This window comes from Ipomoea triloba, chromosome 10, assembly GCF_003576645.1.
Source record: "Ipomoea triloba cultivar NCNSP0323 chromosome 10, ASM357664v1".
Classification (NCBI taxonomy): Eukaryota; Viridiplantae; Streptophyta; class Magnoliopsida; order Solanales; family Convolvulaceae; genus Ipomoea; species Ipomoea triloba.
This window is the reverse complement of record NC_044925.1, coordinates 7,335,683-7,407,435: the sequence shown is the minus strand read 5'-3', so window position 1 is coordinate 7,407,435 and position 71,753 is coordinate 7,335,683. Positions and strand designations below refer to the sequence as shown.

Here is a 71,753-nt window from a genome sequence, read left to right as displayed (position 1 = left end):
ACATAATAAAGTTACATTGTGGAATTCAGTATACATACTGATACAAAAACCCAGCAGATTAACGTTAGTACTGCCCAAACACCCCCCAGAGTGAGAGAGAAAGAGAGAGAGATATTTCAATTGCTATACAGTTGCTATCTGTACATTGTGCCTTCAGTTCACCTATGGCCATTAGCTTCAGCTTCTTTGAGTAAGAAATTCATTGCCAACAAAGCTGCACCAACTGCAGGCTCAACCTGAGCAAATCATCAAGTACCAAACGAAGAAGTTGGATATATTTAATTCATATTCTATTTCTCAATATCTTATTACATTCACCAGTGTAGTGTAAATTAAATAGTTCCTGTCCTTGTGATGGGTTTACTAATTGGAGAAATTTTTAATTTTGTTTGAAGAAATGGAAAATTGGAGACAGGAAAACAGAAAATGTGTTTCCTTGCATATTTGTATATTTCTCCAATTTGAAAATAGAGTATAGAAAACTAGAGGAATGAACTAATTCAAGTGTCCAAAATAATTAGATGTCTCCTTGAATCTTCATTTCCCAGCAAGATGTAGAAAAAGCAAACCTCTCTCTCTCTCTCTCTCTCTCTCTCTCTCTCTCTCACACACACACACACACAAAAGAATGCCTCATTAAAATATGACTAAGAAAAAAACATAAATAATACTAACCTTTGGTCGAATAACAGAAGCCCTAGGGTAGGTCTTTAAAATAGAATTGGTAACTTCATTCCCTATGTTCCATTTCTTGTTTGCTTCCAGAACACCACCAACCATGACAAGTGGGAAAGAATCATTGCCATCTGCATTTCATAGAGTATGAATTTCCACTTGCCCATTATAGACTAGTGCATCTAATCAATAACTAATTAGGTACAAATAGGCGACACAGCATTCCATTCATAATAAGGAATTTGTAAATGTGCATATCTGCATCATATATTGCCATGGCTCAAGTTGCGACTGGGTCAGAGGCACTCACACAGTAATTAATTTAAATGCCTTAAGTGAATAAAAGCCAAACCTTTCCCAGCCAGGCATAGTTTTTGAACAACAGCTCTGACACTGATAGCCAATTCATGCACTGCAGCATTTAAAATTTCATTTGCAATGGCATCGCCATCCTCAGCACAGGATACTACTACTGGAACAATAGCCGCAATTCGAGCCCAAGATAAATCTGCATAGGTCCACCTAGATGCCAATAAGAAAGTGGTGAAAGTATTGCAAACTGCAATGCCATGTTGCTTACAGAATTCTCTATGTCAACTAATGTCAATCTTTTAGCAATACAATATTTAATAAAGCCTTAAATGATAATGAAGTTCTTGGCAAGCCTAGTCTAGGCCTACATCATTGCCTTTGAGCAATCAAAGAATTAAGCATTAATGCAACAAACTAATTTCTACAATGGATTCCAGCATCTATAACATATGGTTCAATATTCTCCTTGTTTTTTCTACTCAAGTACTCAACTCCACAAAAAGTGGGTTAAGGTCCAAATATCTATGCAAATTAGTAAAGGGAACAAAATTACTTCCACCCTGATTCATATGTAAGAAGATATCACTAAAAGCCAGTGTCACCAATCAATGTTAATTCTAAGTAGCTGTATTAATGAATTGCTAGGTTTTGCAGAACAAGCAGGAATAGGGTCCCCTACATAGCATAAGAATGTGGAATAAGGTGGAAAAGTTCCCATTTAGAATTAACATTTACATATTAATAAATTTAAGTGACAGTTTTTCTTAAGATTGAAAACGGATTTTTAAAATCAATACAGGAAAACTGAAGACATGTGGCACTAAAAGTTTGATTAGCATGCTGTTACTAAGAAGAAACTTTTATTATGGTAAACATGCAAAACTAAAGCTAGCATTCCGTATTTTTAATTTAGCTAAATTAGGAACAGGGAAAGTAATTTGAAGATTGCAAGGGATTTTTTATTTTTATTTGATAAGTGCAGATTGCAAGGAAATGTTGCTTAAAATCTTAACGCTTCTAAGCATGCGATCTTGTAGCAGACAAACTAAAGAGTTACCTAGATGAACTGACAATGGAAAACCCTTCCCACCACACCTTAACATGTGCACTATCAGATACTATCACACTCTGGGCTTCTTTTAGAAAATTCAATAAGTTATAAATGTAATTTGAGATGCGAGGTGTAGAGTGTTCTTTTAATGAAATGTTTTTAGATTCAGTCATGCAAGAAATATTAACTTAAACCTTCTTACCCATGTTTCAGAATAGTGTAGCACTCATTTCATTTGCAGGAGAAGCTTGCATATCTCCTTGAAAGTTAAGCATAAAATTAGAATTGACTAACCTAACTAACTTGGTCTTTAGTGATCTCACTTGAGTTACTATAGGGTGATGAGTGTCCAATAGGAGAAAGTAAGTACAAACTCATTAGTAGCATTAGATATATACCCTATGAGTTCTTCAGGCGAAGAAAGACCAAGCCACTGTAAAATATGACTTGTAAGCATTGTCTGTGGACCTCGACCATCATGAGCCCTCATCACTGCTGTTAAAGCTTTAGCAGCAATACCATAGCCACTGCAAGACCAGAGATTGACAAGTATAGTTATTTCAAGATATTAGCAAATGGAAGCATAATATCCACTGCAACTAAGCAAATTTTTCTTTATATAATCTTGAATCGCGGCATCACGCACACGTCAAACATTTCATCAAACCACATTTCTAAATTTTCATTGCTATCTTTTTAGAGTCAACCAAATACGACAATATTCCTTGACTAACCAAAATCACCAGCATACATTACATCTAAAGGCAGACACCAACCCAATGGGACCATATGAACACAGGCCACAAGAGAGTTGTAAGTTGTAACACAACTAAAATTCACATTCCAGGAAATGTAATAATAATAAAAGAAGGAAATTTAGATAGTAAGAAACTTTCTAATCTAAAATAGGGAGAACATGCGAGAATATGAGATATTTATTCAAATAAATCTACTAAAGCTCACCCTTCAAAACATACAAATATGGGTGATGTACTTTAATATTCAGTTAAAATATTACTAACTAATTCATGTAGTACACACACAATGCAGAACATTTGTGTTTATGACGTATTCCATAATTGATATTGGCCCTATTTGGTAACATAGTTAGCTTATCAGCCAATTTTGGCTTGTTTGATCACTATTAGCTCTTTGACTTGGTCAAACAACCCGAGTGTTTGATTAATTAGCTTTTTGTAAGTTGTAACAGCTTATTGCTCCAAACCGCTAAAAATTCAAAAAGCTGCTCAAAGTTAACAGCTTTTTGAGAAAGTCATTTTGCATGTAATCAGTCATCAGTTAACAGCTAATTTACCAAACATCTTTCAACAATCAGCTAATGCTATCGACTAGTCAAACCCACAAACCCAATTAGCTAACAATTATTTACCAAACACCCCCAGTATGTATTTGTGACTGTATACTATATAGTGGTTGAGGGAGAAGTGAGGTAAAAATACACCAAAACTATGGATAATAGATGTTTATTCAATAATTTACTAAAAATGGAAAACACTAGTGAAAACTGAAAAGTATTAAATCTGAATATCAACTTCTGAAATGAATATATTTATATGATGCAAATAATACATGAGTCAATAACACTTTCTTTAGGTGTTTGTTTGTAACAAGAAAATGGAATAAATCTCAACAGAAATCTATAAAAGGATAGAAGAAAGTGCAAAAGAATATATGATTTATTTGAAAGACTGAATAAATGCATCAACTGCAGAAGATTTATGCAAAACACAATGAGTACGCACCAACTTTACCTCCCCCAATCACCCAATATAGGCCCTGCCCCAGCAGCATGAGATTCTCGGCCATCTTCAGTAAATCCATAACAAATGCTTCCTGTACCTGCAATCAGAACACAGCCAGAAAGCTTCCCCATGGTCCCGCTAGCAAGGGCAGCTATAGCATCATTGCGAACATATAACTTTACATCACTCGGGAAAATGTTCCTATGAACAGAATCATAGACATTTAGAAAGAATAATAGACATTTAGGAAATGGAACTTTGAAAGGCAAAAACATCAGCAATCTCATATAGCAACTGTTGCCTGAAACCTCTGATAGTTATTTGCTAGCAGTTTTTTATGCTACTGCCATTTTGACAGATTTATGTCTAACTCTTAGTGGGATTAAATCTGATCAACTTGGTTACACTGCATCTCAACTGCTTCCATAAAAAAAGTGTAAGACACCTCAATATGATACACCTTCAGCTCAACACAACTCCAGCACATTTTTAGATAATGGAAGCTGTAAAGCTTTTGGAGTTGAATAGACCATTAAGCTGATTCCATACCAGAGTATTTCAATCAGACATTAGGATCATGTAACAGGACCAAATCAGTTGACAAAGGCTTAGAAAATTCAAATCAAATTCTTCCAAATCTACCAATAAACTTTCATTTCAAAGAAATTTATTCACATTAAATCTTTGATGAACGAACTGATCATACTACAAATCTTTTCCTTTCTATCAGCATGCCTATGCAAAACTTGAAAATGGAATCAATAAAAAATGTATGGGATTAAAGCATTGGCAACAAACCTCAACCAGTTCAAAATGTTCTCCTGATCTTTTGGGTGGTTAACACCAGATAATCCTAAACAAACTGCCCGTACATGTGATTGCTTCATACCAGCATTTGAAAGCGCTTCCTGCATGACCTTTTCAAGTGCTTCCCTTGCCGCATGTTCTGTAAATATAACCATTAATCAAAAAGGGAAAGCAAATCCATCTTATCCAGAAATTTAAACATTACGCACTCTTACATGCTTAAGTATAGAGTAAAAGGTATGGTTTATCCATAGAATACAAGTCAAACTGTGTAGCACCAGAAATGATAGTTGATACAAATTCCGCAATCAATGTTTACCAAACTGCAGAAAGGGGCAAAGTTGCACTTGGAAATGTTTGACTTAAATCATATTGACGAAGAAAAGCATATGCACAATCCAATTATAAAAATTCATCATAAGCACCAATCGCCAATGCATGTCACTAGGCACCTTAATTTAGCTGCTTGCGATTTCCAGGCAAACATCAATTGAATTTTATCGAATTTAACTAACAGAAAGCTATAAAAACAGAAGGTACAGAACAGGAAAACGCTTTAGCTCTCAATTGACTTAAATCATGTGAGATCAGAAGTGTAAACTGGGAAAATTAAGCAGGTAGGTTCAGATATCCGGAAGCGAAAGGAGTCGTCTATCGATGTACCTCCGACGCTATTGTGGTTGGAGCAACCGGCAAGGGCACGGCCGAGGATGGGAAGAGGATCGGGAAGGTCAGGGAGGCGTAGAAGTGGCAGACAAACGCAGACCGTGGAGGTGGCACCGCCGTCGACACCTAAGATCACGTCGCCGGAATTGGACTCCGAACCCATTTCTGAAACGACAAACTTCTGATACGGCGACTCTAATCTCTTTGCAGAGAGACTAAAATTAAGTAGGATATTTCCCAAGGTGGGACCACTTAATTAATCAAGTAAAATGGTTGTTAGCCTCTTTGGTGGCTATCATAGTCTGATTATCTGAAATGTCAGATTTAAATATGCACAATCCTACCGTGTATTTGCATATGATGTCACTATCTTGTGGTTAGTAAAATTTTATTTAGGCTAAAGTATCATCCGCGCATCATGAACCAATAGCAATTTTTCATGTTGCACCTTGTCTTTTCATAAGTGCTTATTCAATGCATAAATTATAATTTTTTTTTTCGCCTAGACTTTTTACAGGTTTCCTTTTTGCCCTGATGACATGGCGCTAGTTAAAATTTGATGTGGAGTATATTTGTAATATTTACTCCTAATTTGAAGTATTAATATTGTATTCACTTCTCCATTTCGCAAATTGTTCCCCGATTCACTGCTCTGAGTCAACGTCGACGTGTTCCGACCGACGATGCAATCAGACACAATCATTTCCTCTGATGAAAAACTGGTCTCCGACGAAGCACTCAACGTAGAAGATGTCATCTTCATCGAATTCATCACGAGTGAGGGTAAACATGGAGTATAAGCCTAGTATTTATTGTAATTGTGCGTTGAAAACTCCTATTTGCACAAGTAGAGAGTCAGGAAAGCAATTCTTCGGGTATCAAAGATGGAAGGTACGAATTTTTTGAACTTTTGAATGAATTTGAGTTTTCAATTGTTTTAAAATTAAAGGTAGGGTTTGTTAATTTTTTGGGTTTTTTTTCGTAATTGAGTTGTGTATGATGGAAATTGTTGTGGCTTCTTCATTTGGAAGGATCACAATTCAAGGATGTGCAAAAGTGAGAATGAAAACCTAAAGAAGCTGGTGGTGTCTTTGAGGAGTGAAATTGAAGGTGTGAGAGAACTAATTGTAAACAACTATAGTACAACGAAAAAAAAAAAAAAAAAAAAAAACGAAGTGTTAAGGATAAATTGTGTTGTTCTGTTAATTGTAATTGTGGTGCTTTTAGCAAAAATTTTAATTAGAAATTGTAATCGTTGGTGCATTGTAATGAAAATTTGACAGTTTGCAGTTTCAATTTCCAGTTTGTCTCTGCCAGTCATGTTCCAGTTTGTTAAATTGCAATTTCAGTAGGCATTTAGTGTTCCAGTTTGTTGTTTGTTTTTAGTTTGCCTTTCCAGTTTCAAGTTCACTGCCCCTAGTGCAGTTCACTGCTAGAAATGAATGTATATATTGCCAATTGTAGTTTTTGTTGTTTTAATTTCACTGCCAGAAATGAACATACACATTGCCTTGTTCTTTGAAAATACACATTTCTCACATTGCCAATTGTAGTTTGTTGTTTCAATTTCGCTGCCAAAAATGAACATACACATTGCCTTGTTCTTTGAGAATACACATTGCCAAAATGTGTAGTTTGCCAAGTTCACTGCCTTTCCCTAAAATCAGTTGCAAACATTCACAATAAACATAGCTAAAACTCTAAAGCAAAATGGTTAAAATCAGTTTGCATTCGCATTAGACAATGTCAAAACTCAAAACTAACTACATAAACTCAGTAGTCAATATTCAATAGCCAAACTACATAGAATAATACATGCACAGTTTACATGTCTAGCTAAACAAAACATATTCAGTGCCAAATCCATTAATCATCCACTCCTAACAACATATAATACAGTTTTCAATGTTGTGTGCAAGAATCTTCAAAAATCTTCTAAGTCTTCAATGTTGTGTGCAATCTACAAACATAAACAAAACATTTTTATCATAATCCAATACTCCTAGAACCAATATACATAAACTGTTAGTTTAATCTAATTACCTGACATTCCAAGAGTGCTTTCTTGAGTTAATATCGTCCCTCTTTCTGTTTGAACAGTACCAGTCTAAGCTCTACCTCTTCCTCTAACAGTAGTAGAAATACCATATTGTACTTGTTGACTTGACAAACTAGGACAAAATCTTTTGTTGCACAGTTGACAAGTTATTATTCTTCCTTTCCTTAACAACTTTCTAACCTCTATACTCAATTTGTTTTTGTCTTTGTTCTTTTCATCATCTTCAAGCTTTCTTTATTTCTTAGGTATACCAGTCATCTTCCTTGGAACTGGAGCATGTATCTCATTCCCTTCAATTCTTAGCCAAAACATTTCTCCATTCATTGGCTCTATTACATGCTCATAAGTCTTCAAGTACATCTCCTTACTGTACCATTCATAGATGTACTCATCTAGTTGATGCCCCTTGTGAAATATAGCACGAATGAAATGAGAACATGGCAAACTAGTCAATTGTCAAAGTTTACAATAACAAGTCCTCAACTCTAAATTGATCTTGAATTGAAATCTTCCATTTTTTACCTCATATCCATCAACTTCATTGCAGACAACTTCCCAACTGCACTGCCAAGTATGTTTTCATTCAATTTCTTCATCACAAATGACCTATAATTCCCACTCCATCTTTCAGCATTTGCTTTCTTCTTTGCAATCATCTTCATCACAAACTCTTATATCTTCTAGCATTGGAATAATATTCTTTGACCTTACATTCAACAATGTCTTGTTGAATGTCTCACTCAAATTGTTATCCTCCAAGTCACATTTAACTTCATTTTTGAATAATGCTTTACACCTGAACTACATAGAGTATTTGTTTAGAACTTGAACTGTTGTAGTATCTACCTTCTCCAAAGCTTTCAACTTCTCTGCAAGTAGTGCTTGATTAGGGGTCTTTGCAATCTGCCAGAAATGACCCTTTAGAACCTTCCCTCCGTTCTTCTTACTCTAGTTGGCATGGACATGCCTAGCACAATTTCTACCCGGGAATACTTCTTGTATTTCATTACATAACCCTTGCAAATTCAAATTCAAGTTAATCATAACAAGTATATTGTAAAGTAACATATTTCAATAAATAAAGAATTCAAGTGGATTTACCTTCTGCTGATCACTCATTAAGGTCCATTGAGTGTTGTCCACAACTCCCAAATATTCCTTTAAAAGCTTTAGAAATCATATCCATGATGAGCTATTCTCAATCTCAACTACAGCCCAAGCAATTGGGTACACATTCGATTGTTCCCATCTCTACCCACAGTTGTGAGTATTTCACCCTTCAACCTCTCTTTCAAAAAGCAGTCATTGAGTCCAATAAACCTCCTACAACCCTATAAAAAAAACTTTCTTCATTGCAATAAAACAAACATATATCCTCTCAAACACCAATGGTGAATTTTTCAAAGTCCTGGCTATTTTTATCTTCATTGTAGAGCTTGGATTTGAATTCAAGCACGCTTGAGCATAATCCCTAAGCCTTTTGAACTGACTCTCATACCCAATATCCAACTTCTTCAAAATCCCTATAATTTTTCAGTGGAGGCAACTATAAGTAGTGGGGTTGTTGATTTTTTTGTGTGCAGAAACTAAGATAACAAGACAAAAATGTGTAGAAACAAAAAATTGGACTAAAATGTGTAAAGTATTATGCTCATTACCTTCTTCTCATTAGGATTTTCAAGAAGGTAATGAGCATACCTTCATTACCAAAAAGAAAAAAAAAACACAAAAGTTGTTGTGTCAGAGAGAAAAAGGCAGTTGCAACATTTAATTAGTCATCCCTATTCCTTATTCCCTAGGCAGGCTCACAATTAGTAATAACAAAAAAAAAAATGTTGCAATTCACGAGTTTAGTAACTACATGTAATAAACTAATAATAATAAATCTCTCAAAAAATAATAATTATTATTATTATTAGTGTTTATTGTTTATATGATATTGATTAGAAAATTAAATATTTATTTTTATTAAATAATAATTAGTGTTGTTATTATTATTATTATTATTATTATTATTATTATTATTATTATTATTCACAAAATTTGGTATTATTATGATAATTATTAGTACGACATTTATTTACTTATTTGTTTTTATTTATTTATTTATTTATTTATTTATTTATTTATTTATTTATTTATTTATTTATTTATTTATTATTATTATTATTATTATTATTATTATTACAATTTAGTGATATTACTTTTAGTTGTAATATTATTATTATTGGTATTTATTTTGTTAATAATAATAATAATAATAATAATAATAATTAGTAGTAGTAGTTGTACGGAATTTGGTTGTGGCATTATTATTGTTGTTGTCGTTGTCGTCTTAGAGATATGGATTCCAGGCCATTTTGTTAGAGTCGACGACCACTTTAGCCAATCTGACTATTTAAAATTTTAAAATTTTTGTTTATATGATTATTTTTTCCCGAAAATTTTATGTTATTAATTAATATTTAATAAAATAAAAATTTTAAAACACAAATTTGAAGTAATAAAAAATTCCTATTAAAAATTGAGAGTGAAAAGAAGACAATAGTATTGCCTTCTTTCGAAGTAGTAAAAAGCAGGCAATGCAATTACCTTCTTTGTGGGGAATTCTGGTAAAAAAAAAAAAAAAGGTAGTCCAATTACCTTATTTTCAAACAGGGTTTTGAAAAGATGGTAATGACATTGGTATTTTGCATGTTTTTGTCTAGGGTTTTTAAATGACACATTTTTGTCCAATTGATGTCAAATCTACACAATATTGCTATGTCTCGTAAGTAGTGTCATGTTTTATTTTAATTGATATTCAACCCATGATAATGTGATATCAATGCAAAGTTCTAAGAAGCCATCTCACTTGGCTATTGAATTTTCTTGAAAAATCACTACAAAAACAGGATTCCTAAGATGTGTTTAGTATTTTTTTTGAATCCATGATATGGTTATGTTTTTAATATTGTGATTTCTACATTGACATTATCCTCCAAGAGTTTGTGAATGATCACTTGTTGCTGTTGATGGATTCAACCCAACAGTATACTTGGTTAAGATGAGAGGAATTGATGGATTCATCACTTGTTGTTGCTGTAGATGGAGTTTGTCAAATGTTGGTGTTTAATATTGTTTTGATCACTTGTTGTTGTTGAAGGTTAAGATTACCTTAGAGGAATTGATGGTGTAAGTGTACAAATGATACACATTTGGACTCTTTTATATTATCTTAATTAATTGTCAAAATATAGGACTTTTTATAGCTTGTTATGTTGGATCAGTTTTCTAGACCAAAGTCAGAACTCGCTATAGGCAACCTGGATCAAAGGCAGAATGCCGTCCAGTAGGCATATTCCTCTAACCAAATCTTAGGGGTGTATCGGTTAACCGAACCATTTTAACCAAACCAAATTAACCGAAATTTTAAAACCTTTAACCGTTAACCGAACCGAAGTTTGTGTTACCGAATTAACCGAACCGATTTTTTTTTTCGATTAATCGGTTACCGATTAACCGAACTTTTTAAATCTAAAATATAAAATTCTAAAAATAACACCTAAAATAATAAATCAAACTAAAATAAAATACAAATCATCCATAACTTCAAATATTCAAACATCCATAACTTCAAATCTTCAATCCAATTAGTATTTAATATTTATATTTAATTGTTTATCTATATATATATAAATTCGGTTAACCGACCTTTCGAACTGAATTAACCGTTAACCAAAGTTTCAAGATTCCTTTAACCATTATCCGAACCGAATTTTTCGGTTCGGTTAATGGTTAACCGAAATTTTTCGGTTCGGTCGGTTAACCGAAAAAATTCGGTAAATTGCACACCACTACCAAATCTGGTCTCCATGATCCACTATTTTTGTTGGGATTTTAAATGTAATAGCACGTTTTGAGGTGATCTAAGATGAAAAAATTCAGATTGGTTCGGTTGGAAATTCTACTATAAATACATCACTCAAGCTTGGTATTTGTGTTGAATTAATTTGATAAGTCTGATCCAGCAGTTTGGCTAAGCTCTCTAAAATTCCCTATTATCATTTCGAGTGATCTATCAGCTTTATATGAGTGTTTGATGATGTCGTGTTGTTGGTAATTGAGTTTGACATGCACGTGGTCAATTACGAAGATAATGAAGGCTATTGTTGGAGTATTTTTGCAAACCGTAGCGTGTATGGTTTTTTGTGTTGCTCCTTGTAAACCCTTGTGATCATCTAGTGAATTGAGCTAACATGAGTTAGTAATCCGCAGACGTAGGAGTATAGCTCCGAACTGCGTAAACAATTCTTCGGTGTATGGTTCCGTTTGTTTTACTTGTTGTTTATTTATTTATTTTATCTGTATCTGATCTAGTAATCTATCTATATAATTAATGTTGGTAAAATCGAGTAGGAACCTTAGGCTTATCTTATGCATTCAAGATCCACGATCCTATTTCAATTGTTATTATAGGCCGGGGACTTAAATTATTAGTCTAACCGATCTGGATACAAAATCGTGTTTCTTGAACTCAAGAGTTCACCTTGTTTTTGTGTTTATTTTATTTATTTTAGCTTGTACGGTCTCATTGGGTGCTAAGTGTTTCAAAATGAATAGACCTCCTCCGACTTTAATGGGTGATAATTATGCATACTGGAAAGCTAGTACCATGATGCACCTCGGAGCCAAGGTGAACTCATTTGGCGATCCGTTCTAACAGGATGGGAACATCCTACCAAAGCCGGTGCAACTGAAAATGACCCTCAAATTATCAAATATGAAATTGAGTGGAATTCTGCAGAAATGACGACAGCAAGTTACAATAGTAAAGCCCTTAATATTATATTCTCCTTAATTCATGAAAGCCAATTTAACTTGATAACAGGTTGTGATTCCGCTAAAGAGGGGTGGGAGATTTTAGAAACTACTTATGAGGGTACTGCGTCAGTCAAGCAATCTAAGCTCCAACTTGTGCAAAACGATTTTTGAAGATCTGCGTATGAATGACAATGAGAACATCGTTAGTTTTAATGAACGTGTTCAGGATATTGCCAACCGCGCTACAACACTTGGTGAACCGTTCTCTCAGCAGAAGTTGATAAAAAAGGTATTAAGGCCTCTCCCACCTCGGTTCAGAATGAAAGTAACTGCTATTCAAGAACACACTAGTTGGGAAAATCAAAGCTTGGCTCAATTAATGGGTAATCTTAAAACGTATAAAATGAAAATTCTTACTGACCATTCCAAGAAACAAAAAAGTGTTGCTTTTACACCTGAACAAGAAACTGGTTCTGATCCATATGAAGCTGATGATGATGATCCAGTGGTAGTATTAACCAAACTTTTTAATATGATTTTGAAACAGGTTAAACAAAAGAACAGTTTTTTAGGCAATAAACCGCAAAATCACAAAGGTTCAAACTCGAATGTGTCAAAAAATAACTCAAAATCAAATGGATCAAATTACAAACCGTCTGCATCCCGACCATTCCAGACTAGAGAAAAGTCAGGCAGCAAAGGCATTCGCTGCTATGAATGTGAAGGATATGTCCACATACAGGCTGAATGTGCCACCTATCTAAGAAAAAAGAAGTTAATGGCTTCATTAACTTGGAGCGATGATGAGCCTGAACCAGAACGAAGTTGAATCTGATACAGAAGAGATTTCTGGCAATTTCGTTGCATTCACGGCCATAACTAGAGCTGATTTAGAAGCTGAAGATATTGCTGATTCAGAAGGCGGTGAATATAACTCAGCTGAGGATTTTGAATTACCTGTTTTTTCTTATGAAGTAAAATATAAAAAACGGTATGCCGAGTGAGAAATTTTGCTTAAAGTTAATCGCTCTCTGTGTAGTCAGGTATGAATATTAGAAAATGTCAGCAAAGTGTACAAGAATCAAGAAGCTGATAAAGATCTACTACTTAAAATTGCTTCTGATCGAGAAGAGAAGTTGAATCGGGAGATTTAGACACTGAAACAAGAACTGAACTCACTCAAGAAGCAGATACAAATGGTAGATAATACCTCAACACTTGGCAAAATTCGACCTTGGCTTCACCAGTGGCAACCATAAAGACAAAACCATTTTTGTCAAAGCAACTGGAACAGATCCAGAGGATATTCCTGAGTCAAGTTCAGCAAGACAAAATCATGGTAAAGTATGGCAAAACAAACGTGCTTACAGATTTATGACCTCGTTTGTCATTATTGCAGGATCCGTGGCCACACCAGACCTGAGTGTTTATATTTTTATAAGGATCAAGGGGCCGAGAAATACACTCACAAGCGCATCGCTCCATTTGTAAAACAAGTTTGGGTCAGGAAAGCATATTTTATATCTCAGTTAATACCACACGCAGTTCAAGGACAAAATGGTTCTTGGGAACTAGTGGAAGATAGAGAGATTGGATTAGAGAATCTACATTGAAGGATCATCGTCAAAATAAAACCAGGTAATTTATAATTCAACAAGCTATATTTTTTCCTAATAAGAGTTTTCTCTCTTTTCAGATCAAGAACTTTGTTCAGAGATGGAATCTCTAAGTTTTATTCGAACTCGGTGCTTCATTAAAAGCTGAAAGAAAAATCTCTTCAGGATTATTGGTACCTTCTATTTCTTATTCTTTAGTTGGTATTTTCTCAATACATGTGTCTAGGATATTTATTTTTCGTTATTTTTCCTGATTTTTTTCGCTTTTCTCGTGTGTCATTTATGCTTTCTTTAAATGTGACTAAGTTGAATGTTTTTTTTTTTTAATATTATCGGCGTATCTCTTTTTTTTTTTAATGTTATATTCTCTAGACCTGTGCTTGCTTTATCCTTTTTCTAAACATATTTTTGCTTGAATTGCTTGTATCTGTTCCATAGTTAATTTATGTGTTCCTCTAAATTGATGTCTGAATCTGATATTGCTATTCTTGTTATGTCATTTGTGTCTTTGTGTTATTTGTTTGGTCCGGTCATGACTGTATTTGACTTTGTGTGTGTGCTTTCTGTGCTAACTGTTATGAATCTGTGCCTAAATATGTTTTACCTGAATGGGTTTATTGTTTTATGTGCTAATTTTCCTGCATTATTTGACCCAAAATGACATTTTTTGAATTTGTGTCTATAAGTGTGTTAGGAATAAAATTGTAACAGTTTTGATTAGCCAAATTGTAATTTTAGAAATCCCCGATTTTATTTTTAGAGTGTAGAGTTTAGACCCGGAAGACAAGTCATGACAATAGTTTGGTTCGAATTATTGTTTTATAGAGTTCATTTTGTCATGACTCTTGTAAGTCATTTGCTTCCACTATACACATGAGTGTATATGATCCAATGGACAAGGCTGAATTATCTTTGCTAGAAGACACGAGTTTGAATCCTATTGAGAACATTTTGAACTTTGGAAAGCAAGGAATGGAGCTAGTAGTATCACGCTCTAAGTCAATATTTTGGTCTTTAGAGGAAGCTGTGGAGCTAGTCAAACTCCATAGAGCTAGTCAGAGAAATTGTTAAAGGCTTAGAATTATACCTACTGGTCTGGTGTTTGAATCTTACTTGTTACATTTTGAAAGCTCCTATAGAGGAACCTTGGAGCTAGTCACACGGCCAAGACCTTTGGAGCTAATTTTTGGTCAATGGAGGAAGTCAAAGTCAACATGGAGCAACTTTGCATGGATTACATACGCGTGAACACTACACCATTTCTACACGCGTGAAAGCCATTTTAAAGCACTATGAAGCATGCTATGGAGCAACTAAGAGAGGAACTAACACTTAGTCATTTTTGCATGTCTCAAATATTTTAGGTTCAGTACGTAATACCCTGAAGCAGAAGAAACTTGAAGGTGGTGATTTTCTGAAGATTATTGTTCATACTCAAGCAAGAGCCACCCGGTAAATATTTTTGAAAGATCAACTTGCCCAAGATCAAATCAAGAATACAACAAAGTGAAGAATATCAAGCTTTGAAGGATACAAAGTCCGCAATATCAAGCTGAGAAAGCAACAAAGTCAAAAATTGGAGGCTACAAGTTTCAAGGATCAATCAAGCCGTAAAATAAGACTTTGTGAGCAATTTGCAGAGGTGATTTTTCTAAAATTACCAACGGCATTAAATGAGCATATCAAAATGGAGATTTTATCAGATCAAATTGGCAAGTTATCAGATCAACGGTATGGTCATTAAATGAGAAGGTATGGCCATCAAGATCAGATTGGAATGACCAATCAGATCAAGTGAACGTTCAAAATTTGAATGTTCATAACGGGCAAATAATTCTTTGAATTATAAAAAGCCCAAGAAGACTTGAAGACAAGAGCAGAGGTTACAGCACTACGAACCAAAAACGTGAAAATCAACAAGTGGTATTCCTAAGCGGTGAATGCGATTAAAGTACAAAGTGTTGAGATAATTGAGCTATACACGAGAGGAACTCAAGTCTCAGAAAAGAAATCTTTATTTCTTTGAACAACAGTTGTATCTCTACTGAGAGTAGAAAGGAGTGTAGCTGGGTGCGTAACACTCGGTTGAACTAAGTGTAGCTTTGTGCGTAACACTTGGTTGGAACGTAGCTTTGTGCGTAGCGTTCGAGAACGTAGCTTTGTGCGTAGCGTTCGGGGAGCGTAGCTTTGTGCGTAGCGCTCGGGAGCTTAGCTTTGTGCGGAGAGCTCGTGGTTGAGTGTAGCTTTGTGCGTAGCACTCGGGAGTTTCACTATTGTATCTGGGTGATTGAAGATAGTGGAAATCTTCCTTGGAGAAGGAAGAAGTGGAGTAGGAAAATTACACCATCTCCGAACCACTATAAATCTCTGCCTCTCATTTACTTTACTGCACTTTATATTATTTGCATGCTTTAACGTAACTCACTAACCCTTTACGTACTTTGTTGATCATATCATCTGGGTTTATGTGTTCCCACGTTCGCATGTGGCTCAAACTTTGCATACATATTCCTTGAGCTATTCTAAGGTTTTCCAGCGTATTGCATGTCAAGTATCTCTTCAGTTTTACGCAGTTTTGTTTTATAGCACTTTACCGTACGATATTCCGCTGCACATTTCAAGTTGAATTTATTCACTTGAAATCTCTGTTGTTGAAGTGTTATAAAGTTTTTAATTGTTAGAAAAGTCTATTCACTCCCCCCTCTAGACTTTTCACCACCCTATTGGGACCAACATAGTGCTTCTGCGTTATTTTTTGGGTTGTTTTCAAGTTACATGAGTCTAGTTCTGAGGGTCTCGTTTCTAATTTACTTTTGCAGGTTCCTGTTACAGCTTCAAGAAACTTGCTCTAAGAGTTGTCTTATTATGATGCTATTGTGATGAAGTTGCCACGATGTACAAATTAAGGAGGAGCACGGTTATCTACTTATCATATTATCTAGTGATCATATCATTTAGATTATCATATTATTTGGTTAATCATCCGGATTATCATATTTTTTGGATATTCATATCATTTGGATTATTATCTTATCTGTACTATTTTACTGATTGATAGATTCTTTTGTTGATGAATGAGATTGATGAATTTACTATATCCAAGTGGTGAATATGGAGATTCTTAGTGATGCATGGATAAGATATGGATGATGAATAGTATGGGGAATTGGTTGTGAATATTAATCATGTTGATTGATCATGAGGGTATATTCAGTAATATAGATCTTCTGGTCACCCGTCAGCTTTCAGTCCTGAATCTTGATGATCACCTTTGGCAATTCCTTTGTCAAAAAGGGGGATCAAATATTAAGGGGGAGTTTCTGGTATGGTATTTTTATGGAATTTTATAGAGGTATTTTCTTGGATTTGTCTTGGTTCATTTCTCAGAGTGGATTATCTTTGAAGTATGAAATGTGTGAGTTATGAATGTCGGATATTGATTGGTGTGGTGTTATTGGTATGTTCTGGAAATTGAATTGGCATGGTGATATTGTGTACTGATGGAAGTCTTTGCTCTAAAAGACTATTGGGAGCTTGTTGAGTCTGTATGCTTTTATTTCTCATAGGCTATTTCTGGTAAACAAATATACTTATGGTTGTTTTAATAAATTTGATCAAATATTTAATTTTCCTTAAGAGTATATTTGTTTGTGTGTTTTAACAAATAATTGTCAAAGGGGGAGATTGTAAGTATACAAATTATACACATTTGGACCCTTTTATATTGGCTTAATTATTAGTCAGAACATAAGATTTTTTTTATAGGTTGCATTTTATTATGCTGGATCAGTTTTCTGGACCAAAGTCAGAACTCGCTATAGGCAGCCTGGATCAGAGACAGAATGCAGTCCAGTGGGCATATTCCTCTAACCAAATATGGTCTCCATGATCTACTATTTTTACTGGGATTTTAAATGAATGTAACAACACGTTTTGAGGTGATCTAAGATGCAAAAATTCAGATTGGTTCGGTTGGAAATTTCTACTATATATAAATACATCACTCAAGCTTGGTATTTGTGTTGAATTAATTTGATAAGTCTGATCCAGCAGTTTGGCTAAGCTCTCTAAAATTTCCTATTATCATTTCGAGTGATCTATCAGCTTTATATGAGTGTTTGATGATGTTTGTTGTTGGTAATTGAGTTTGGCATGCATGTGGTCAACTACGAAGATGATGAAGGCTATTGTTGGAGTATTTTTGTAAACCATAGTGTGTATGGTTTTTTGTGTTGCTCCTTGTAACCCCTTGTGATTATCTAGTGGATTGGGTTGACGTGAGTTGCCTCGCATACGTGGGAGTATAGCTCCGTACTTCATAAACAATTCTTCGGTGTCTAGTTCCTTTTCTTTTACTTATTGTTTTATTTATTTTTTATCTGAATATGATCCAGTAATCTATCCAGATAATTAATGTTGGTAAAATCAAGTAGGAACCTTAGGCTTATCTTATGCATTCATGATCCACGATCCTATCTTAGATGATTCAAATATTAATTGATGAATCACTTGTTTTTGTTGTTGTTATGTCAAAAATACTTATTTAATTAAATATGTAGTCTACTATGCTCAAATATTATTGAATACTATTGAATGTTAGTTACAACTGATTTTCTTTCCATTTAAATGTGTACATATAGTTTATTTATGATAATATAATAATGCAATTATAAAATATTTAATGACACTTCATTATGAAAACAAAAAATTATTTAACGGCACTTAAATAACTACCTCTAATATTTTTAAAAATAAATAAAGACAAATATTTAGTGACACTTGATAACTGCCTCTAGAATTTTTAAAAATAAATAAAGAAAAATATTTAGCAACATTTAATAAGCGTCACTATTTAGGCAAACTATCTCATATTTAGGCACGATTGAAGAACTTCCTCTAAACAATTTAGTGGCGGTTACCAACCACAGCGAAATAACAAAATAATAAATAACCTTTTTGGTGTAGTGGTCCTTCAATATTTTACAATTTTTCTTACCTTTGTTTGGTCTTTAGGTAGTTGAGAGGGTTGAATTGCAGAAAATTTTGACGGTAAGGAATGAGAATATCAATCATCTACGTGATCTAACAAGAATGGTGGCTCACTGCCCGCATAAACAGCTCAACTGGTCAAAATGTAAAGTTTGAAAATGAACTTCTAAAGTGAAGGGACTTCTTATGTTCAGTAAGCAAAAATTTAGGAAGGTGACCAAAAAGAAAGAAATGCAAGTGATTAATTGGACATAATAAAGATGGGTCACTGTGGGTCACCATTCTTAAAAGTTCTAATCTCCCGAATCTCTTCTAAAATCTTGAGAAAAACGAATGTTATCCATCAAGGAATTTCACCGCTAAAGTGATGATGTATTATATCACAATCATCTTCCTCCAAGATTTTCTCCAAAGGCCATTTTCAAGGTGCACCTTGCATAAAATAATGTGCATGCTCGTTCCTAGCCTTGGGAATTGGGATCGGATTAAAGATGCATGCTAAGAAATTTATTAATCACCAAATTTAAGAATCAGTTACATAGAGGAGGAGAACAAGTTCCTCACAAATACACAATGATGAACATATAAAATAATTGCCCTACCACAAGTCCACAACTCAACAAGCTAAGACTTGCTCATACGACATTTTATTAAATTAAATACACAACATATATGATTAAGGTTTAATTAACTAATTATACTGGTATAGGATCCACGACTAATGCAATAATGTGAGGTTTCAGAACTTTTTCAGGATGAGTATATCCGTCTTGGTTGTGCTGGTATGTGACAAAAACAATTCGAGCAAGATTCACGATACGTAAGAGAATCTCTGCAGGAACAGGTGTTGGTTTAATGAGCCCTTCATTCAAATCCTTCAGGCCAAGTTCAGCCATTTCTTGAAACTTTTCCATTGCCTTTTCTTGTGATACGCAATACTCCTTCATGTAGCACTCAATGCCTGTTGTAACTTGCCCTCTATCTTTCTCAACCTATCAAAATAGAATCAATAATAATAATAAGTAGTTCATGTTAAGGTACATCTAAAGGAATTAAATTTGTTTGATCTATGTTTAAAATATAGACATCTGTAAGCTTACATCAAAGGTGGCTATGTCGTCGATGACCCTGCATAATGTAACACTTGCTTCAAGAATTCTAGGATTTTGCATTAACCAATCAAATACTTTGTCGTCAGCAGACTTCAAGCCATAGCAAGATATTGTGGCCAGCAAATAGTAAGTGCAACTAACAAATGCATTTCTAAGGTATTCAGCAAACACAGGCTTTTCTCCTTCAATGAACCACTTGGCTTCAATAAAGTAGCATCTCACAAGTTCCTTCATCTATATATTTAATAGATTAATCAGTTTTATATAAGATTTGATCAAACCAAATAAGACATCATATAACAAATTTACTATTCTTACGTACTCTTTCCATTGCATGTTGGACGACATATGATCTTCCTTCTTTTGAGAGATCCTTCTCATCTTCATCGAAAAGTTCTAACAGAGCTTTATAGCTAATTTTCATATAGTTTGGCAGCCGATCAATTTCACTAATGTCCCACCTAATTAAAGGCCATAAAAAAGGATAAACTTAATTAGAAAAATGACACCGACATACATATATAAATGAACATATATACATTAGTATATTTTTGTGTATATTATACCTTTGTATGACATCTGTGTATACATCTAATTCTTCTAAGGTACCATAAGCATCATAGGTGTCATCTAAAATCGAAACAATCGAAATGTTTTTGGCAAGCATGACACGAGCCTTAGAATAGTGAGGCTCAAAATATACTCCTAGTGCCCAAAAATAGCATTCAACTGCTCTATCCCTTGCATAAGGAAGTGTTGTGGCAAAGTCCAACTCTTTCCACCACCTACATACACGTACACATGCATGCTTGTTCAACAATATAATATAATTCAACAAAGTGATAATAACAAATTAAATTAGCTATATATAATTGTATGACGAATTGAACAAACCTTGATACTTCACTGAGCTCTTGCTTGTGCAACATCTGCAGCAAATTGAAATCCAATTTTGCAAAGCGCAGCAACACATCGTTCCTGGACGAGTCCTCTTCTTCTTCGTACACCGATATGAAAAAGCGCGTTTCGATTCTGGGCATGCCGGTGTGCAATGGCTGATCCAGGGCATGCGTCACCAGCTTTTTTAAAGTGCTGTTGGGTTCTAGAAGTGGTGCTGCAGATCGGAGACGAGTCGCCGCAAAAGCGACCACACCTTCTAAAATGTCGTCACCGTGTGTGCTCACGTACGAAGCTTCGTACAAGCTCAGCAGACCCTTCACATCAAAGGTGTCTCTGAATTTTCCATTGCTGTCAACAAAGTTGCTGAAAATATCTACATGCACGTTGTACAAAGTCAGTAGTACTCAAAATTAGTTAATTTAGTGATAATCCCGGCTAATATATATATAAATTAAGAAATTACCAGTAGAAATTTTGTAACCATGTTGCCTGAGCAATCGAAATTGAAGAGCAACGGTTTCCAAATCATGCGAGTGCATGGGGTGGTGGGTATAAATATGTTGGAGTTGATCATCAATCTCTTTCTCAAAGTGATATGCTATTCCAAGGCGTTCTAGCAGATCGATGAATTTTAATTTCTCCGCCACATTACTGCTTCCTGAAGCAATCTGCAGCGTAGCCCTTATTTGCTCCTTCAAAATTTCAATCTCTCTTGCGTATTCTTCAGCAACCTGCAAGTATATATTTATTAAATTAGAAGCTAGTGTAAGGTTTTCCCATATAATATGTATATATTATATATTATGAGCCTTAATTATATGGTGCAAGTGTTTGTTGGGAGAACATACTTTTAGGGTTAGTCTATATTCCAGATAGGCCATACATTATATAAAGCATGTATTAATGGGATACAAGACATGTATCATATAGCACATAAAGTTAGGTACTCTCAGAATAATACCAATACACCATATAGATTGAATTATGAGTTAAGTATGAGACAAAACTACTAACACTCTACAAATTTACCGTTTAAAAAAGTAAATTTCCACTTTCACTACTAGGAGGTTAGGTTTCTGATAGATTCTATGCATACCAGATAGGCCACCTACTAAATAAATAAATAATGTCTAATATATATACTCCCTCCATTCCGAATTAGATGTCTCATTTGCTTTTTGCTCGCTTTTTAAGAAATTAAAGTAAGTGTGATGTGTTTCCTAATTATGCCCCCAATTTTTTCACTTTTGAAAATAAAACTATTAAAAAAAGCAAAAGTTAAAATTAGGAAAAGTAGAATGATGGTGATGTTCAATTTTGAAAATAGGACAACATTTTGGAACAAATTAAAAAAGAAAGTAAGACCGGTAAAATGGGACAGAGGTAGTAATATATATATATATATATATATATATATATATATATACCTGATTGTCTATTGAGAATGAATGGAATTGATCACCCCATAAACTAGGAGAGAAGTTGACGACAGGGCGTAGGATATTGTTTTCCATTATATTGCAAGCGGGAGTAGAGATCAGATCAACTATGAGGCCAGGTAGCTAGGTTATGTTGCGATGAAGAAATGAAGGGCAAGGCAACAGTATTTATACCCATACGAGGTTCTCATACGATACTATCCTATCCTATCTACAGCCGCCGCCGCCGCCGCCATTAAGGAAATAAGTTAAAATTTAATTTGTTTTCCTAGGATGGGTACGTATAAATTCTGATCTGCATGCATGCCAAAATAAGGCATATTCAATTCAACAAAATAAGGCCAATCTGATAACTTAATCTGAACTAGCTGACGTTGGGGCTGATGAAGAAAAATCTATGTTCCCACAAGCAGAGCAGCAGCTGACGGAAGAATTAAATTTGGACTTTGTTTCATTCCTTATCCTTAAACATAAATCTATGTCATCTGTATCTTAAAATACACTTCAAATAAACTTCTTATATTAATAAGGACTTAGAAAATAGAAACAGCTAACCAATTGATATACTTTTATATTTTGACGTAAAACTATTATATTTTCATCAAAAGTATTACATTTTTCCTTATAAGCAGTATTGCAAAAATCCTATCTAGGCAATGACTAATTATATTGCTACCTAGCGTATCATCATAATTGGTGGTCTAGGCGGCTGATCGGCTAGGTGGCTGACTAGGCCGTTTAAGTGCCGCCTAGGCATCGACTAGGACGACTAGGCACCAACTAGGTCGCCTAGTCGGTCGATTAGCTATTGTTACATTCCTAAATTGTTCAAACTTTAGATATTTTTTAAGTTAATATTTAATATTTTAGTATTAAATATTAAAATACGGAGTATTAAATAGGTTATAATTATCAAGTCTTAAAATTTTTAAAATATATATAAAAATAAAAATAAAATAAAAAATGCACGGGTGCCTATATTAATCTCCGATCCACCTAGGCGTCCCGAACGCCTAGTGGTTTTTTCAACCACGCTTATAAGTAATGTTAGTCCGTGTTTATTACTTGTAAGCGAAAATGTAATATTTTTAAAGAAAAATGTAATACTTTTAAATCTATATATATATTCAAAAGTATTAATTTTTTAATATAAGTAGTAATAAACATGTTATTCATATTAGTATTACATGCATTTTTTACTGTATGTATTATATTTAATCTTGACTCGGATCCGTCTAACTAACAAGAATTAATGTTTAAGTTTGCATAGAAAAATTGATAATTATTAAAATGTATGGTATACCATATGATTATTTAAAAGAGGAAAGTTCCCACTGTTTCATATATATCTTCGCCGTTCATGCATTGCCAAGTGCCAACCATAGACGACTCTTGTTTTAACATCACTACATTTGTAGTACGTAGAATATAGCTGGGTTTTGGTCCACGTTCTACTAGCTATACCTTGTACGTAAGTAATCTCAACTATCTGACGGATGAAGAAAAATCTATGTTCCCACGAGCAGCAGCTGACTGAAGAATTTAATTTGGACTTTATTTCATTCCTTATCCTTAAACATAAATATATGTCGTCTGTATTTTAAAATACACTTCAACTAAACTTCTTATATTAAGGACTTGACAAATACAAACAGTTAACCAGTTTATATATATATATATATATATATATATATATATATATATATATATATATATATAGGGAGAGAGTCATAATCATGTGTTGTAGCTCCTTAACGTGTGATCAGTGCGACCGCACTACTATGTATACAAATATACACCACTCAATGTTAAAAAATGCACCATACAAATATGCATCATTAGGTATGCATCACCAAAAAACACAACACTAGGTATGAAAATATACACCACACAGTGTTAGCAAATGCACCATTAGGGGCAGGAGAGTTATGGTGCATTATTTTAGGCGTGTGGTGTGTGTTTTGGTGTTTTTGTGTATTTTCATTGTGGTGCGTTTTCTAACATTGAGTGGTGCATTTTCTAACATTGACTCATGCGAACAGCACCGATCCCACGGGAAGGCGCGACCACATTTGAATAGATTCCTATATATATATATATATATATGTATGTACGTATGTATGTATGTACGTACGTACGTATGTGTGTGTGCTTACGCAGTCAGGATAGAACAAATGCCTAAGAGAGGAATGAAAATTGATTGCAGTCATTCATCTGTCTAGATCTAACAAATTATATGTAACTTTTTTTAAAAAAATGCGGTGACATTTTTATAAATAATTCAAACTTTAGTACAAGTAATATGTGTTATAAGTGTAAATAATTGGTGCAAGTGCTAGATCTAGACAGATGGATGACTACAATGGGTTCTCATTTTTATTCTGGGCATGTAGTTCTCAATTGATCTGTCTCCTATATATATAGGATCACATTTGTGTGAGAAGTTAATATGAAACTGTAATACTTAGACTAAAAAATAGTGTCACATTTGTGTACGGAGACCATCTCACGGATCCTTATCTGTGAGACAAGTCGAATCGAGTCAAGTCAATAATAAGAGATTGTAAATTGTAATACGTACTTACACAAAAAATTGTTATACCAATTAGAAATAAAATAAGTATTTGTTACTTATAAAATAAGTGAAAAGTATTAAACTTTCATCAAAAGTATTACATTTTAGTAATGTTGGCCCATGTTTGCTACTTATAAAGAAAAATAAAAATGCAATACTTTTAATTCAAAATGTAAAAGTATTATATATATATATATATATATATATATATATTTATTTATTTATTTATTTATTTATTTATTTATTGTCATTTTCTATTTAATTAAGACAGGCCAAAAGTTTTTTGTTATTTTTTGTTATATTTTTTCAAAAGCTCATTAGTCATTATAGCTACCGCCGCAAAATTAAACATACGATATGATTATTCAAAAGACGAAAGCTACTTGTATCATATCTTCGCCACCCTTTTTTTTTTTTTGAAAACATATCTTCACCACCGTTCATGCATTGCCAACCACGCACAGACCACTCTTGTTTTAACTTCATTACATTTGCAGCTGGGTTTTGGTCTACGTACGTTCTTCTAGCTATTAGCTTGCACGTTTTTCAATTCTCTGGATTCAGGTCAAATTTGATGGCTAGCTGCTGCTATAAATACCATACCATCATCTATCTACAATACATACCATAACAAGTAAGCAATATTATTATTATTAATGGAGCTCCTCATCAACTTGTTCTGTTTCTTACTACTACTCTTCCTTGCGTTGGTAGCTAGAGAGCAGAACAAGTGGAGAGGTAAAAAATTGCCGCCCGGACCGTGGAGGTTGCCTTTCCTGGGAAGCATGCACCACCTATACGGTGGTGCAGCATCGTCTCCGCTCCGTCGATTAAGGGACTTAGCCCAGAAATATGGTCCCCTCATGCACGTCCAATTAGGCCAAGTTTGTGCGGTGGTGGTGTCGTCTCCGGACATGGCCAAATCTGTGCTAAAGACCCACGACCTCGCGTTTGCTTCCCGCCCCAAAATGTTGCTCGCCGACATTGTGTCCTATAACAGCTCTGACATCGTCTTCTGTCCTTACGGAGATTATTGGAGACAAATGCGCAAAATATGTGTGGTTGAAGTTCTTAGCACTAGAAATGTTCAGGGTTTCAGCACCATTAGGCGCCAGGAGGTAGGTATACCGTGTATATATATATATATGGAAAAAAGTTCAAATAAAATCCTAAACTTTACCTAAAAAGTCAATTAGGCACTTAAACTTTTAAAAAATGCAACTACACCATTTAATATGTTAAATTGGGATAATTATGAAATTCAAAAACCAGTAAATGACTCGTCATTGCAAGTCATTTCAGTTTTGGCGTAAAAATACGGCTACCGGCAACAATCGAACTGTCACTTGTCTCCATTCCATGGAGAAGGCGATTGGTCACCTTCCCCAACGGAAGGCGATCAGTTAGGAAATGTGACCGGTCGCTTTTCACCAGGAATGGCCACACCATCGCCGATCGCTAGATTTTCATGTCTGAACTAAAATGACTTATAATAGCAGGTTAATTACCTTTTCTTAGGCTTCATTGGCCCAATTTATAATGTTAAAAATTTAGAGACTTAATTGACTTTGTAGGTACAGTTTAGGAGCTTATTTGATATTTTTTCTAATAATAATAATAATAATGATAATAATAATATCGATCTTAGCTTCTTTAATATATTTGTGCAGGTATCCCGGCTCTTAGACTTTATTCGGTTGTCCGGCGGGCGGCCGGTGAATCTCACGGAAAAGGTGTTCCAGTTCACGAGCTCGATGACGTGCCGGTCGGCGTTCGGGTGTGTGTTCAAGGAGCAGGACGAGTTCATCGCCCTCATAAAGGAGGTGTTGATCTTGTTGGGAGGGTTCGACGTGGCCGACATTTTTCCCTCTCTCAAATTCCTCCACGGCCTCAGCGGAATGAAGCGCAAAATCTTGAGAGTGCACAACAGGATTGACGCTATCGTGGAAAACGTCATCGGCGATCATAGGCGGCAGAAGAAGACTTTGACGGCCGGAAAGAAGGTGGACACCGGTGGTAGCGAGGATTTGATCGACGTTCTGCTCAGGATGATGGATACCCATGACGGCTTTCAGTTCCCCATCACCATCCAAAACGTTAAGGCTATTGTGTTTGTAAGTGCATTATATTATATTACATTATTACATGCAGAATTAATATCCAATTTAGTCCACTATAGTGGTTTTTTAGATTTAGTTCTAAACTACTTTTTGTGCTTAATTAGGTACACAATTTTGACTATTTTACCCAATTGAGTCATCAATTGTTAGAATCACGGACTAAATCATAAAAATCACTATAGTTAATGATTAAATTGGATAAAACCACTATAGTCAAAAATTAAATTGGATAAAATTATCATAGTCCAAGACTAAAATTACTATAGTCAATGATATTACCAAGCTATATTAATAGATCATTTAATTGATCGACCACAAAAAATCGATTAAGACTAAATCGAGTAAAACTACTACAGCTGATGACTAAATCGGGTATTAATAACTCTAAAGCTAATAATGTTTGGACGCCCATATCATGCAGGATTTATTTACTGCTGGAACAGAGACTTCATCCACTACAGTGGTGTGGGCAATGGTAGAAATGTTGAGAAATCCTAGCATACTAGCCAAGGCTCAAGCTGAAGTTAGACAGGCTTTTAAAGGCGATTTCAACGAAGAAGACGTGGAGGATCTTAAATACCTGAAACTTGTGATCAAAGAAACTCTCCGTCTCCATCCCCCTTCGCCACTCTTAATCCCTCGAGAATGCCGGGAGGAAACCGAGATCAACGGCTACAAAATCCCACCCAAAACCTGGGTTTTGGTCAACGTGTGGTCCATAAGTAGGGATCCTGCCTACTGGGACCATGCTGAGAGCTTTTTACCTGAGAGATTTGAGAATAGTTCCATCGATTTCTCGGGGAATAACTTCGAGTTCCTCCCGTTTGGGGGCGGGAGGAGGATATGTCCCGGGATGTCGTTTGGTTTGGCAAACGTTATTCTTCCGTTAGCCAAATTGCTATTCCATTTTGATTGGGAACTCCCTCAAGAACCTCAGTATTCTAAAGGTTTGGACTTAACTGAATCCTCAGGAATCACTGCTGGAAAGAAGGATGACCTTTACTTGGTGGCAACGCCATACAACCCAATGATATGATAATAAATGTCAGCTCACTTTCAATTTGATTTTAATTATATTACTCAATAGGATATATTTACCAAAGGAATTTCTGCAAATCCGCTTTGAACAAATTTGTTTCTTATTGATCAAAAAAAAAATTCAGATTAAAATATTGTTGTACAAAAAGTGACATTATTATTCTATGTACTACCACCGTTGGAGCTAGGAGTGTTCATTCTTGCACCTCTCTTGTTGGTTCAGAAGGGTTGGGAAATAAGTTTAGAAGGATGTGAATAGACTTGCTGGATTTTAAAAAATTTTAACGATTCGTTCAAGTAATTCAAAAAGTAGTTACTTAAATGATTCATAGAGAATGTACAACAGAAATTATTTTTAACCTTTTAGTGATTTGCACGTGAGTTTGTTCTTTTAAATAATGATTAAGGTTTGGACGACGTCATAGATCAGTATGAAAAAAAATATGTAGTAAGGATATATATATATATATAGAGAGAAAGTTTTTATAGTGATTCGGCTAAATTAAATCAAATATACTCCACTCTTCTTCTTAAATTTCCTATGCATGTTTGCACTAATTCGTACAAAAAATCACTCAAGCATTATACACCAAACCTACCTTGAGTATCTAGGTTTTTCAACTCAACACTGAGTTTACTCCGCCTCTTTCTACTTCTACCTAGTAGAGTTACAAATTGGTTGAAGATAAAGTTCTTCAATCTCCAACTAGAAGTCTTGGCGTTGTAAGATAATCGTGTTCTTCATATATGAGCATCCCAAGCTTCTAAAATCTAGATATGACTTTTAGCTCTTGATCTCTCTCACTTGTCACGAAAATATGGAGCTAGAATACGTGCAACACTTTGATGAATTTTCTCTTAATGGATCAACCCTTTCTTTAGTCTTGAAAGAGAGTATTTATAGGTATTTTTTAAAAGAATTCGTTAGAGGGAAACCATTTCAAAAAATCTATTTCCCATTTCAATTTGATTTTAATTACTCAATAGGATTCACCAAAGGAATTTCAATCCGCTTTGAACGAATTTGTTTATAAAGGTGAATTATTTGATAAAAAAATTCAGATTAAAATATTATTGTACAAAAAGTGGCATTGTTATTCTATGTACTACCACCCTTGGAGCCAGGAATGTTCATTCTGTGCACCTCGGCCGCTAAGTATTGCTTAACAATGTTTTCATACTTAGTTTATAATAATATGTTTGTATGTACGTGTTAAATCTAATTTTTCACTACACAAATCTCTTTCAAAGTTTTCTTAACTATTTAGTTAAGATTTCAACCTAACCTTCATAAATATTGTTTTGAAATATAAGAGCCATTTTATTTCAATAAAAAATGTTCAGTGTTTGCTGTTTTCTAATTTTTTAATTTTCATTCTCTATTTTCTATTTCGAAATCTTTTTTACTGGCATTCATTTTTCAAATTTATTTTTTTAGTCTAATATATGTAAGATCAGATTTTTACATTTGATATTAGAATCAAATTTATATTTAATTTGTATATAACATAATTAAAAATATATCTGAACTAATAGCCTATTAGGTTCACCTAACATTTAGTTTACATAATATTAATATTTTTTGAGCTAATATTTAAAATATTGTTGGATATATTCATTTGAATGAAATGTATATAAATAATTTTTACTTTAAAGTCTAACTGGATCAAACTTATTTTACAATATAACATAACTAAAAATATATGAACCAATTATCTATTTAATGAGTTCGATCAATCAAAATCTAAAACTCGGTGCAGAGTTCATGTTTTAATTGTGATAATGTGAATAATGGATAATTTTAAGCGTAAGCAAATAAGTTATGTTTATATAGGTAAATGCGAGTAAAACATAGTGATAAGTAAAAGAAGATAATAACGAATGTAATCATAGTTATGAATAAATATGTAAGTAGATAATGGTGAGAATCTAATTATAGTGATTTATAGCCAAATATATGATAGATTTTTTTTTTCAATTTAGAAAATTAAACAGTTTTTTAAAAGTTCTCCAGTTTTCAAAATGAAAAATTGTGCTAGTAAACATGTTTTCTATTTTCTATTCTCCAGTTTTCCATAATGGTCATACTATTCTTTATCCACAACATCACCAACACCAATAATACTTCTTTTGCCTTGTAAGACAGTTGGTCGCTTATTATCAACAAGATTAGAAACATAAAACACTTGCTTTGCCTGAGATGAAAATATGAATGGTTCATCATGATAACCCAACCAACCAAAATAAACTAAAGTAAAATCTAATTCATCTATCCGAACGCCTCTTCTATTATAAACCCAAGTATATCGGAATAAAGGAATTTTAAAAACTTTATAATCAAGTTCCCAAATTTCATCAATCACACCATAGTAAGACATAGTTGCATCAATCAGTTTAGTACCTTTAGTACTTGAATAATCTTTTGATAGTTCTATTAATGTAACTATACTATTTTGCACCACACCCTTTTCATCTTGCCATTTTGTGTAAAATGTATGCGCATTAGTGTCATAACCTTCATAACAATTCACAAGCATAGCGGACACATATGAGTTAGGTCTTGATCATTTCACTGATATTATTCGGCACTTGATGAGTTAGGTCTTGCATCACAATATCTTTGAACCAACTGATGAAAGTGTGATTGTGTTCATTGACCACCTATCTTTCACTCTTTGAAAAAAAATTGTTGTCTTATCATGGACGTGTTGGTCCAAAAGGAAGTTCATTATCAAAAGGAAACATGTTTTTAGTAGTTCTAATAATCTTGTGAAACTCTTATTGCTCTATCCATTCTTTCATTTTAAATTATATAATTTAAGCACAATAGATAACTTAGTAAATTTAGTACATCCAGAGTTCAAAGGTTTTTTAGCATCGACAAACAAACTTTTAAATTTAGGAGATATTTCACTAAAATCTCTTTGCTAGAACCCTAGATAGCTTAGACTAGTTCTCTTTCATCTCCTTAGAGCAAAATAGCCTTGAATAGCATAAATCTACACTAGAGAACACATTGCAAGCTTTATTTTGTGGATTTGGAGTGGATTCCACCAACTCTCTTCAACATTTAATTATAAAGCTCTCATTTCCTTTTCTTCATCTTTTATTTACATTTATTGTGCATTTATGATTTCTTTGCTTGATATTGCTAGGTTTACCTTACAAATGAGTGAGTAGTCCTTTATTTGGGTTAGATTAGGTGTTTATTGCTTCTATTGGTGCTAGCTATGTAATTATTTCATAAAAGGGATGAACACCCATTTAGGGTTCTTGAGTTTGAACTGGGTTTGAATTCTATCTTTCAATAATTATTGCGCAGTGATTGTTGTTTGTGTTTGGAAAGTCTTTCATCACAATAGGAATTGGATGGAAGACTTGAACCTTCCCAATCTCAAACCCAATTTCCCTTTCTATGGAAATAGGGGTAGATTGGGGCTTACAAAGCTTTTGTTCTTAGAGAATTTGGGTTGATACACCAAGAAAATGGGGCAACCCTTGTTCTAATCCTTGTGAAAACTTGGATTCTTTTGTGCTTGCCTCAAGAACCTAGCTAGGGTTATTGTTCTTCCCCCAATGTAAGTGTCAAATGCATCAATAGAGTAATACACCTAATTTAATCCATCTTTCCGAATTGAATTTTATCCTAGCGTTAATCTTGCTTTCCCTTTAATCCAAAATACCAAAAATATTCTAGTTTCAATCTCAAACCAAATATGATTTACTTGGATCCTTATGAATTCCAATACCTTGGTGCCTAGAGTTTAGGTAACCGCTCTTTACGCGTCATAAACCCCAATCCTTAGTGGAACGACAATTCATACCGATTTTCAGATCACTATCACCACTACACTATAGCACCTTACATATATTTGAATATAGTGCGTTTCTCATACACCCAACTTCAATTCATATATGTCAATTGATAAAATGCTAATCTAAGTATTGTGGAGATATAGATAATCGATGATGGACGCATTTATAAACAATATTAGGTGATTTAAATTGAAATAAAAGTACCTTGGTTGCAGTACAAAACAACAAACAAACACTTGGTCGGAGTACTCCGGGGTTATCAATCCATAGGTAAGTGGAGTATTAAGCACTTGCTACTAATTTATTCACGAGAAGCTATTCCTAACGTCACGAGAGATGCTTCAATATAATCAAATAATTGTAAAATAAAAACAAGGCAAGAAAACTTGGGAATACAATAGAATGAAGAGTGAGACTTTTGGGGGTCAAGTGTTTAATCACATATAGTGTCAATCTAAAGTGAAATCATTAATTTGGTCTTAAACAAGTGTGAAGGATTGCATACAGAGGAAATGAATTACTCCCATAATTCCAACCCAAAATATTGTGAGTGAATATACATTTCAATGAGATAAACACTCAAACAATTCAAGAACAAGCAATCAAGATAAAATTTATTAACTAATTAAAATGTCATTTCCCAATGTGCAATAGTCAACTGCAATTGTGAATGCTCTAATTTATGCCCTAACTCTCATCAAGACATAAATATTTCAATGAAACATGTAATTTAGGTCCTTAATTACAAGCATCAATAACATAAACACAATTGCAACACAAGATATATAACATAAACACATATATTTCATTAAAGAAATTAAGAACCAGGCACATACGTTGTTAGTGTTTTAAGTCTAACCCCAACTTGCAATTGGATGTATTATTATGGAAAAATTAGATAGGTTTTAGTTTTGTATCTGTCAGAGTTTAAAGTGAAGACATGTTCAAGCAGACACTACGCCAAAACGTTTAGAAACTATCTATTAGACTTCACGACTTATCTTGGATGATTGAGTATCCTGGATGATTGAGTAGAGCAGTTACTACACTTGAGGTCATTTTAAAAGAAAGCTCATACTCTCTGGTATACCTCATAGGGTAAGACAGTAATCTTTTACATGGACATTCAATTTAAGATTACTAGTCTACCTATTCGGTCAGAGTAATATATATGGACAATTGATTCGAGTTTTACCTCTTTGTGGTATGTACTTTTGGATAGCAACTGTGAACTTTTTTATATAATAAAAAATAAACAATAAAAGTTCAAATATATATATATATATATATATATATATATATAAAGAAAAATGAATAGTTAGTAGGAATTAGTTCAGTGATAAACCATCGTGCAATAATATATAATATAATGAGTGCATGTAGTATATGTTTTTATCTTTTAATATAAAATGCAACTAATGATTACTCTTCTTAACTTTTTTTCTGGGTAAAATACAACTAATGATTACTCGTTGTCTCTCCCATGGCTTATAAAATAAAGTGAGGCATCCTGCAACGACTTGGTTCAGAAAGTACAATAATTGATTCAAAAAGATATTATAGTCAATAAATTCATAGTCCAATTGTCCAATGCCCCCCATTGTAGAAGAAACGTCCAAATTTGTTTGTGATTCTTGTTGGATTCAAAACGCGTACCAAACAGTATGTATTTTATTAGTGCCCTTTCTTAGAATAGTGAGATTGAATTGCTTATACGGGCCAACTACTATGTAGTGGCAAGTTTATTGTGGATGATGGTGTATGTAGCAGTTTACTTTATGAGTAAATATCATTTTTTTTAATACGAGTAAATATCATTCTAATTAAACTTCAGTTTCATTTGACAATATTATTTTGTTTTTTAATTTCATTTTTTTCACACACACTAATTTCATTATAGTAATATCAAAGTATCATTTTAATTCTACTACAGTTTCATTTGACAATATACATTATTACATGAGTTATATTATCTCATGCTATATTTTTTAATAATTCTTATTTTATAAAAGCATCCTTATCTGTGGTTTTTTCATGAAATCATGTCAGAATTTTGCCAACAAAGCAGGTGAGAGAATAGGAGAGAGAATGCTTTTGTATCATCTGCAAGCTTTGGTTCATGGAACAGTAAATGCCTGACATTACTTTTCCTTTAATATTGCTACTGTGCGCGTTATGCACACAACAGCAGCCCATGCGGGCGCGTGCATTGAACGCGCCCGCATGGGCGTGCCAGGCGCGTCTGACACTATCTTTAATTATTTTTTTTTAAACTTATATTTTTTATTTTTTTTTCTTTTCCCCATATTTTCTCTTTCCTAATCACACTTACAAAAACTCCTCAAATAATACCGCAAAATAACTCCATTGATATGGATGCTCTAAGCCCTCCTCCAATAGTTTAAAGTTTTTCTCAAGATTTTTTGTGGGTCAAAATATCCACCACATCATCCACTATCTCACTCAATTTCAAAAACTCATCTTCCCATTAATTTTAAGTTTTTTCTCAATTTTTTATGGATCCACCATTAACTATCTTATATTTTAATTATTTCTTTGTTTATTTGAATTATAAATTTTAATTGTAATGAAAATTAATTTAAATAAACATAATTACATTTAATTAAAATGATAACTACAAATATTTAAATTCATTTTTGTTGTTTCTCTATTTATTTTAATTATAATTAAATCATTCAAAATTTAATTCTAAAACTATATTACATATTTAAAGTTTGTTAAAAATTTAAAACAAAAATAATAAAATAATAAAAACAAACAAATAATTAAAAAATAATAATAAGGAAAGGTGGAGAACTAACACAGCTAACGAAAAGAAAAGAAAATAACAAGGATTGAGTCATTGTGAGAAGCGAAACTTTTATTTTATTTTATTGTTTTTTAAACAAAATCCTGACACACGCAGGTTTCTTGCAGGAGAACAATTTCTCCAAATTACACAACCCCTACTTGTTTTAAAAATTCATGTGTCAGTTTTTTTTCTTTAAAACTTGTGCAAAAAATGACTAGTGGGGAGGGCCGAGCATCCATATCAATGGGTTTTTTTGTGGTTTTTTATGAGTTTTTGTAAGTGTGATTAGGAAAAAGAAAATAATGTGGAAGAAAAAAAAATAAAAAACAAATTTGATTTAACAAAATAAAAAAAAATGCAATGTTAGGCGCGGTAGTTGCAGCCACGCGAGGCTGCAGCATTTGGCTTTGAAGAGTCAACTGTTCATCATTTACTGTTCCAATCACCCCATATTTGCAAAGTAAACTTATTTTCTCTTTCTTTATTTATCTCTCTTCCATGTAAGCATGAATTGTACTATGATCCTCCCAATATTCATTGATAAGGATGGCGTTAAGGATTATAACATGTCAATGATGATGTGGCAGGTGTAGTTGGCACAACAATGTTGACATGGCAATTGTATGACATTGTAAAGTACGTGATGTAGTGATCACAATTAGAAAATGCACATCACAAGACAATAACATAGCAAAAGGTATTATCTCATTTTGGTAAATGTGATTTTAAAGTAGTTTAATTCGATAGAAAAAAAAAACAAAACAAAACAAACAAACAAAAACGAAATTCAAAAAACATGTTCCACCTACCTTTGTTGTAATTTGGAATGAAGACATCACATTGAAAGCACTCTTGAGTCTTGTCCACAAAATACGAATTCTTAAATTTCTTTCCACGTTTATTTCCATCCAATAGCAACCTCCATCAATCAAAATATACAAGAGCATCCATAGTAGCAAATTTTATTTGGTTTTTAACTGATAAAAAACTGATGTTGTAAAAATAAATTGACGTGGGAGAAAATTTGTTGGCAAAACTTACTCTTACAAAGAAATGGATTTTGTCAGACTTAATTAAAAAAAATGGTTGGCAGGCATGCTTGTTGCGCACTGCCCGCCCCAATGGGCACGTGTTTCCCACGCACCCGTTGGGGCGCTGGCGGCCACTCTGATTCTTTTTGTTTTATTTTTTTTAAATTGTTTGGTCGTTGCTACAATTTTATTTATTTATTTATTTTTGTAAAATTAATTTTTTTATTTTTACTTTTTTTAGTTTATATAATTTTTAATTTTTTAATTTTTCTTGTTAAATTTTTTTGAACAACAATTTATGCTATATAATAAATGTAGTATATAATTTTGATTCCATATTATTAGAATTTGAAAATTTATAATTATAAATTTATTTTAATTTTGACATGCTTAATCTAATTATAATAAAAAAAATATTAATTGTAATTATAATTTTTATAATGATATTAAATAAATAATTAATTAAAATATAGTGGAGTAAAATTGTGGGTCCATAAAAAATTGATAAAAAAACTTTCAAACTAATGTGAGAAAGAATATTTTGTGATTGAGTGAGATAATGGATGATGAGGTGGATGATAGGACCCACAAAAAATAGAGAAAAAACTCCCATTGATATGGAGGCTCTAATTGAAGTAAACTGTGATAGTAAAAGATTTCTGAATTGTTTCAATTCTGATCTCTCCTTTTTTTTTTTTTTGGGGAATACTCCTAACATGCTTTGCTTCCAACAAACATTTCTCTTTGTAATCACCAAATAAACAATTTTTTTTGTCCAAAAAAAAAAAAGAAAACAAATGCGGTTAATAGAATAACTTAGTTGATAAGATTTCCAATTATAAATAGAAGTACAATTTCCAAAAAAAAAAAATACAATTTCCCAAACTATAATAATATATCTACATCTACTATATTAATAAGAGCCAAAGAAAGTTAGACCTATAATGGGTAGAAAAAATGACGGTCAAATTATTAAATCAAATGGATGGTTCAGATTGTTTAGATTTATATTTTTCCTTGAGATTTCCTAATTTATCCATAATTCTATGATTATCCGTTAAATATTCTCTTTTCCATTAATATTCCGTTAATTTTTAACTTACCCATTAATTTCTATAAGTAAGGTCTTAGGTTCGAACCTCATCCCAATCAAAGTTGGCATAATTATTGAACATATACTGCGAATATGTTAGAGTATATTATTCAAAAGTAAGTACCACTCTATTAATTTTATTAAATTAAATAAATTAGTAGTTACAACAAAAAAATAATACATATGCATATCTTTAATTTATAATTCGATGTCTACAATGCCTTTATTCAACAAAAAATCCACTACATTATTCATTGTTTTCTTTTTACACCATCAAAAATTTCAACAAAAAAATAAGATTATTAATTAATTATCAATAAGTAAATTAACAATCATTATCACAAAATTTCAACAAAAAATAAGATTCTACAATGCAAAGATTCTTTACCTTCAACTTTATTAATTAATTATATTCACTACATTGTTCATTGTTTTCTTTTTACATTATCTTGTAATTAAATATCAAAGTTATACTAAAAAATAATGCTACATATTTATTTACCAAGTATTATGTTAATAACATGAAAAAAATTTTAAAAAAAATAGTTTGAATCCAATCATATCCAATCATATTAAATATTTAAGGAGGATTTAATAATAAACCTTGGGCATTATCTCATTCGCGTAATACGCGTGAAAAACTAGTATATGTATACACATGAATATGGCCAACTAAATATTAAATAATAGTGAAATTTTAGCTCCCACCAATATTGAATAAAATGTTTTAGTAATTAAATACTATTATAATGGATAACGCTTGTGTGATCCTTTCACGGGTCTTAATCCGTGAGACGGACCAATTTGACCTCATAATCAAAGATCCAACTCGTCTCACATATTGAGACAATGAGACTTGTGAGATAGTCGTACACTAGTTTTTACCTATTATAATATGTTATTATGGTCAATTAAAAGGGATCGGAAATTAGAGTACACTTGAAAGTGCAGCTGAAAAAGTTCATTGCTCTAAGAGCATCCTTATCAATGGAGTTTTTTCGCGGTATTTTAGGAGTTTTTGTAAGTGTGATTAGGAAAGAGAAAATAGGTGGAGAAAAAAAAATAAAACAAATTAAATTAAAAAATTTTAAAAAAAAATAAAAAACTGAGGTGTCAAGCGCGACGCAGGCGCGACTGACACGCCCAGCGGGCGCGTGCACTGGGCGGCCACAGCAACAATGTTTTAAAAAAAAATGGATGCCTTATACTGACATTATCTCATTCATTTGCAGGAGGCACCCACTTTCTTTCTCTCCTCTCCTCTCTCTTCCAGCATGGTCACTTTACTGACAATATCTCCTTCATTATGTATTGGTGTAGATGGCCTAATGGTTTTTGTAGTAATTTGAATAAATGAGTTGGAGCAGTATAAATTGGAATGGTTTACCATTAACCATTCCAATAATACAATTTTAACTGAGCGAATAAATGTCAAGTTAGAGGTACTTTTGGATTAGTAAAATCGATCGCTCAAACATCATGATTCTCTTAAAAAGAAATGTTTAATTAATGATGACACATCCCATCAATTTAATAAAAATTTTGGCCAATTAAACATTATTCTTGTTATAAATAGGTCTCATCAATTATTTTAGTTAGAAGGTTACTTTTGTTGAGCATAAATAATATATAAACATATATGTGTGATCCAATTACTAGCTTAGACTTTTAGTTAAGATAGAACACATGCTTCAATTTGGTATCAGAATCATGTCAAAGATTATAGACAGATACTACATTGTAACTGAGTCAGTAATACTCAAAAAATTACCAGTTTAACTTTTTAGTTGAGATGGACCACATGTTTCAATTACTCGACATCCAACATATGGGCAATACAAAGATTTTACGATATGGCACATAACAATCTCAAAAATAAATCGATACTTCGTTATTCATGAAGTTATATTGATCCCTTAGGCCTTAGCTTCCGTTGTTATGCATTTATATAAGAAGTACAATTGCATTGAATATAATACAATATCATTACACACGGCATCGTAAATATAATTTTGTATTCTAACATGTGCCTTTTGTCCCAATATAAGACAGGTTGGTCCCTCACATCGTAATTATACACTTACCCACTTCACCTCAAACCATAGTTGCACCGTTTGGGAGAAGAATAGTTGCGCCGTCTCGCACTCTCGCCAGAGTTATTATGCCATGGACCCGGCTCCACCTTACAACGTGAACTCCGATCTATGTTCACAATTTCACAACTCCATGTTCATAATTTCATAATTCTATACAGTTTCATATATATCTTCATGTTCACAATTTCATTATTTCATGTTTATAATTTCATAACTCTATGTTCACAATTTTATATATAACTCTATGTTCACAATTTCATAATTTTATGTTCAACAGTATAACACAATTTTTGAATCTATATAACAAAATTGTGAATATATAGTTCAAAAATTGTTAATATTGAGTAATGTAATTTTGTACATTGAAATCTAAAATTGTGAATATAAAATTCTAAAATTGTGAGCATAGAGTTCTAAATTTGTGAACATTGAGTTTTAAATTTGTTAACATAGACCCAAGTCTACCTTGCAAGGTGGACCCAGGTCCATAGCATAATTTGCCCTCTGGCCAGTTGTTATACAGCGGTTAGTGGACCATGGCCCATACAATATTGTGTAGACTATAATTGTCAAATAAAATTGTAGTAAAATTAAAATAATATTTTATTATTACTATAATGAAATTACTGTGTAGAAAATGAAATTAAAAATAGAGCTCATTCAGTAATTTAAAAAATGTAATTAAACTAATATTTCAGCATTACGTACTATAATTAAACTAGTGTGTATGAAAAATGAAACTAAAAAATAGGACTCATGTAATAATGTATATTGTCAAATGAAAATGTAATAGTATTAAAATGATACTTTGGTATTGTTATAATGAAACTAGTATATGTGAAAAATAAAATTGAAAAACAAAGTAATATTATCAAATGAAACTGAAGTGTAATTAAAATAATACATACTTCATGGTCCACGCTGCTACACGGGTCATGGTCCACAGTAAAATTTGCCTCTTTTGGCCAGCACAAACTTAGCTTTTCAGTATGCAATATTTGAGAGAAAAAGTCAATATTCGATCCTTCAAAAAAACAAATTCAATATTCGAAACTCAACAATGACAATGTAAGGATTATGTCCAAAGTGAAGAAATCTCTTATACACACCGTCATTTAGCCATATCCACTGAGTTATTGAGTTACTATAATTTACATCATCCTAAGTGTCCGTTTGGAAAGGAGAAAATGAGTTATGAAAATGATTTTTGGAAAATGAATCATTTTCTAGAAAATATTTTTCTTTCCCGTATTCGATTGCATTATGGAAAATTGTCTTAGTATATTTGGTTCATTTTCTAGAAAATAAAAAGAATTGTATAATTATAACATTTTAAATATTTTATTTAGAATATAAAAATATTTATAATAGGCAAAAACTTGTGTGAGACCGTCTCACCGTGAGACGAGTCGGATCAAGATGAAAATGTAATACTTATACTTATATGCTCAAATGTAATACTAATCAATAATAAAAAATTTTGTTACATATAAGGATAAATATAATACTTTTAAGGGAAAATACAATACTTTTACATTTTGGTTAAAAAGTATTACATTTTTATTCAAAAATATTATATTTTCCCATATAAGTAAGGGACACTTGTTAACATTACTTATTATGAAAATAAGTAACAAAAATTGTATTCCTGATTAGTATTATATTTGAGCATATAAGTATGACATTTGCACATATAAGTATGACATTTGTATAATGGTTCGACCCGACCCCGACCTGTCTCACGAATAAGGATCCGTGAGACAATCTCACACAAGTGTGATCCTTTATAATAATATTAAAAACAATATTATTTATCAAAAATATTTTTAAAAAAAAAATCGCCTGGTTTCCTGCCAAAACATGTTTTGGGTGTTGGCAGAAATTGAGTTCCGCCAAATTTTGACAGAAGTCATTTTGTGCAAAAATGCCTTCATTTTTTTTTTTTGAATACTATTGACTCTATTACAATGCAGTATAGAATCAGTATTGTTGTCACCTCCTGTATAAAGGGAAGGATTTGATGCCACTGGACCACACGGTCCTTGGCAAAATGCCTTCATTTTTTAATCAATGAAAAATATTTTTTCTTGATTGAATTTTTCTATTGCATTCAAACACTAAAAACTCGAAAAACATTTTTCAGAAGTAATTATCTGGACATCAAACAAACCCTAAATATCCTGTCATGTATTATTGTTGGGAGAGAAAAATATTATGGCAAATTATACTGTGCACCACGGTGCACATAGCAATGTGCACCACGTACCTAAACGACGTCGTTTTGAGCATTGTAAACTAATGTCCGTTTTTTTTGGAAATCACGTTTCCCGTTTAGGCCTGTCTCTGTATTTATGTTAATATTCTGTGTATTCCAGGCAATCATTCTGTGTATTCTAGGCAACCGTTCTGTGTATTATAGGCAACCGTTCTGTGTATTCATGTTAGTAACACATGTTGTGATTTCATGTTAGTAACACATGTTGTGATGTGTTTGTGCATTCGAATGTTTAGGAGGATGAGTTCTGTGTATTTTGTGTAAATATTATGTGTATTCATGTTATTAACACAAGTTGTGATGTGTTTGTGCATTCGAATGTTAGGAGGATGAGCTCTGTGTATTTTGCGTCAATATTCTGTGTATTATGGGCAAATATTCTGTGTATTCTAGGCAAACGTTCTGTGTATTCTATATAATAATTATGTGTATTATAGATAATGAATTCTCTGGAGTCATTCGCGTCCACTAACATCTGTGTATTTTGTGTCAATATTCTGTGTATTCTGGGCAAACATTCTGTGTATTCTAGGCAAACGTTCTGTGTATTATAGATAATGATTTTGTGTAGAGTCATTCGCGTTCGCGTCTACTAACACCGAAACGACATCGTTTTACGTACGTGGTGCACATTGCTATGTGCACCGTGGTGTAGGGTATAACAATTGAAATATTATAGTTGCACCGTTTGAGCATTGGGCCCAAGATTATGGTGACCGGAGAGAGTCAGAGACTACAGTCTCCAGTCCTCTCAAGTCCCAATGCTTGGCTGCCACACTTGCCAAGAAATCCTTTTAGAAAATAAAAACCTGATTTAATAATTCATTCTCACGTCCACTAATCATTGACATTGATTCACAATAAGGGCCAGACTCCCTCGCTTTTATGGCGGGTGTGACAAAAGAACGGTATTATTTCCCGCTGTTTCTTTCATCTTTTTCACTTTCCCGTTTTCCACCATGCTCTCCCTTTTCTTTTAATTTCTTGCTGACTTTTGTGTTTTTCTTGCTCAAAGATATTTACTGTAAAACTTATCTTCAAGACAAACTAACAATGGCTCTTTGAGATAGCCTAAAAAGCATCCCACACTACTTACACTGTGAGTGTGATAATTGTAGAGAGAGAAAATTCGCGCAAGAATCATATGCATATGAATGCCCATTTGTCATTTTCTTGAGCGTAGAGGACTAAAGGGATAACATTTTTTTTCTTATTTTATTAGCTGATCGTATGTGTTATCAGGGAAGGGGAAGGGAGGGGTTTTGTTTTCTAAAGGACCAAGCTTTCCCACGTCCATTCGTTTCCGCGGCATTTAATGCACCAATTTGCCTCACTTTTTTCCTGGGTACAAACTTCTATTTCCAACTGTTCACAAGTTTTTTAGTGTTTTCTTTGCTGTAAAGGTTGAATTCTGCAATGCTCAACTTTAAATCTTTTGTTTTCGTCGGGTTAGATTGATTGATCTCTGAATGTCACTTTATGCGTTTTGTTTCTTAATCTTTCTCATGCCCTTTTGTTTGAGTTAGAATTTTTCCTCTTCATTTGCTCATTTGCTCAATCTATGTCTTGCACTTGCAGATTATTGAACTTCTTCACATTTTGAGGCTTTCTTGTTTAATTGTTGTGAGTTCATGGAGGTTTGGGTGTTTCCAGAGCTGTCAAGATATGCTTTACTTCTGCTCTGCTTAACTTTGGTCCTTTAGATCATTGATGTTTTGTGTTCTTAAATATTTGCATATCAATGAAGTTGTTGGCATATCTTATGATTGAGTTTAAATGTTGGTGAGAGTGAAGCCATTATTATAGGAAATTGGGGCTGGGATGAAGCTTATTATTAGACTTGTAACCTTTTCCATTTACTTTGGGTTTGCCTTGGGGCAGTTCATATCCCAAGATGTTTCTGTGCTGCTTGAATTTAAGAAATGGATCAAGTATGACCCTACAGGCTATGTGCTTCAGTCCTGGAATGAGAATTCCACTGACTCAAATGCCTGCCCTGCCTCTTGGAATGGTATCAAGTGTAATGGTGGTAATGTTGCTGGGGTTATCCTCAATAACCTCGGGTTGTCTGCGGATGTGGATTTAAGCGTGTTTGCTAACCTCACAATGCTCGTGAAACTCTCGATTGCAAACAATGCAATTTCTGGGAAGTTCCCTAGCAACATTGCGGACTTCAAAAGCCTCGAGCTTTTTGATGTTTCTAATAATCTCTTCACCTCGACCTTGCCACCGGAAGTTGGGAAGTCAGCGAGTTTGAGAAATCTTTCGCTAGCTGGTAACCATTTTTCTGGTGTTGTTCCAGATACACTTTTGGACCTCACCTCAATTCAGTCGTTGGACTTGAGCTGCAATTCCTTTTCGGGGCCTCTGCCATCTTCTTTAACCAAGTTAACAGGTTTGGTGTATCTTAACCTGTCCTTGAATGGGTTTACAAAGAAAATTCCACAAGGATTTGAGTTGATGAACAATCTTAAGGTACTTGACTTGCATGGTAACTTGCTGGAAGGCGATTTGGATCTACAATTATTGCTTCTTCCTAATGCAACTCATATTGATCTTAGTGGAAATTTGCTTGTGAGTTCTGCATCTCTGCACCAGAAATTTCCACCCGGTCTTTCTGAGACTGTCAAGTATATAAATCTTAGCCATAATCAGCTTACCGGGTCACTCATAGGTGGGGTTGAAGAACAAGCATTTGGAAGATTGAATGTTTTAGATTTAAGCCACAATCAGTTGTCAGGTGAATTACCCGTGCCCGATTTTTTGTATGATCTTCAGGTTCTCAGACTCGCCAATAACAGGTTTTCTGGAGTCATACCTAACAATCTGCTACAAAAGGATTCTCTGCTTCTAAAAGAGTTGGATTTGAGTGGCAATAATCTTACAGGTACATGTATAAGCATGAAATTCAAGTAACATTTTACGTCTTAGTTTGATTTTATTTCACAAAGAAAGTGAGCACCATTCGTTTTTATTTTCTATTTTCAAAATCAATAAGATCTGCTTCTTTCTTTACTGGAGAAGAACAAAACAAAAGACTATTTTTTTGCATTCTCAATATCTCTAGGAAGAATTGTGTTTCGGTGCTTCACACAGTTACTTTTCTGCAGGTCAAATAGGCACGATAACATCAACGACGTTGAGTATCCTCAACCTATCCTCAAATGCACTCTCTGGTGAGCTTCCATTAGTGATAGGAAGTTGTGCTGTTCTTGACCTCTCAAATAACCATTTTGAAGGAGATCTGACTAGAACCGAGAAATGGGTAAATATTGAGTTTCTTGATCTCAGCAGAAATCACTTGACAGGACCCATCCCTGAGACCACTGCTCAATTGTTGCGATTAAATTATCTCAACCTCTCTCAGAACGCCCTTAGTGGTAATCTCACTAGTGTTATAACACAGGTCCCCAAAATCACAGTCATTGACCTTAGCTTCAACCAGTTAGAGGGACCTCTTCTCACCTCTATTTTGAATTTACCTACTCTCAAAGAACTTTACCTCCACAACAATTCATTTTCTGGAGGTATTGAGTTCTCTCCTCCCTCCAGTGAATCAAATCTTAATGTTCTAGATATCTCCAACAATCGTCTTTCTGGCTATTTTCCTGATGGGCTCGAGTCGTTCACTAGGCTGCAAGTGGTTGATGTATCAGGGAATAATTTCTTTGGGTCTTTGCCAACTTCTATTGGTGATATCAGCAATCTGACTTCACTTGATGTTTCGCGTAATAATTTCAGTGGTCCATTGCCAACAAATCTGCCCGATAGTCTCCAAATCTTCAATGCATCATACAATGATTTTTCTGGCATTGTCCCAGAGAACTTGAGAAAGTTTCCACGATCATCTTTCTTCCCCGGCAATTTGAACCTACAATTACCAAATGCTCCCCCGGGTTCAGGCCAGGCCCCAATGGGAAATCAGAGAAGGAAACCACTGAGACCTATTATCATAGTGGTAATAATAGTTTCTTCAGTGCTTGCTTTAGCTATCTTGATCTTGCTTGGCCTTTTTGTTTATTGGATATGCAAATTCAGAACACCTCAGCCACATGTTATAGACATGGACATTCGCCGCCAGACCCCATTACTCCCTTCGGGTTTTAGCAGAAGAGAGGGCGCTGGTGGCTTAGTAGTTTCAGCGGGGGATCTTATGACCTCACAGAAAGGATCGGCATCAGAGATAATTAGTCCTGACAAGAAAATGGCTCCTGCTGTTACTGGTTATTCCCAATCTAAGGCCACCCAACTCTCTTGGTCATCAGAATCTGGAAACCTTTCAAAATCGGACACAAGGTCTCCAGATCAACTGCCCGGTGATCTCTACTTAATTGATGATACAATCTCGTTTACACACGAGGAACTGTCAAGGGCTCCAGCTGAAGTATTGGGCAGAAGCAGCCATGGAACATCGTATAAGGCAACACTGGATAATGGTTTGGTTTTGAGTGTGAAATGGTTGAGGGGAGTAACAAAACCGAAAAAGGAATTTGCTAAAGAGGCTAAAAGACTTGCTAGCATTAGACATCCAAATGTGTTAGGATTAAGAGGATACTACTGGGGACCCACACAACACGAGAAGCTTATTCTTTCGGATTATGTATCTCCTGGAAGCCTAGCAAATTGCCTGTATGGTAAGTTATAGTTTCCCAATTTGAACAACTTTTTTTATTTTTTCCAATTTTACCCCTACACACTTTGTCTTTTCACTTGGTGAAAGTTATAGTATGTGTAGCTTATCTCTGAGATGATATGCAGACCGACCTGGAAGAAAAGGGGCGCCTTTAAGCTGGCCTCAAAGACTGAAGATAGCAGTTGATGTTGCTCGTGGGCTGAACTATCTCCATTTTGACCGCGAGACTCCACATGGAAACCTTAAAGCAAACAACATACTGTTGGATGGTCCTAATCTGAATGCACGAGTTTCTGATTACTGCCTTCACCGCCTGATAGTGCACACAGGGACGGGGGGCAAAATGGAACAGATTTTCGATGCAGGAGCAGTGGGGTACCGGGCACCAGAACTGGCTGCATCGACCAAGCTGCCACTCCCCTCGTTCAAATCAGATGTGTATACTTTCGGGGTGATTTTGATGGAGCTGCTAACGGGGAAATGTGCAGGTGATGTGGTTTCTGGAGAGCACGGGGGAGGTCTGGATTTGACAGATTGGGTGAGAATGAAGGTGAAAGAGGCCCCCCGAGCCTCCGAGTGGTTTGACACAGCAGTGTTGGGTGAGATAATGGGGAACCCCGCGGTGGAGAAGCAAATGAAGGATGTTCTTGGGATCGCGCTGCAATGCATACAGCCCGTATCTGGGAGGCCAGGTATCAAGAACGTATACGAGGATCTCTCATCTATATAGTATGTAAATCTGTGTTTAACTTGGGGAATAAAGTAGCTGATTGATTGATAGATTACCCTTTTCAAGTGTGAGCCATAGTTAGCTAAATTGATTAGCCATTGTTTCAACTTTGAAGGGGCTTGGCCTAAGAAAGGAAGATACAGAAGAGAATGTGTGTGTTATGCAATCAATCAACCAATCTCTTGTGTATCTTTATCTTGTGCTGTGCCTTCTTTCTGTTCATTCACCACTCACTGTAAGCTACTAAAGCTTCCAACAAATGTTCATCTTAATTGCCCCCCATGTCACTCAATGAATGAATGTTCATTCATTACAAATTAATGTTCTTCTCACCATCATGCTCTTAATAAATGTTCATCATCTGTTGCCTTCAGTTTAATAAACTATAATACGTACTCTTTTTCAAGAGTATTGAGTTTAACCTTTAGGAGGCGTTTGGTTCAAGTTATATAAGATAACTAAGGTTATATTTGCTTGGTAATATAAGATTCCCATGTTTGGTTCAAGTTATGTAAGATTCCCAAGGAATGTAACATAACCTCCCGATGAAGTTTTTAACTATTGGAAGGGAATGTGAGATACACCCCGATTTCTTAGGTAATCTCACATTCCCTTATCTTATTCCTAATATTGAGCTTTTAGCATTTTAATCAATTTATCTTATTTCTGTTCTTATTTACCTATTTCAGTTTTAAACCAAACACAGGAATCTAACATTTCCAGTTATCTAATATTCCCAGCAGTTATCTAATATTCCCAGCAATCTAACATTCCCTAAGCAATCTAACATTCCCTAAGGTAATCTAACATTCCGCCAAACGCCCCCTTAAAGTTTTATTTTATGGAATATTTGATTTTTCGTTAAAGAATAATAAAAGATAAAGTAAAAAAATAAAGAACCACTGATAACAACAATAATAAACCATAAATACATACCCTTTTGCTTCATATAATAAACCATAAATACATACCCTTTTGCTTCATTTTACTTATTATGTTCACTATTTATTAGTTAGACTAACTGTGTTTTCTTTACTTATTTTCTTCAATATTTTTTAATAATTTTTTATGTTTAAAAGTACTTTTAATAGTTTAGAAATATATAAATTTTATAAACTAAAATTAATCTTAATATTATAAAAATTGAAATAAAAATAATGTCAATCAAGTCTCGTTAGCCGAACCAGACACATAAAATGAGACAAAAAGAGTAATATATTACAAACAAAACTCGATTAACAAGCATATATTTTTAATACAATTAATGAATATGCCAACTACAGTAAATACAACATCCTAAACAATCAAATAATATAACCTTACAAATAAAAGATTACAACATAACTCATTAGACTACACTAAGGTAGGTGTACAACGGTCCAATAAATTAAAAGTAAAAACTAGAGGAATGAAGTGTAACCAGCACCAAGTGGTACCATGGGCTTGAACACAGCAGAAGCCTCCAAGCAGGGACAGTGCTGGAACTCAATACTCTGAAAGACAGACAGAAGGGTTCTTAACAATAAAAGATGAATATTTTCAATCATTAAAATGCCCAAACTTTTTGTTTCTCATGTTTCATGTTTGCATGCATATTGATAGAAATTGAAGCAGGTAGGCAGGCAGGCAGGCAGCATATTTACTTTATAACTAGCCTGACTTCTAGACCAAGTAGCAAAGAAATGATCTTGGAAAGAGAAGCACTTGGGGCACAGGTACATGGGGTGCAAAAATAAACAACATACTAACATGACCTGTCAAACCCATAATCTAAATAGGCTAGTGAAATCCAAAGAGTGTGTTCGATTCGAACATGGAAATCGGAATAGAAATCAAATACTTGGTAATTGGAATGAGTTTTTGTGAAAGTATTTTACATGTTCGGTGGTAGGGTGGAATTGAAATGATTACCAATATTGATGTTTGATTATGTATGACCCTATAATCGGAATAAAGGTTTTAAAAATATATAAAAGAAAAATCAAAATCAAAAAATAAAGGCAATTGATCTTAAGAGTGGTGATGAAATGAGTAAGCAATGCAGTGAGGCGGTGAGGAGACAATAAAATGAGGAGGTATAGGCTAAATTAATGGAATGATACCCGATTTAAATTAGGTAATGGATTTTGTAATTATAGGGGTAATCAAAGCCTATACCTGTGTTTTAAAAAGTTGCAACCAAACACACCCTTAATATCCAATTTATCATCTAAAGTCTCAAACCACAATCAGGATGGAATGGAAGATAGAAAGAAGATTGACATACCGGGATGCTTAATAGTAGTCCATCACTGTTAACCAAGACAGGTAGAGTTCTTCTTGCAGCAACTGGAATAGATTTCAACGTAAGGAGAGCCCTTTCGGCTGATTGCTTCACATAATCAGAACATGAGATTCTCCCAGTTTTACGGTCAACACCAGAAGGAAATGGAACTAATCGTTCATTCTGACTCTCTGCTAGCTTTGCAAGGTACAGCCAATCAGCATCCACCATGTGCCGCACCTCAACTAACAAATCATGACCAATTACACGTGAACTGCAAGAGTTCCAATTTTCCACTCTACTAAGATCTGTGTCTTTCGTGGAAAACAAGTTGCAAGACATTTTCTTGTTCAAATTCCATTTCACCAAAAACCTGTTCATGAAGTAACCAGTTTTCTCTTCGTAAAGTACTCTGCTTGGAACATCATTGGCAGATTCTTCATTTTCAAACTGGAAATCAAGGATGGTATCAGATTTAGACCTGAAATTTTCACTCTCCTTTTTCTGCAAAGAAACAATACTCCAATACGTAGACTCACTAAGAACGCCTTGCCTTTTGGCTTCAACTAGAAGAGAATCTGAAGGTCTTAAATCTAAATATCGCACACCCAATTCATCCTGAGAAAATTGATCTGCATATAATTTTGCTTCTGTTATTATTTGCTCTACATCACTTGAATAGCAGTTCCGCACTTCATTGACAGATGTATCCAGTAATTCCGTCTTCAATGGGAGATCGGCATTGGGAGAGCAGCAGACCAACATTTTGGTGCCTTTGGAACCAGGTGCTGGACTTAGGTAACAACCAGCTGCTGTAAGGCAGGTCTGCACGAGTGCTACAATTGATCGATTAGTGAATATATCTAATGGTTATTGACTAGTATAATGTACAAAAAGTGGAAAACTTTATCATACAGAAATATCTCATGTGTAGTTTATTTTTGTTAAGAGTCCCACATTGAAAATATAAGAGAGAATATATGGGTTTATAAAACCATGGATTAGACTAGCTAATTAATTGGATTCAGTCTTTTGGTGCGGTTTGGCCCATGTGCATTTATAGCCCAGTTGAGTGACCTTGACCCAATCATAGTAGAATGTAAAATACTAAAAACAGTACTTCAGGCACAGTCATCATAGCAATTGGCCTCAGAAGCAAAAACTTAACTTTAAAATACACACCTTGCATGGGAAAGTACGAATATAGTCAAGTAGCAACTTTAAAGCACTCCCTCGAATAGGTCTTTGTCTTTGGGAAACAAACTGATGGATCATGAATGAAAGATATAATACACTCAGCAGTATAAAGAAATTTGGTATTGAATAAAAATGTTAAATAAGCACTAAAATGGGTATACCTGTAAAATTAAGGAAATGAACTTTGAAAGGATTATGTCCTTGACTTTTGAGGGATTCAGAAGTCCTAGATCAACCACTGCATACCCTAGCTGCATCCATTAGGGAAAAGTATTAAAACAAAAAGACAATAAAAGTGAAAGTGCATCTAAATTGTTTCACAAGCATTCTGTTTTTTTTTTCATGGAGTTGCAAGCAATTGAACTTTCTTCAATCCCTATATTTTTTTCTTGTCATCCCATTCTTCTTAGTAACTGAATATAAACCAAGTAAGGTCAAACTAAATTCATTCTCAATAATTATGGAGTAATGTTTTTATATTTTCACAATTTTTCATTTACTTTCTTGGCGAATAATTAAACCATAAAAGACAGTAATTTCAGAAGAATTAGTCTACCAAAACTGAAACATACAACATGAGACAATCGTACATCAATTAAAAAGCTCACCCATAGCAGATTGGTACAAAAACTTACAGGTGTGATGATCACGGCATGATGAATTAGGTTGGAACAAATTCTGTCAACATGCAACCTTGTTCTTCGACAGGTTGTTATAAGATCTTGTAACTCGGATTTGAAGGCAGCTGCAAAATAAACAGAAATTGCTAGCACATTAAGAATGCATATGTTTAAAACCTCAGCCTCTGTGCCTTGTACTAAATAATCTTGTTTACATTATGTAAAGATATTGATGTAAGATCTTGATATAGATGCAAGAATCATGAAAAGCATTCAAATATAGCATCCACCCAGAGCGTTTTTCTTTAGGCTGAAAAGACTTCAAGGCACAAAAACTAGATTGGATAGTAAGAAGTTTATATGAAATCTAGTTCAAGTAGAACAGCTCACATGATGACAAGTTGGTCAATGACATTCGAATTCTATTACGAGCAAATAATTGGCTTCGATTAGTTGGATCCTCCACCCATTCTTGGTGGGCCGCTTGACATATCTGTGATACTAAAAGGCAATGAATTTATAAATAATGTGAAAGAAACTATTGGTAATAACCTTTTTTTCTGGACCAACCTTGTACATATCTTCTTTTGAGAATTCCAAGAGCGGTCTAACCAATACAGATCTACGGTGTCCGAAAGATTCCAGATTGGAAGATGGTTGTTTATAGAACAATTCTGATACAAACGCCATACCAGCAAGCCCAAGCACACCACTATTCCGAGATAATCTCAGAATGAACAACTCTGCCTGTATGTAGGGAAATCACTAAGCTAATAATAAGCCTATGAAATTAAACAGTTTAGGACATTATTTTACAGATTTTATGCAGTATTCTAATATTAGACTAGTTGACAGCTCAACCACTTGCAATTGAAAAAGCAAGCATGCAATTATCCATGGAAATGAAAATGTGAATGGCACAAACCTGGTCATCTGCATGATGTGCAATTAATATCACGCTCATGTGATGTTGGATGCAAACACTTTGCAAAATTTCATATCTGTATAGAGCAGGGGAAGGGAGGGAGAGGATAAATTCAAAGTGTGTGTTATTAATTATTATCATAGTATAGCATAGGATACCATATAAAAATAAGGAGCCCCAAGCTAAAGGTGGTATCACCTTTTATTACGAGCTGCTTCTTGCAAGTGTCCCTGTTTTGGTCTACCTTCAGGCCATTCACAGTGAGCAATCTCACATTTAATTCCTACACAAAGGCCACATTAGATATCTATTCAACAGACTCAAGAAAGATCCAAAAGCAAAAACCAGCCAACAAAGGAATCGTGTTGTACCCATATCAGTAACTCGACGCTGAACAAGATTGGCCTCAGCTTTACTCTCAGAGCGTAATCCATGGTCAACAACAATAGCCAAAAGTCCATCAATGGACTCGCTTCTCTTATCAGCAATAAGACCAATATCATGACTGCTTGTTTTCCATGACGCAGCTAATACACACAAGGCCATGCTGTCGGGACCACCAGAAACACCCAATGCTTTTTGAAAAATGAAAACGAACAGAATTTAAAATTCTATTTCTTCAGTAAAAATGAAAATGGCTCAAGCAGTAAGAATAATTGAACCATTAAATAGAACGAAATAATTAAAATCACTTCGTATCCTTTTTTTAAAAACAAAATCCTTTGGATTTCAATTGTTTGAATGGCAAATGCTGGTCCTTTTCCAAAGGATAGGAGACTGACCAATACGGTGATGAGGTTTGAGGCCAGCCATGGCCATGCGCTTGGCAAAAGTCTCTTTGTAGTTTGACAAATCAATTGTCCCGTTTGCCTGGTGATGACTGGAGCAAGAGCATAGAGCACGAACATAAAAGAAGGAATTATAATTTCCAAATTTGGAGAGTTTACACGAGGTTTTAGAAAGGGAGGATAAGAGTTGGAAGTGCGAGGAGGTTCTGGTATGAGCCATTGATAGCTGAAAAATGAGCACCACCTTCGCTCCCCTACCTGTGGTTTCAAACAATGAGATTATTTGATAATATTACAAAAGATGAAAACATATTCATACACAATTAATGCTTCCAAAAATTCTTCAAGACATGAAAATTTAACCACCAATCGAATACAAGTTTTGTACTATAAAGTAAAACAATTTTTATGAGATTTGTATGATATTCACTATAACCCTAAAAATATTAACATCAGTAGCCAAAAATTAAACAGTAAGATAAGCTAAGAGCACATAAAATCCAAAACAAAAGAATTAAATACCTTAATTCCACAAGGAAACTGTGATTGAAGCACAGCAATTTGCCTCCACCCCTTCGAGTTTTAAGGGATGTCAATCGGGCCAGCCCTGTCGGTTTCGGGCTAACCCTGTCAGGTTGTCGGACTTATAGGATTCGGGCTGTCGGTTAATTATATTTTATTCTCGGATTCGGGCTAGCCCTAACCCTAAACCTCGGGTTGTCGGATTAATGGGCGGGCTAAACCATCTTAACTAAAAACGATAACGAATACTTACATTCGATAAAACGGGTCAAGTTATCAATCGGATCCGAATTCGATAATTTTGCCATTGCATTTATTAAATTTTAATGTGCTCAATGCTTATCTTGTTGACCCGATTTGATAGAACGGGTCAACCGGATGAACATTGAGCACATTAAAACTTAAATCAGATAAATGAATACTTACATTTAGGTAAATTACGGTCAGCAGTTCTGCTCACTTCTGCACCCCTGTTCTTTAGTAAAAGGTTCTGTAAAAATGTCCTAAAGACTGAGTCAGGTAAATGCTACGGAGTACTTCAAAAGAGGAAAAAGTAATTGATTTACAATTTATTAATCTACACTATCAGATTTATGTAAAACAGGATGAATAACTGTATGCAAATAATTTAGTGCTAGAATATATACAATTTCCTTAAAGCAACAGCCTACACAGAGGCAAGCACACAAAATGAAAATTCAAAAGTGCCAATAGATCCATTATGTCAGTTTAAGAGAAGTTTTGAAGTAATGATTTAAATGTTTAATGCACTGCTTGTCTGCTTGTTCAGTATTCAACTATTCACTCAGTTTACAACTCCCATCTTAAACTAATAAACTTAGGGCCCGTTACTGATACAATCATCTGGCTTGCCTGAATAAATTAAGAAGAGTGCATATCATCACACTGTACCCAAACACAATCTTTCGGCTTCAAATTAAAGACTACATTTTGAAGATGTATGATTATTGATTCATAGTCCCACTTTGGATAAAATCCTCTTGGACCTTAAATAAAAAGAAGGATGGGATTTAGGATATAGCTAGCCAGCTAGGGGATGCAAGTAAAATAAGTTAAATAACTATCTTAGAAACATGCTGCCGAAGCAGCAAGCAATGTGGTAAGGATCTTTTTAAAAAAAATCTCAAGTAAATGGAGCCATGGAGGTTGAAACTTACCCACTACCCAATGTTACTCTGTTCGTTGCTGGAGATTAGGAGAATGGAGTCCTGGAGCAATGGAGATGGGCAGACGGAAATACGGCAATGGAGATGGGCAGCTGGCGGTGCAGCGATGAGCCGATGAGCGATCTGGCGTCGGCCGGTGGGCGGTGGCGTCCCTGGCAGGCGGCTGGCGTCGGCCGGTGGCGGCGGAGAACTAAGGGTGGCGAGTGGCGACTGTAAGCTGCGACCTGCGGCTGAAGAAGTGAAGAATCCCCGTCTGGCCGTCTCCCACTCTCCCTGCGCAATGAGGCCAAAGAGGGCGAGACTTGAGAAGCTGATAGGCAGAGACGGGAGACGGCTGAGAGAGGGAGAGAATGGTCTAGTTTTTTCCGCCTTTTCACTTTCATATAAAAAAAAAACTAATTATTATATAGAGTCATTTCCTTTTTTGTCCTGTCTGTATTGAGGTATTGTCAATTTTAGTCCACCTCATTAATTTTTGTCAGGCCAGTCTTATTTAGCGCTTGCCACTTTTAGTCCATCATTAAATTTTCTGTCAAGATACCGTCCAAAACAGGGGTTTTTTGTCTTTTCATGGTTTGGTCTCTTCTTTTACCCTTTGCACTGGTCTTTCTTCACCATTTCCATCCAGATTGAGACTTAAATTTTCCTTCCTGCCATTTCCAGCTAGATTCATGGTAACCGACTAACCGATTATGTTAGCATTATTTTTCCTGGCCAATATCAAAAGTAAGGAAGTGCAGAGGCAGTCCATTCTCATTGTGAACCAGCCACCACTAATGAGGTGGACTAAAATTGGTAATGCCCCAATAACAATAGGACCGAAAAAGGAAATGACTCTTATTATATATATAAATAAATAAATATAATATAATATAATATAATTCGACAATCGGAGTTGGGGTTTGGAGCGGGAAATGCCGTCCCCGCCACTCTGTTTCTCTGTTTTCTGAAAAAAAAAATATTTCGTCCTTGCCCCTATCAGAGCTGGGATCGATTTTCTCCTCGAGATTGGGTTGAGTTGTTATCCCTTGACATGAGGGTTGTAAAAAATAAATGTCATTTGTCGTTCATTTTTGCACATTTTTTTTAAATTTGTAGTCCATTTTTTGCTATAACATACAAAGTGGGAATTTTTTTTAATGAATTTGTCCGGGCAACAACAGGAAAACTATCTACCACACTCTACAGGAGATGTAACCATGAGAATCAGTTGTGATAAGAGCTTGAAGGTTGGCGGGGGCACGCCAAGAACGGTGGTCCCCCAAGCCGCCCTTTGCCCTTCATTTTGACTCTTTACATATAATAAATTTACAATAGTCAAGAAGTCTTCAATTCCAAAGATGTATAGGATTATGACTATATATGTATATTAGGTCCTTAGGAGTTAGGAGTTAGGAATGTAAGCTTTCTAGAATTCTATGCATTCTTGACTTTTTTATACATAAGCCACAACAACATAGCACATAAACACATACATATATACTGAGTATTTTAATTTTTTTTGGAATAAGATGTCAAATAGATCATTGAACTGCACACGCAATTACAATTGAGCCATCTAACTCAAAAAACTCTAATAAGGTTCCTAAACAAAACAAATTCATGCAATTGAATCTAAAATGACATGTTCATCGGGTGGTAGCTGACAAGATTGTTACCAAATTAAAAAATAATAAATTTTCAAAATTTATTTTAATAATGTTAAATAAAACAAACTTTAAAAAAAAAAAAAAAAAAAAGAGCAAAAGCACACCCTTCCCCAGCCCGATCCTTATACCATGGACCACAGTTCACAGTGCACTGTGGACCCTGGTGCATGTGTGTGTGTCTTATGTTATGAGTTTTTGTACCTTGTGTTATGAATTTCTTTGTCTTGTGTTATGAAATTATGTGCCTATAAACACAAATTGTGTACCCCTAAATTATATTTGAAAAAAAAAAAAAGTAAATATATAACATGCTTATGTGTTTTGTGTTTTGTATTATAAAATTATGTACCTTATGAGTATGAATTATGTACCTCGTCATTTCGATCTAGGGTTTATAATGCTATGTGGACTCTGGTTCATGTTATAAATTGTCTCCCCTACCTTTCTCTCCCGTCGAAGACGAATGGATCTCTATCTCCAGCTTGGAGACAAAGAACCTTCTTCGTCTCTGAAAAAAGGATATTCGTCTTAGGCTGGAGATGAAGTTACTTTCTTCGTCTCTAGTCTGAGATGAATACATGTTCTTCATCTCTAGCGAAGACGAATGTAGGGGAATGGTGGGCTTTTTGCTTCTTTCTTTTTAAAAAGTTTATTTTTTTTAAAATTATTATTTTTAATTTGGTAACCGTCACATAAGCTATTAACCAGTAAACAAGTCATTTTATGTGCAATTGCAAGAATTTGTGTTTTTTCAAGGATTGCAATTTTTTGAGTTGGACAATTACCTATTTGGCCCTTATTAGTTTTTTTTTTAAATAAAATTGACCCCAAATTTTGGAGGCACAATCTCCGCAACACATGAAATTAATATACATATATAATATTTTTTTTTATATATAAATTGGCCCCTAAATTTTGGGCCCCTGGCCGCACATAGCCAAGACGGGCACTAATTGTTGTTGACTATTTTACCAAATAGGTAGAAGTCAAGCCATTGACAGCCATCACAAAGGGCAAGTGTATGGCACTTTTTGTAGAAACACATTTTATGCCAATTCGGAGTACCTAAACATATAATCTCATATAACGACAAGCAATATAATTTTATAATGACCATTTTCAAAGGTGTTGTGCTAAGTGGGGATTTGCCACTCCAAAGCTACCTCGGGCTACCAGCAATGCAATAACCAAGTTGGAAATATGAATAAAACCGTTTAACGATGTAATTTTTTTAATGAGTTAATTACCGTTTTAGTCCCTCGACTATGGCAGCCCGAGGTAGCTTTGAACAAAAGCGTCCACAAAATTACAATGAGTTAATTACAATGAGCTAGTCCCTCGACTATGGAAAAAGTACTAAATTGGTCATCGACTATCAATTTTGGCTAATTAAGTCCTCAACTATTGATTTTGTATCCGATTTGGTCCTCCGTCAATTTAATTGTTAAGTGGCCGTCTCTTTTAAGGACCAATTTGGTACATCGCTATAGTCGATGGACCAAAACGGTAATTAACTCATATTTATTTGTATATAAAAAGTATAAAATTGTTTAACTTCAGACTTTCATTTTGTTTGGAGTTGAATCTAAAATTAAGTCCTCCACGATTGATTTTGTATCCTATTTAATCCTCCGTGAGGCTCTTAACTCAATTACAATAAAGGAACACACAATGATATTATTCATATATAAAGTTATGCAACAGTACAGTACCAATACAAACCATCAAATACAAAGACCATATAGATACCAATCTAGGACGCTTTAACACACCTTTCACATACCAAATCATAAAAGTCATAAAGTAAGCAAACTTGAGCTGCTGCATAAGAACACAACACAATTTTACCCAAGCATGAATGTAGAATACAAAATCACACCCAAGAACAGTATTATATTACCATCAAAGTGAAACAAACTTGCTGTCCAATACCAATTGCAGATTTGCAGAAAAAGACCAAACCAGTATCTGCAAATACCCGAGTTGCTGCATAAACAACTTTATTTAGGTTGAGCCAAAAGATAGCTAGCAATCAAATGAAATAGTCTTCTGAATCTTGAAAGGCAGATGTCTTCTTAAATTGTCTAACTGTGTGACATCATCCTCAATAGGGTCAACCTCCCATCCCAATTCATTAACACCAGATGTAAGAACAGATATATCCTCTTCGTCTTCTTTTGTTTTTTCGGTTCCTCCTGGTTTTCCAGTGTAAACCACAAGGGCAAGGTTTCCTGATTGCTCATTGTCCTTGGTACTTACAGTTTTTGTTTCCTTAACTATATCTTCCTTGTACACCAGGCGAATCCCACACCTTTTTGGCTTGTTCCATGGCTCATTCCTTACAGAAATAGTGAGGCACCCAAAGATTTTGGTCCAATCATCAACTCCTATGTCTGGGAATAGAAGCTGGAAAAGACGGAATGATAAAAATCCCATCCAAACATGACCAGACTCACAAATCTCACCTGTCATAGTGGCAGAAGAGATACTATCAGTTGTATACTCTCTGTGATTTTGGCTGATCAATTTGAATGTGATTCCAATTCTTGAGTTTTGCGCCATGGGATCAAGCACAACTGATATTGCAAATCCAACGAAATTAGCATGCCAATCTGGAGGTAACGGAATTGATACAGAACGGCCCATTTTTTGATCACTAAACCACTCTGGAATCTTGCCTCCAGGAATGAGGATGCTGAATCGCCTGTTTCTAGTAGAATTTCCCTGCCCCAAGGAACCAAAACCAAAAGCAATTAACACCTTTGTTCTCAGTTATTATTACCAATAGTGTTGCCACAACCTCTATGAAAATCTACTTCTCTATACTAGTATGGATCACTATGAAAGTAAAAAAGATTGAAGAACCCAAGAAGCATTAGAACAACGGTTTTCATTCTTAAATGAAATTATGGATGTTTTCAAGTTATAGGATGACATTATAGAAGATGACACCTATCTATAGCTTACTTCAAGTCTCTAACACATTGCAAGCTCTAGAACTAAATTGGGTACTCAACAGGAAGTTAAAAGATGTTGGGCGGAGGCCAGTAAAGGGACAAGTCGAGCACCCTGCCTCTCGAAAATGTGATGGCAGCCTATAAAAAATAAAGTTCGCCTTCGCTACTAGCTATAGCTTTTGGCGCTCGTAGCGCTAAACTCTTGATCCTAACATGTAGGATTACATATACAACTTAGTAATATTTACTAGTTAGGTGTGTGATGTATGAACTATCAACAACCAACTAAGTTTTCAAATATCAACATGTAAGTAAAATTAAAACAAAGGAAGCAATAACAGACCTGGAGTAGAGAGTTGAGTAACAAGTCAGCAGTGTTTTTATTTGCTTCGCATAGTTTGGAGCAACCGAAAAGTGACACCTTCCACAAGTTTGCATGCTCTGCTGATAGGTTTGCCACACTCTGCAATGATTCGCACTCATCTGCATCTATCAAAGCTATATTCAATGGAAGATCAGGCAGAGAAACAAGATTTGTGCACTTCTCTAATTTCAGGATCTTGAGTCGATTGAGTCTAGATATTGTCGTAGGGAAATCTTCAAACTCATTTCCACTCAGATTTAACTCTTCCAAAGTGAACAAGCAACTAATATCCGAGGCAATCTCTTCCAACTTGTTGTAATAGCTAAGGTCCAATTTCCGGAGTGAAGACAGCCCGGTTAAAGAAGGTCGAATGGGTGGTTCGGGGTCTTTTTTGTTAGTGAGGCTTAGTTTTGGAATGGGCAAAACATTGCCAATAGAAAGTGCCTTGATGCCCCAAGTTTGTGAGTCAGATTTTTTCCCCTTTGTCTTCTTACCCTTTGCCTTAACATGGCTCCCCAAGGACAAAACTTTCAAATTTTTCATGAGTGTAGTGGAAGGTGGGAGCTGAGTAATAGCTGTTCCATCCACCAGAAGCTCCTCCAAAGAATCCACTTGGCCGAGCGTTTCTGGCAATTTTTCAAGCGATGAGCAGCGACGAAGGTTAAGAGTCTTGAGGCATTTCAAACCGCAAATGCTGTAGGTGAGACTGCTGAGGTTAGTGCAGTTACTTAAGTTGATCAAGACCAGATTACTTAGATTTATGATTGATGATGGTAGCTCCTCTATTGCAGTCCCTTCCAAGTGAAGCTCAGACAACTTTGGCATTGACCCAACAATTTCTGGGAAATTCTCAAGCTTTGTGCACTCCCAAAGAAGAAGTGTTTCCAGGGACTCCAAGTGGATAGTACTGGGAAGACTCTTTACCTCTACACAGTGAGATAAATTTAAATACACAAGCTTCTTGAGAGCTCCAATGGATTCATGAACCGTTGCCAAACTAGTACAGTTGCTGAGATCAAGTCTTTCAAGATTTGGAATTTTACTGAAGTCTGGAGTGCAAATCAGCTTATCTGAGTAGCTAAGGTTGAGGTACTTCAACTTATCAAGATACTGTCAAATAAGGTAATTGGTTAGTAAAGATCAAAAGGCCAAACTCTTTCCTTTTCTTCTTTTTCTTAAAATAGAACATACTTAAAGATACAAAACACAATGTACATTTAAAATGAACATACTTAATTGGACTAGCCTGATACGAATTGAGATTAATCTGAATAGGCAAATTTTTTTGTGCATCTTGTAGATTATTTGATAATATATAAAATGATTAGTTTTCAAGTGAGAACCAGCGAACTTTTACATGAATGTACACAAACTACTAAATGAATGCACACAATCTAATATTTGAAGCACACAATCTACCATGAAATAGATTGTGTGCGCCCATGTTGGTTCTCATGTTCTTAAGTGGTGGTTCTTATTTACAATCATTATTGTATGGATCATGTTCCACATAGTTGTATCACTTGTATGTGTCATACTATCAAATAATGTACATTCAGTACACAAATAATGTACTTTTAATATATTAAAAATGTACATTATATTCAGAGAAAATACATTATTTGAGTACTGAAAGTATATGATTTTGTTAATGTACATTATGTACACGAATAATGTACTTTTAGTATATTAAAAATGTACTTTTTATTATGATCCACACCCTAATTTGACTCTCATTTGATTATTAATCTATAGAAAAGTGTACTTTCAAATAATCTATCTTCAATACACAAACAATGTACTTTTAATATATCAAAATTATACCTTTTATTCATGATTCATAGTCATATAGCTGTGTGGACCATAATCCATTGAAATAATGATTTGTTTGAGTAAGGTACGATTTTAAAGGTGTGTCTATGTACACTTGGGACAAAAAAAGAAATACAAAAGTAGCTAGTAGTAGTACCTTATCTTCTTGCCATAGTTTTGTAATGCTGCTACGGCAGAGTTCCAAGCCAACAAGTTTTTCCCCTTGAAAACTTTCAGGAAGGAACTCTGAGCGGTACTTGTGCCAACTGAGCCACTGTAATTCCTGTGGCAGAAAACTTGGACCTTTGCTCATTAAACTCTGCTTTGCGTTATGGATCTCCAGTTGCCGTAGTCTATCCATATGCACAAAGGCTCGTGCATTAATTTTCACTTTTGTTCTCTGAGGAAAGTCTAAAACTATGCTCTCAATTGTCTCTGTACCCTACCCAAGGTGAAAACACAAAATAACAGTAAATATCCTTATGATCCTAGAAAAACACATCCAAGAGAAAACTAAGAACCAATCTCAGTCTTATATATGTAAAGAAACGGATGAACCAAATCAGATTTAAAATAAAAATCGGTAACATTTTTCGTAATTATCGCCATCCTCACTTTGCAAACTTGAACACATAAATATGCATTTTGTAACAACTAAATATTCAAACCTTGATAAATTTTTAAAAAATTAATAAAAAACTAAAATTTAAATCTGTAAATACTTGACTCAGCAGTAAAAAGTGAACTCCTAAACCAACTAAAACAAAAACTCTACGAAATAAGGGTCAAATACGCCATCGAATTGTATACAATAATGCAATTAGGCCACTAAACTTAAAAAGTTACAATCGAGTCCCTAAATTAACTCATTTCATTCAATTAGTCCAATTTGCAGATTTCTAAAGATTACCAAAATTTTAAAATATTTTTTAAAATTAAATATTTAAAATAAAATAAAAAAAACAACTCCGGGCTGGAGACGAAGAGCTTCGTCTCCATGGCCATGGAGACAAACAGACTCTTCGTCTCCGGCCGTGGAGACGAAGCTATTTTTTTTTTTTTGTTATTTTTAAAAAATATTTTAAAATTGTGGTAATCTGTTATAAACTTACAAATTGAACTAATTGAATGAAATGAGTTAATTTGGGAACTCAATTATAATTTTTTTTTTAAGTTCAATGGTCTAATTGCATTATTGTGTGCAGTTCAATGACTTATTTGACCCTTATTCCAAAAGTCAGCCATAAACTATAAAATCCAAAATCCCTAAGGGGGCGTTTTGTTCAAGTTATATAAGATATTCAAGTTATATAAGATAACTAAGGTTATGTTTGTTTGGGAATATAAGATTCTCATGTTTGGTTCAAGTTATGTAAGATTCCTAGGAAATGTAACATAACCTCCCGGAAAGAAATGTGAGATACACCCCGATTTCTTAAGTAATCTCGCATTCCCTTATCTTATTACTAATATTGAGCTTTTGGCATTTTAATCAATTTATCTTATTTCCGTTGTCTAATTTACCTACTTCAATTTTAAACCAAATACAAGAATCTAACATTCCCAGTTATCTAACATTACCTAAGGTAATCTAACATTCCGTGAACAAAACGCCCCCTAAGTGCATTGGACTTTAGCATTTTATGTGCAATTTGTAACAACTAAATGTGTAAACTTGAAAAATTATGAGAAGTGCATAATAAAATTGGTCTTTACCAAAATGTCAAATGTAATTTTTTTTTAAAAAAATCTGATATGATTTATCCAATTATTGTTTTCCCAGATGTAAGGCTCAGGTTCTTATTATATAAAAGAAGGCAGCATTCAAAACTTGTTTGATGAAAGGAGTATTAGGGTTACCGATTCTTTGCTCAATACTTCACAAATATCTTCAGGAATCCATAGCCTGCTGAACTTCCATGGCTCTCTAGAGTGGTCTTTGCGGACAATGTACCAAGCCATTTCTTGCACTAAATCATGCATCTGGAACTTTTCATCTGATACATACAACAGCGATTTTTGAATCAGAACCTTCACTCCAATATCAGGCTGGAAACCAAAACTATTCAGCTTTCTCCAAACATCCTGCGTCCTCTTTCCCTTGTAGAAACAAGCAATATCCAGGAATATCTCCTTTTCCAGATCGTGAAGTGCATCGAAACTGAGTTTGAGTTTGCCTATGATATCGTCACGCGGGATCGCTTTCAATCTTTCGAGTTCGCTTTCCCATTCGTTCTTCTCTCTTCCATGGAGGAAAGATCCTAAAACTTTGATCGCCAGAGGGAGTCCGCCTGCGTAATTCACAACTTGGAGAGAAACCTCTTTGAATTCTTCAGTTGGAGAGCCATCCTTGAAGGCGAATTTATTGAAGAGCTTCGACGCCGTTTCAGCTCCCAAGAGATTAACATCGTAGATCGGATTAATTCCGTGAGCCAATAGCAATTGACTGTTCCTCGTTGTTATGATGATTCTGCTCCCCTTACCGAACCGGTTGTAATCTGGAGCTAATTTCTCCAGCTGTTCATCTTTATCCACATCGTCGAGAACGATCAGCACTTTCTTGTGGCTCAACCTCGCCATTAGCAAATCGATGCCGGTGTGGAGCTTCTCCCTGCCTTCTTTCAGAGTCTCCGAGAGCAATTTCTCCTGCAGAGAATCTAGCCCTGTTTTCGCCGATACTTCTCGGACGCTGTCCAGATAGCAGCTGCCTTCGAAGCTTTGGCAGATTTGGTTAAACACAGCTCTGGCAATGGTGGATTTCCCAATCCCTCCCATGCCCCAAATTCCGATTATGCGCACATCGTCGTCGGGCCCTGTGGTTAACAGCGACATCACATTCTCCACCTGGGGCTCTATTCCAATCGTATCCGCACTTACCGAGAACCTACTTCCCAATTGGTTCAAGATTTTAACGGCAATATCTCTAATGCATCTTGATTCATGCCTGTGGATAAGAACAGAGTTTACTTTCAACAACCATGAAGTAGCATGCAGCATATAGATCGTGTTTTCATTTCAATTTTGAATTGAAAACTGCTAACTTGTCTTATTTTGTTTCTGTCTATGGAACTAATTGGCATGATCTTCATGGTTGAGTTAAAGTGCTCTCAATTAGCTTGATCATTTTCATTTTAAAAAATATTCTAGAATAAATATAATAGTAATGATACCAGATAAGTTTAGTACTTGATAAAGATGAGCTTTCTCTTTTGTCCTTTATTATTGAGTTAAGAGAGAATAAAACAATAACAAAGCTTTGGGTTATAGTAGGAAACAAGCTTATTGGATGATTTTACTGCTGCCTAAAATAACCCTTTGCAATAAAAGCTCTCGGAAGGATCAAAAGTGTCCAAACATTAAAAATCTGGAATGATTAGAAAATAAAAATAATAGTTTGAGACTAAACATGAAATTGTTACTTCAACTCTAGGAACTAATTTTGTTTTAGAAGGTTAAATGAGAAACTATAACTACCTTTCTAGTAGTTCATAATTGGGCTATCTAAAACTCGTAAAGTGTACGTGTAATTGAGGTTCACCATTACAAGTTCAAAACTATTAACACCTTTACCAAGAGGTTGAGAACTAACTTATATAGTTGTACTTGGATGGTGGGTAGGCTTGACCAGGGTTTTGTTCTAATTTCAGATCGATCATTCAAGATTCCATGATAGTTAGAATCGGAACCTAATTTGGATGGTTTGGTTCTGGGAATAGGTGGTTCGATCCGAACCACCAATTTAAACCTTTATTTATTTTTGCTTCACAAATTTTCAAATTACAATTTTTATTTTTGAAATCATCTAAAATTCAAAATTCTAACTTAAATGTTTTTTAAAAAAATTCTAAAACAATGTTAAGATAAAATAATTATAAATTGTAATTTTTAATTTTTAACATAGTAGTAGTAGTAGATATTTATAATATTTAATTAATATGTATATTTTAATTTGAAATAAAATTGATTTAACTTATATTTTAATACAAATATAATTCATATTTAATATTTAATATTTGTATCTTGTAATCCTAGTCGTAATATTATTAATTTAACTCTATATAAGTTTTTAAAAGTTTATACGAGTAATATATAATTTACAAATTTATATATAAACTTTATATGATTCTTTAATATGTAGTTCATATTACTTAATATTTATATAAAGTTATATTAATTATATTAATTAATGTGTGTAATAATAATGTTATTATTGTAATTATATTCAAATTATTATTTATAATTATTTATATATTTATACATAAATATATATAATCATATTCAATTATTCATATATAATTTATAATCATATTTGTATGTAATATAGAAATATATATAATTATTTAAATATTATATCAATATAAAATGTTTATAAATATATAAATGAATAAACCATGCAAGATAAAATCAATTAGCAAGAATCGGTAATATTAATGATACGTTAATCTTAAGGGCAATTATTATACCATGGATCAGGATTTATATTACATTGTAAATTCTGATATAAAAATTTTACTTTCAGTTATCACATTTTGTATCTACAGTTAACAATTTCTATACAAGTAAACAAATTAATTACTTGATGATTAGGAACATATAAATTTCATCTATCAACCATAAGACTGGATGCGTTCTTTCTTTATCAAAACTTTATTTATTTATTTTTATCCCCATTTAAACTCTACATACCTTATACCTAAATTCAAGGTATTATATTTTCTTCATTATCATACAATTCTTTTCATGCCTAAGCCTTACAAAACTTTTTCTCTATCCTAAACCTTACTCTATCTTTAAATTTACAATATACTCTATCTTATACAATCCTTTGAAAATATTTTTTCAAAATTTAATTGATGCGAAAGTACCAAAACCACTAAGGGTGTGTTTGGTTCGCACATGAGAATCCGAATCGGAATGAGAATCAAATATTTGGTAATGGTAATAAGTTTTGGCAAAAGTATTTTTCATGTAGTAGTAGGGTGGAATTGGAATGATTACTAATATTGATGTTTGATTATGAATGGACCCTATAATGAGAATAAAGGTTTTAAAAATAAAAATAAAAATAAAAAAATCAAGTCAAATAGTCTTAATAAAATGACATTCAAATCATCAATATGAGCAAAAACAATTAAAACAAAAATCTAAAAACACTAATATAAACATAAGAAATCAAATTATCAATGCGATTGATTAATACTCGTTTTTAATTAAAAAATGAGATAATTTAAAGATAAGGAAATCATATAGTAGTGTTTCAAAAAGTTGTTAATTAAATAGTAACTATGATTTTGATTTTGATTCTTGAAAACCTCATGAACCAAACACACCCATTTGAGTGGTGGCAATTAAAATTATTGATGTTGAAAATGATGGAGGTTAAAGCTAGCTTACCCATCCTCCATATTATTGACGTCAAAGCCAGATGTATTTGCCACTGTAAACAAAGCATTTCTCCACTTCTCGATCTCCTCTTCCGGGAACTTGGCTTCTATGTGTTTGTCAAAAGCCTCTTTGTAAGTTCCTCGCTGTTTTCTTACGTCGGAGGGGTCGACGCCGTAGAACACCGGGAGCAGCGTCTTCGCCGGCTTCTGCTTCTCCGCGTACTCCACCGCTTTCACAAGCTCGCCCAGACACCAGCTAGAGTTGGCATAATTTGGGGAGAAGATAACCACTACGAACTTGGACCCCTTAATTGCGTTGTCGAGCTCCGGCGAAATTGACTTTCCCCTCTTCAGCTCCTCGTCGTCTCTGAAGGTGTGGATCCCTTTCTCGTGCAGAGTGGCGTAGAGGTGATCCACGAAACCCTTGCGAGTGTCTTCGCCTCTGAAGCTCAAGAAAACGTCGTACAACCATTTTGGTGTTTCAGTGTCGCCGCCGTTTGAAGACGACGACGACATATTATTATTCGGATCGAGGTTAACAACGCTAGCTATCTAATCGGAATATGGCAGATTTTGCCGGACCGTACCGGAGCTCTGTTTTTTCTTTAACCAGGAATTACTATTATACAAGAGAAGAGAGACTTTGATTTTAGGCTTTGCAGAGATTAGTACTCCAAGGAGGAGAATCGGGAGACATATAAATGAAGTTAGGGAAGGGAAATTATGCTATGACATGCTTAGTTAGTGGCAAATTATACCGTGCTACCACGGTGCACACAGCAATGTGCACCACGTACGTAAACGATGTCGTTTTGAGCATTATAAACTAACCGTTCCTTTTTTTGGAAATCACGTTTTCGGTTTCGGGCGATCTATGTATTTATGTTAATATTCTGTGTATTCTAAGTAATCGTTCGGTGTATTACAGGCAATCATTAGGTGTATTCCAGACAACTGTTCTGTGTATTCATGTTAGTAACACATGTTGTGATGTGTTTGTACATTCGAATGTTTAGGAGGATGTGTTCTGTGTATTTTGTGTCAATATTCTGTGTATTCATGTTATTAACATAGGTTGTGATGTGTTTGTGCATTCGAATGTTAGGAGGATGAATTCTGTGTATTTTGTGTCAATATTTTGTGTATTCTAGATAATGATTATGTGTATTATAGATAATGAATTTCCTGGAGTCATTCGCGTCCGCGTCCACTAACATCGAAATGACGTCGTTTTAGATGTTCACCGTGGTGCACGATATAACGATTGTTAGTTAGTGGGATAATACTCGTTAATAACCTTGCTACAAAAGGTGGAATCGCCCACTCTAAAGCCTTTATGGGCTCACACTCTACCCGACATGATTATAAATAAGTAAACTATGGTGACTCAACCGATCAAGTTAGATATGCTCGCTGTGCACAAGGAACCCATCATTTTGAAAAATTGCTCTCAAAGTATTGTTGATGAGACTTGATCGAACAAATACGTAATACATCATGTCGATGTACTTATATCTCTTAATGATATTTATCTCTTTTGTGGTTTGCTAACTATTACACAATAGTAGTTTATCCAATACATTATTGAGTGGTGCTTACAGATTTCCTAATAATCTAAAAAATGATAAGCATGTGCTTGCAAATTTATCTAATAGACATGTACTCACTGTACACAAAGAACTCCTCATTTTGAGATGTTACTTCCACACTATCGTTGGTGAGACTTGATCAAACAAATAAGTGATACAGTGTGTTGATGTACTTATATATCTTAATGCAAGTTTTCAATCTTATGATTTGCTAACTATTATACAATAATAGTTTATCTAATGTACACTTTTGAGTGGTGCTTACGGATTTCTTAATTATCTAAAAAATGATAAATCATATTCTGGCACGTCATTAAAATATAAACTTAATCTTCTATATTTAAACCCTTTTTTTTACAAATAAATTTTATTTTAATTTATTTATAATGACTTAATATAAAAATAAATTTAGAATGGAAAATCATGTATTAATTTTAGGTTAAAAAAAAAAAAGAAGGTAATTTTGTCTTAGGACTATCTTTTTTTTTTCTTCCTAAAATTCATGAAATTACCATAAAAATGATGGAATTATAATTCCCTCCAATCAAATAAGGAATTTTATTGTATTTAAAATTAAGTGTAAAAGAATTATAATTTCTTCCAACTAAACGTCATGTTAAAATAACAAATCAATACAAGTGAAATGATATATAAGGGACGTAATTCTAATAACCCTTCTAGCTAGACTTCTACTTTGTAAAGGGGTTAGAACTAAACTTGGTTTGTATAAACCTCCTCAAACGAAACCACGCCATATGCTCTTGCTACACCTACATTGGTATGATATTTGTCAGTTTTACTTGTTACTTATTACAACGTACAATTTATTTTGTATTATTTACTCTTATCTTAACAACCATAGTATATATTGTGACAAATTATATCATGGACCAAAGTCTACTTTGTATTATGGACTTTAGTATAAAATAATATTTAGAATATGTGACTAATGTTAAGTGCAAAAACATAATTTATTAACTTCAGATACATAAATTATGTATCTACAACTAACATATTATGTATCTATAATCATATTATATGTCTGTAGTTAATAAATTATGTGCTTGTAGTTAACATATTATGTGCTTTCAGTTAACATATTATGTACCTATAAATAAATGTAATATGTGACAAATTTTACTGTGGACCATGGTCTGGTACATATAGCAACATGGACCATGAACGGAATATTTATTATTTTTAATATACTTTAGTTTCATTTGACAATATTGCTCTGTTTTTTAGTTTCATTTTTCACACACTCGTTTTTAGTTTAGTTTTTAACGATATATGTTATTGTATGGCTCTAGATTTTAGTTTCATAGGCTTGACCTCATGACCTCTCATATGGGAGAGTCACTACATGCCATCTAAGCACAATGTGCTTGGCTTAATGTATCATTTTAACTCTACTACACTTTCATTTTACGACTATAGTCCACAAAGTGTTGTGTGAACCATTGTCTACTGTATAACCCTGGCTCATGTTATGACAATTACACTATTGTGATCTCTCAATTGTTATACGGTGGACCATGATCCAAAAACAACGTTGTTTCTTTACTTAAAGAAACAACGATCGCTATATTTAACAAAAATTTTGTATTTGTGATGTGCTCAAAATAAAATGAAACTACAATCCATCAAAAAAGAAACGGGATAATATGTCTCACATATTGAGTATATATATATATATTATCAAATGAAATTGCAGTTTAATTAAAATGATACCCTAGTTGTGCTGAAATGAAATTACATTACGTATAAAATGAAACTGAATAATATGTTTCACATATTGAGTGTATATAGTTAAATGAAACTGTAGTTGAATTGAAATGATAATTTAGTTGTGTTGAAATGAAACTACGGTATATAAAAAAGGAACTGAATAACATGTCTCACATATTGAGTATATATTGTCAAATGAGACTGTAGTTATATCAAAATGATACTTTAATTGTGATATAATGAAACTATAGTGTATATAAAATGAAAATGAATAACAATTTTCACATATTTGAGTGTATATTGCCCAATGAAACCGTAATTGAATTATAATAATGCTTTAGTGTGTTATTTTTTAATTAAAAGAAATAGAACCGTTTTAGAGTTTAGACCATGATCCACACAACAGTTGTGTGGACCCATAATCCACAGTATCTGTGTGACCGTCGTCCACAGTAAAATTTGCAGTGGTATCTCCTCCAATGATAAGGCCTTCCTCAATAATTTGGGATTTTAGTCAAGATTTTTGTGGGCCCAAGCATCCACCTCATCATCCACTATCTCACTCAATCCTAAAAACTCTTCTCCCCATTAGTTTTAAAGTCTTTCTTAGTTTTTTGTGATCCCACCATTTTACTCCACTATATTTTAATTTTTATTATTATTTATTATTATTATAAAAATTATAATTACCATTATTATTTTTATTATATTTAAATTTAACATATCAAAATTGAAATAAATTTATAATTATAAAATTTTTAAAAATTTAACAATGTTTCAAAAATAATTTAAAAAGAAAGAAAAGAACAGAAGAATTCTACTGCCAAATTAACAAAAGAAATTTATTAAAAGAAAAAAAAAATAAAGGAATGGCCGTTGCATTTGCAACGGCCAAAAACAAAAACAAAAAAGAATTTGTGTAGAACCTGACAACATGAGAAAACCCACAAAAAAAAAAACAATTAAAAATTACCTAAAACCCTGACAGTTTCAGGAGAAAAAGTTCGATAGCTTGGCATCAATCGAAGAACAAAGAGTCAATTTCAATATCTCCTCCACTGAGGCTCGAACTCATGATCTTTCATTTGAGGGAGGCCACTACATACCATTTGAGCACAAGGCAACACCCCCATTACTTAAAAACACATTCATCAGATTTTATTTTTCTTAAAATTTGTGCTAAAGACACTAATGGGAAGGGCCTAATCCAAATTCAAAACGACCAGTTAGCCCATCAAGCTTAAACCTTTGGGCCCTTCAAATTTTCCATGGCCCAAACAAGAAACTGATAGCTTGGCATTTGTTCTAAGTGATTCTCCAAATATATCTATACACACACTCCGTATTATTTTATCTTATCAAAATTAAAAGTAATATTGTTATAAATTGTGTCTGTACATTTTGAGAGATCTAACAACTAAAAAAAATATAATAATATTTTTGTAAATATTATAAATTTTAAATATACATTTAGAAAAAGCGTGCATCCACACTCATGGGAAACTCTCATTCTCATAAATGTCACACACACACACTGTAAACTTGAACATTTAAATATGAAATCTTTAACAACTAAGGGTCCTGTTTGAAAAGTAGGAAAATGACTTCTGAAAAATGTTTTCTAGAAAATGAGTTATTTTTTGGAAAACAGTTTCATTTCCAGTGTTTGGATGTATTATGGAAAACTGTCTTTGTGTGTTTGGTTTATTTTCTGGAAAATGGATAGAATTGTATAATTAAACATTGTAATTGTTTTATTTAAAATATAAAAAATTATAATAGTTATTAAAATAATGGTATTTAATAAAAAAATGGAATTTATAAAATAAAATAAAAAATAAAAAAAATGTAGCAAAGGTTTCTAGCGGTTTCCCCACCTCCTTGGTCCATGGTCATGGGTGATATGGCTTGATTTTGGTCGAAAACATGCGAACCAGCTATTCTGGCGATTCCGTAAAATGACTTACGGAAAAAAATTCCGTAAGTCATTTTCCGGAAAAATGAACTGATTTTCCTTGGTTTTCCGTTGACCACATTTTCCGGACGTTGCCAAACACAGTAAACTCAGAAAACATTTTTCAGAAGTCATTTTACAGGTTATCAAACACACCCTAAATATGCAAGCACAATAAACTTTATAAAATCAACGAAAAGATTAAATTTTAAATCTAAACCGTAAATGCTAGATCTTAAGCATTAAAAAGTGAACTACTAAACTAAATAAAATAAAAAAAACACAGTCATAAACTCTAAAATTAAAACCCCTAGTGAAATTCACTTTCACATTTTTGTAAGTGTAATCTTTTAATACTAAATATGCAAAATATTAATACTAAATGTGCAAACCTGAAAAAGTA

General features: G+C 33.9%; 6 protein-coding genes across 13 annotated transcripts in view; 2 read left to right on the top strand and 4 right to left on the bottom strand.

Moving 5' to 3' along the window:
• The window catches only part of LOC116032681 (N-acetyl-D-glucosamine kinase), a 5,722-nt gene extending 207 nt beyond the window's left edge, over positions 1-5,515 (bottom strand). Inside the window, exons 1-7 of the mRNA XM_031275369.1 lie at positions 5,272-5,515; positions 4,600-4,747; positions 3,811-4,002; positions 2,437-2,565; positions 1,028-1,197; positions 676-806; positions 1-236 (exon numbers count right to left, since the gene is read on the bottom strand). The exon at positions 1-236 is cut by the window's left edge and continues 207 nt beyond it. Of these exons, the coding sequence (XP_031131229.1) occupies positions 159-236; positions 676-806; positions 1,028-1,197; positions 2,437-2,565; positions 3,811-4,002; positions 4,600-4,747; positions 5,272-5,437 (1,014 nt within the window). The 5' untranslated portion in view covers positions 5,438-5,515 and the 3' untranslated portion in view covers positions 1-158. The remainder of the gene's footprint in view (positions 237-675; positions 807-1,027; positions 1,198-2,436; positions 2,566-3,810; positions 4,003-4,599; positions 4,748-5,271) is intronic.
• A 13,709-nt stretch (positions 5,516-19,224) lies between these two features.
• On the bottom strand, positions 19,225-22,326 carry LOC116032609 (vetispiradiene synthase 3-like). The gene is made up of 7 exons (XM_031275263.1): positions 22,181-22,326; positions 21,217-21,484; positions 20,748-21,126; positions 20,420-20,638; positions 20,176-20,314; positions 19,842-20,087; positions 19,225-19,733 (listed from the first exon to the last, which is right to left on the bottom strand). The coding sequence occupies exons 1-7, from the start codon at positions 22,265-22,267 to the stop codon at positions 19,437-19,439; spliced, it is 1,635 nt and encodes a 544-aa protein (XP_031131123.1). The 5' UTR covers positions 22,268-22,326; the 3' UTR covers positions 19,225-19,436.
• Positions 22,327-25,409: 3,083 nt separating this feature from the next.
• Positions 25,410-28,254, top strand: LOC116032610 (premnaspirodiene oxygenase-like). The gene is made up of 3 exons (XM_031275264.1): positions 25,410-25,885; positions 26,438-26,881; positions 27,309-28,254. Exons 1-3 carry the CDS (start codon positions 25,424-25,426, stop codon positions 27,921-27,923), a joined length of 1,521 nt encoding a protein of 506 aa, XP_031131124.1. The 5' UTR covers positions 25,410-25,423; the 3' UTR covers positions 27,924-28,254.
• A 13,678-nt stretch (positions 28,255-41,932) lies between these two features.
• On the top strand, positions 41,933-46,728 carry LOC116031886 (LRR receptor-like serine/threonine-protein kinase GHR1). Of its 3 annotated transcripts, none has more exons than XM_031274227.1 (4): positions 41,933-41,956; positions 42,627-43,935; positions 44,159-45,682; positions 45,807-46,728. In XM_031274227.1, exons 2-4 carry the CDS (start codon positions 42,870-42,872, stop codon positions 46,409-46,411), a joined length of 3,195 nt encoding a protein of 1,064 aa, XP_031130087.1. In that variant the 5' UTR covers positions 41,933-41,956; positions 42,627-42,869; the 3' UTR covers positions 46,412-46,728. The 3 variants fall into 3 exon arrangements, with proteins under 3 accessions (XP_031130087.1, XP_031130086.1, XP_031130089.1); XM_031274226.1 differs by lacking the exon at positions 41,933-41,956 and adding an exon at positions 42,096-42,393; XM_031274229.1 differs by lacking the exon at positions 41,933-41,956 and adding an exon at positions 42,119-42,147.
• An 880-nt stretch (positions 46,729-47,608) lies between these two features.
• On the bottom strand, positions 47,609-54,272 carry LOC116031887. 6 transcript variants are annotated; one of them, XM_031274232.1, is made up of 13 exons: positions 53,905-54,272; positions 52,727-53,229; positions 52,199-52,462; positions 51,788-51,991; positions 51,615-51,699; positions 51,417-51,492; positions 51,062-51,238; positions 50,882-50,984; positions 50,507-50,616; positions 50,033-50,122; positions 49,857-49,937; positions 48,678-49,499; positions 47,609-47,904 (listed from the first exon to the last, which is right to left on the bottom strand). In XM_031274232.1, exons 3-13 carry the CDS (start codon positions 52,422-52,424, stop codon positions 47,812-47,814), a joined length of 2,067 nt encoding a protein of 688 aa, XP_031130092.1. In that variant the 5' UTR covers positions 52,425-52,462; positions 52,727-53,229; positions 53,905-54,272; the 3' UTR covers positions 47,609-47,811. The 6 variants fall into 6 exon arrangements, with proteins under 6 accessions (XP_031130092.1, XP_031130091.1, XP_031130093.1 ...); XM_031274231.1 differs by having other exon boundaries at positions 53,153-53,229; XM_031274233.1 differs by having other exon boundaries at positions 52,727-53,216.
• Positions 54,273-57,218: 2,946 nt separating this feature from the next.
• LOC116031462 (TMV resistance protein N-like) lies at positions 57,219-66,758 on the bottom strand. The gene is made up of 5 exons (XM_031273682.1): positions 66,090-66,758; positions 62,556-63,639; positions 60,853-61,137; positions 58,863-59,993; positions 57,219-58,286 (listed from the first exon to the last, which is right to left on the bottom strand). Exons 1-5 carry the CDS (start codon positions 66,593-66,595, stop codon positions 57,588-57,590), a joined length of 3,705 nt encoding a protein of 1,234 aa, XP_031129542.1. The 5' UTR covers positions 66,596-66,758; the 3' UTR covers positions 57,219-57,587.
• Between the last annotated feature and the right edge of the window lie 4,995 nt (positions 66,759-71,753).

Bases quoted from the DNA above. Each gene is read 5' to 3' on its own strand.
- LOC116032609 (XM_031275263.1), bottom strand. From the start codon at position 22,267: ATGGAAAACAATATCCTACGCCCTGTCGTCAACTTCTCTCCTAGTTTA. The intron at 21,127-21,216 runs GTAATTTCTTAA...ACGTGCATGTAG, and splicing joins TGGTTACAAAATTTCTACTG to ATATTTTCAGCAACTTTGTT. The intron at 20,639-20,747 runs GTTTGTTCAATT...ACGTGTATGTAG, and splicing joins GAGCTCAGTGAAGTATCAAG to GTGGTGGAAAGAGTTGGACT.
- LOC116031886 (XM_031274227.1), top strand. From the start codon at position 42,870: ATGAAGCTTATTATTAGACTTGTAACCTTTTCCATTTACTTTGGGTTT. The intron at 43,936-44,158 runs GTACATGTATAA...ACTTTTCTGCAG, and splicing joins GAGTGGCAATAATCTTACAG to GTCAAATAGGCACGATAACA. The intron at 45,683-45,806 runs GTAAGTTATAGT...GATGATATGCAG, and splicing joins CCTAGCAAATTGCCTGTATG to ACCGACCTGGAAGAAAAGGG.
- LOC116031462 (XM_031273682.1), bottom strand. From the start codon at position 66,595: ATGTCGTCGTCGTCTTCAAACGGCGGCGACACTGAAACACCAAAATGG. The intron at 61,138-62,555 runs GTAACCCTAATA...CACCTTGGGTAG, and splicing joins AAGTATTGAGCAAAGAATCG to GGTACAGAGACAATTGAGAG. The intron at 58,287-58,862 runs GTCTGTTATTGC...TCCTTGGGGCAG, and splicing joins TACTCAACTCTCTACTCCAG to GGAAATTCTACTAGAAACAG.
- LOC116031887 (XM_031274232.1), bottom strand. From the start codon at position 52,424: ATGGCTCATACCAGAACCTCCTCGCACTTCCAACTCTTATCCTCCCTT. The intron at 50,985-51,061 runs GTTGGTCCAGAA...TTAGTATCACAG, and splicing joins CAAAAGAAGATATGTACAAG to ATATGTCAAGCGGCCCACCA. The intron at 47,905-48,677 runs GTATGTCAATCT...TCTGTCTTTCAG, and splicing joins GACTACTATTAAGCATCCCG to AGTATTGAGTTCCAGCACTG.
- LOC116032610 (XM_031275264.1), top strand. From the start codon at position 25,424: ATGGAGCTCCTCATCAACTTGTTCTGTTTCTTACTACTACTCTTCCTT. The intron at 25,886-26,437 runs GTAGGTATACCG...ATATTTGTGCAG, and splicing joins GCACCATTAGGCGCCAGGAG to GTATCCCGGCTCTTAGACTT. The intron at 26,882-27,308 runs GTAAGTGCATTA...CATATCATGCAG, and splicing joins ACGTTAAGGCTATTGTGTTT to GATTTATTTACTGCTGGAAC.